This window comes from Crocuta crocuta, unplaced genomic scaffold (assembly GCF_008692635.1).
Source record: "Crocuta crocuta isolate KB4526 unplaced genomic scaffold, BGI_CrCroc_1.0 scaffold92, whole genome shotgun sequence".
Classification (NCBI taxonomy): Eukaryota; Metazoa; Chordata; class Mammalia; order Carnivora; family Hyaenidae; genus Crocuta; species Crocuta crocuta.
In genome coordinates, this window is record NW_027528804.1 from 504,667 (window position 1) to 576,755 (window position 72,089).

General features: G+C 39.8%; 1 protein-coding gene and 1 pseudogene across 2 annotated transcripts; both read right to left on the reverse strand.

Annotated features, from left to right (window-relative positions):
- Positions 1 to 39,962: 39,962 nt before the first annotated feature.
- Positions 39,963 to 40,429, reverse strand: LOC144224639 (small ribosomal subunit protein uS12 pseudogene; annotated as a pseudogene).
- Positions 40,430 to 61,252: 20,823 nt separating this feature from the next.
- On the reverse strand, positions 61,253 to 66,133 carry DDIT4L (DNA damage inducible transcript 4 like). Of its 2 annotated transcripts, none has more exons than XM_077755704.1 (3): positions 66,093 to 66,133; positions 65,269 to 65,408; positions 61,253 to 63,453 (listed from the first exon to the last, which is right to left on the reverse strand). In XM_077755704.1, the coding sequence occupies exons 2-3, from the start codon at positions 65,357 to 65,359 to the stop codon at positions 62,963 to 62,965; spliced, it is 582 nt and encodes a 193-aa protein (XP_077611830.1). In that variant the 5' UTR covers positions 65,360 to 65,408; positions 66,093 to 66,133; the 3' UTR covers positions 61,253 to 62,962. The 2 variants fall into 2 exon arrangements, with proteins under 2 accessions (XP_077611830.1, XP_077611829.1); XM_077755703.1 differs by lacking the exon at positions 66,093 to 66,133 and adding an exon at positions 65,737 to 65,875.
- Between the last annotated feature and the right edge of the window lie 5,956 nt (positions 66,134 to 72,089).

Consider the following 72,089-nt stretch of genomic DNA (forward strand, 5'->3'; position numbering starts at 1 on the left):
GAAGGAGTTAGGATAAACACAGACCAACATGGCGTATCACCGAAGTTCCTCTGCAGGTCGACGTAAATGTAAGAAATATTTGTCAGACCGGCATCAGAGTCACTACTTGCAGTAACTATATTATTTTGGATAAAACATGATGTGGTTCTAGAAATAAAGTGGGATTGATGCTTCTTCCTCCTTCTTTTTCACCCTATCGAGGTGCCTTTGTTGGGTTCCCTGAAAACAGACCCTGATGTGGAGGTCTGCCTGCAGAGGCTAATTGAAGGGTTCTCTCAGCAGCTACACTGGTAATGAAGTAAAGGAGGCAGAAATAGCAGAGGCAGAAATTGCACAGCAATGCAGGATCTCGGAAGTTGGGATGACCATTCAGGTATGACCTGTATTGAGGCAAGGGACCAGGCTGTGTACCCTCATCTTGACCTGTTATTGGATGTGGGCTGACCCAGCAGAGAACATAACCTTAGGTGACAGAGCTACCTTTCACTGAGCACAATTCCCAGGGAAGGATTCATCCATGAATAATCAGCAACTATTTCCAGCAGATGGGGGAGTCAGTAACTCTTATCCTGAAGGAGGGCATCTGGGAAGTGCACCATGGGATTTATTACAGAAGGGCAGAATGCCCTTTTGCCTTTTGCCCCAACAGTTGGGCAAAACATAGAAACATAGAAATAATAATTCTACGTTTCTGCTCACAATCTTTCTCTCCTCTGTCTCTCCACTTACAGATTACCACAGTTAAATCGCCTCGATTCAAATGCAATTCTATGAAGAATTGGACAGAGGACTCATTCATTCATTCAATATTTATGTTTAATGAGCATTTACTATTGTTCTAGACATTTTTCCAGGTACTGAAAACACTACAAGGAGCAGAAACTTCTTTCTTAGAGATCTTACACGTTACGTGGCAGACTCTGGCCACACTCAAATTTTCATGTCTCCCATTATCAATAAGGCTTTGTCATTGAGCCTAGTTGACTGATACTCTACTCTTGATCTGAGTCTGCTCCTTTTAAGAAGTGCCTTAGTCACATGGAATATAGATTTCTGATTGCTTTCCTCAAGAATCTGTCTTTCAGGTGAACCTAGAAAAGTCTGAATCCTAACTGTGGATTCAACTTTGAGTAAATATAAATGCATAAATAACAAATAAGCAGACCAAAAGTAATTGCTTGGCATTATGCAGGCTAAATAGCCAGTTGACTGATGACTATTCCATTCTTCAGCACATTCTATGGACATTCAGATACAACCTAAAACACTCTGTCTCAGGGGCGCCTGGGTGTCTCAGTTGGTTAAGCATCCTACTCAATTTCGGCTTAAGTCCTGATCTCATGGTTGGCGAATTTGAGCCCCGAGTGTCGGGCTCTGCGTTGACATCACAGAGCCTGCGTGGGAGTCTCTCTGCCCCTTCCTGCTCTCAAAATAAATAAGTAAACATAAGAAAAAAATAAAAACTCTGTCTCAGATAACATCAGGGGATGTTTTTCCTGAATGAGCTCAGGACTCTAAAATGGCTTTCTTTACTCTCTCTTGCTTGGCACCTCTCCTAGATAAATATCATTTGCTTTAAGTTCTCTGTTTTAAAATGAAATGGAGCCAGTGACTTTGTGCTGAGATCAATCTTGAAAAGTAGGAGGATATTAAGAAAATTGTATGATCATTTCTCTCAGTGGTATAATTCTCACATTTTCATAAGTAAGCAACATTATTTCAGGTGAGATAAAGAAATAACATTTCTAGCAGTAAACAAACCTACTGGGGAGAAATGGAAACAAGGAGAGAGAATAGGGATGCTGCAATTTTCTAGAATTATTTTTCCTCAAAACTTATTGAATGGTTATCCGTAAAAACTATATTACAATTTTAAAACTTGCGATAATTTCTTTGTGGTCTTTTGTTGTTGTTAAATGAAAGTTTGGTGACTGAATTCAATTTTTTATACCACTATCACTGCAACATCTATCCTTCGGTGTGAAGGTGGGAAAGGATAATTGGTGGAGCTACTAGACATGATTATGTTGACCATTATCCCTACATTCAGGGTTAGAATCTCATTTAACTTCTGTGAATATTGTGAAAATGGCCGAGATACTCAGCACAATGTTCATGCATTCATAGCAATTTTCTTCTTAAAAACAAAGCAAAAGTTAATGATGCAGATTTTATCGGGACACTCCTGATTCAGATTAAAGGCTGTACATAAAACAAAATGTTTCTTCCTTTTAGTGGAAAATCATATTTTCACACTGGCAAAAACCTAGAGTTGGGCATGGTGCCACGAAGTCTTAAAATAATCAATGATAAAAACTGCCCAGCCACGCACACAAATTTATCCTACTAAATCTCCTAACTAATCCCCAAACTTTAGAGAGGGTTCAAGTTAAATTCACTGACCAACATTTTACAGGGCAGTAATTTTCCATGCGAGAGCATTTGATATAAAACTAATAGTGGGGTCATTGTTACTTAGGTTGATTTGTTCAGCTCACTCTTTAGCTTATCAGCACTTTTTCAGATATTAAAAGAAATATCTCAGTAAGAAATATTATGGTGACTTAAATTTTGAGCCACACACATCATCATCATCATCTTTACCACCACCACCATCATCAATTCCACCGAAGTATTGAATAATTCTTCATAAAGGTAACAACTGTGAGAATTTCCAATGGAAAATGAATGTTTTTCTCTGTGTTATATTAATTAGTTCCAAATCACTTAGGATAAAAGTAGATTGTTATTTACTAAAGGTCCTCTTTATTTTTTTAATTTTTAGTTTTTATTTAAAAATGTTTTAATGTTTAATTTTGAGAGAGAGAGAGAGAGAATGTGAGCAGGGGAGGGGCAGAGAGAGAATCCGAAGTAGGTTCCAGGCTCTGAGCTATCAGCACAAAGCCCGATGTGGGGCTTGAACTCATAAACCATGAGATCATGACCTGAGCCGGAGTCAGGTGCTTAGTCCTCTTTTTATATTTATTATATTATTTCAAAAGGGCTTGTGAATAAGATAGCATTAAAAGGAAGAGTAGTGCTTTTTCTGGTGTGGATGAAAAACAGTATTAAACTGGAAGAAGTCCCCTTTATAGTTTTATTTAAGAACTGGTTCATTCAACTTCCTTTGCATTAGTTATGGTTCTCCGGAGAACAGAAGTGATAGGATCTCTCTGTCTGTGTGTTATCTATCATCTGTCTATCTCTCTGTTTAAAGGAACTGGCTCAAGTGATTATGGAGGCTGGCAAGTCCCAAATTTGCAGAACTGTGTCCCAGTCGGAAGGCTGCGGGCTACTGTAGAAAAAGGAAGTGCTAATGTACTCAGTTCAAAGGCCATCAGGCAGGAGACTTGTCAGGGTCTTGGGGTCAGGTCTGCTTTTTGTTCTCATCAAGCCTTCAACTTCTTAGATGAGATAGGAGAACAATCTGCTTTACTTAGTCTACTGATTTAAATGTTAATCCAATCCAAAAACACCATCACAGAAACACCCAGAATAACATTTGATGACCAAATACCTGGGCACATGTCAATTTGGCTCAGTCAATCTGAGAATAAAATGAACTTTCATACCAGGTAAGCAGAGGACTCAGGTAGGCTTGAGGGAACACAAGTCATTGGCAGGGTTTGAGTTACATAACTATTAGGGGAATCAACTTACAAATCTACCTTGTTTTAATTATGCAATNTAATGATTTCGGGAGTAAAATCCAGTGATTCATCCTCTACATATAACACCCAGTGCTCATCCCAACAAGTGTCCTCCTTACTGCCCCTTGCCCGTTTAGCCCATCCCCCACCCACAACCCCTCTAGCAACCCTGTTTGTTCTCTATATTTAAGAGTCTCTGGTGTTTTGTCCCCTTCCCTGTTTTTATATTATTTTTGCTTCTCTTCCCTTTTGTGCACCTGTTTTGTTATCTTAAATTCTACATATGAGTGACATCATATGATATTTGTCTTCCTCTGACTGACTAATTTTGCTTAGCATGATACACTCTAGTTCCATCCACATTGCTGCAAATGGCAAGATTGTCCCTTTGGTCTTTAATTGGACAGGAAAGTTGCAGTGATTTGCATTCAGTCTCAGTCATACATGGTTTATTTTCAAAATTATTTTAAAGATTTTACATAGTGTTCTTCTCCATACTTTACACATATAAAAAATACTCTATTGGCAGAGAATGAACCCCATGCCGCTGCAATAATTAGAGAAAAATAAGCACAAATTGCCCCCATTGCCCCATTTTCTAAAGCCTGAATTTATGCCATAAGCTATTTTTGATCAAAATGATAGTTTACAACAGAAAGTCAATGGGTTAAATCAACTTCCAGATTGTAATTTATATTTTCACTGGATATAGGATTTCATGGTGAGTTTTTCATTCTTTTCAGTACTTGAAAAATGTCATTTAATTTTCTTCAGGCTTTCCTAAATTTTGATAAATCTACTATAATTCTAACTGTTGTTCTTCTGTATGTGGTATGATTTTTTCTTACACTAAATGCCTTCAAAATTTCTCTTTATTCTTTGTTTTTGGCAGTTTGAATAAGTGCCTAGGATTTTGTTTTGTTATTATTTTTGGTTGGTCTTAATTAATGTTCTCTGAACTTCTGGGTATGTGTTTTTTAAAATCTTTATTGACTTTGAAAAATGTCAGCCATTATCTCTGCAAATATTTCTTCTTTCCTTCTTCCTTTTTTGTGTTTTGGTTTGGGAAATTTCTATTGACATGTCTTTTCCTCAGCTGTGTTGCATCTACTAATGGGTCAGTCAAAGACATTCTTCATCTCTGTTAATGTATTTTTTTTATTTCCAGCATTTCCATTGATTCTTTATTATGGTTTCCATTTTTTCTGCTGAATTTACTTACTTTCTGATCATACATGCTGTCTATGTTTTCCGTTAGAACATTTAAAAAAATTATTTTAAGGCCAATATAGTTAACCTACTGTGTTATGTCTATTAAAGCCCTTAACATATTATGTAAGTAATATAATAATTTAATTTATTATAGTAATTTAATCCAGTGTGTCATAGCTAAGTTCAGTTTTGCCAATTGCTTTGTCTCTTGATGGTGACTTTGCTTCTTTGTGTGCTTTGTTATTTTTGGATGAAAGCCAAAGGTCTTGTATAGAACAGTACAGTCTGGGGTAAATAGTAATATGTTTGGAAACAGGCATACCATTTCATTTACTAGGCTTTCAGTGTGGCAGGTTAAATCAATCTATGTGTTGACTTGATTTGGGGTTTTGTTTTGCTTTGGTTAGCCTCAGTGCACTACAGACTTCCAATTCTTCTAGCTTGCTTTGAGTTGGCCAAGGTTTCTTTTTTCCTTAATGTTTACTCCATTCTCAGGTAAAAATTTTTTTTCTTTAATATTTATTCATTTTTGAGAGAGAGAGAGAGAAAGAGAGAGCGAGTGAGCACAAGCAGGGGAGAGACAGAGTGGGAGGGAGACACAGAATCCAAAGCAAGCTCCAGGCTCTGAGCTGTCAGAAACAGAGCCCGACGCGAGGCTCGAACCCATAAACCATGAGATCATGATCTAAGCCAAAGTTGTACGCTTAACCTACTGAACCACCCAGGTGCCCCTACTTCACTGTGATTTTTAAGTCTTCCCTTTCTGCTTGCAACTTAGAGTGAGTTTTTTCCATTCTCTTAAATCTCGCCAGCAGAAGACTGCAGTTGCTTGATGCTTGTTAGGCTGTGGTAGTGGGCACGCGTATTTTCTACCTTTCTGATTTAACCTCAGTCATAGGTAGACACTGGTCCCTGGGACACAGGGGTGGAATCTTCTCAGGAATCCTGCTCTTTCTTCCATTTTTGGAGCTAACTGTATTTTTGCCTCTTGTAGAGGTTGGTGGGTTATTGTTCTCTCTCGTCTTTTAGACTTAAGGGGTCTTGACTTGTGCCCTAGAGATGATTTATTGATTTCCTCACAGTGTCTTAAAGCTTTTTCCTCATAGGTGAGAGAGGGGAGAAGGACCCAACTAATTTTCATGTCTTTCCACAGCTCTTTTTTTTTTAAGTTTATTTATTTTGAGAGAAAGAGAGAGAGAGAGAGAGGGAGAGAGAAAATGAGCAGGGGAGGAGCAGAGAGACAGGGAGACAGAGAATCCCAAGCAGGCTCCACACCATCAATGCGAGGGCTCCCAAGAACCCACGGACCCATGAACTGTGAGATCATGACCTGAGCAGAAATCAAAGGTCAGAGGTTTAAGCCACCCCTCTTTCTCTCTGCTGGATATGTCTCTGAGGGAGGATTTCTCAGACCTCTGTCTCTTCCACCAATTTTTCTTGTGAGCACTCAGCTGGGTCCATGAGACAGCTTGTATTTTCTTATGTGTCTATAGCTCTCATGGTTATACTATTTTCATCCTGGCCTACACTTGGCTTTAAGCAGTTAATTAAAAAATCTAGCTGAATTCTTACTGTTCTTTAGAGTGACCCTTTTTTCCTTTCATGCTCTGGCACAGTGAACATTGCTGGTTTCCTAACCATCCCTGAAGCCAATTGTTTATTTTAGTTTTCAGATTGTTTGGTTGCCATGTGACTTGAGTTGTTTGATAAATTCAAGAAAAGTTGTGATTTTGCAGATTATCTGGTAGTGTTTTTGTTTTTGTTTTTGCTGTAAAGTTGAGAGTGATACTCTTACCAGCTTTCTGTATCCCAAGTGGAAGCTGGAAATCTAGCAACTTATTCTTAAGAGTAAGGTGAGTAAGCATCAGTTGTGTTTTCCAGGTATGGCTGAGGTGTAGAAGGGGCACTAAGCATCTTGAGAGATGAACAGAAGCTATTACAACCTGCTAATTGTCTGAGTCCATCTGGCCTACTGTCACAAACTATCACAGAGAGGATGGCTTACAAACGATATTTATTTGTCACGGTCTGGAGGCTGCATGTCCAGGATCAGAGTGCCAGAGTGGTAGAGTTCTGGTGAAAGCCTTCTTCCGGGTTGCAGACTGCCAACTTCTTGTTTTGTCCTCACATGGTGAAAGCGTCCAGGGCGCTCTGTTGGGTCTCTTTTATAAGGCACCAGTCCCAATCATGAGGGCTCTACCCTCATGATATAATCCCCTCCCAAAGGCCCATCTTCTAATATCCCATTGGGAATGAGAGTTTCAATATATGAATTTTGAGGGGACATGAACATTCAGACCAAAGCAACCTTTTATTCTGAGGAAAAATATAGAAGAAACCTAAGATCAGGTCACAAGAGAAATAATTTTCTCTACCCTTTGAAGAGACTTCTTGTGAAAACTCTTTAGTATAAGCTATTCTAAGTTCTTATTATAACTGTCCTGCCCCATACCTGGAATCAGCTATTTCTCTAGAGTCTTGGCTTCTTTTAGTGAAAAATGATATTTCAAGAACAGAAGGGTACAGAAAGTGCCTATAGCTACTAGATTGGTCATTGTTTCAAGACCTCTTCTGTGGAAAAAGCTAAAAAGTACACCACACACACACACACACACACACACACACACTAATATTTTAAACACTTTATTACTTCCAAAAATTCAGGACTATAAGTTTTTTTACATAACCTCTTTTTTTTAACGTTTATTTTTGCAGAGAGTAAGTAAGCAGGGAAAGAGCAAAGAAAGAAAGGGACAGAAGATATGAAGTGGGCTCTGTGCTGATAGCAGATAGTCTGATGTGGGGCTTGAACTCACAGACAGTGAGATCATGGCCTGAGCTGAAGGTGGACCTAAACAACCAAGCCACCGAGGTGTTCCCTTAACCTCTTCTGCTTTGTTTTGTTTTGTTTTGTTTTGTTTTTTTAATTTTTTAATGTTTTATTTATTTCTGAGAGAGAGAGAGAGAGAGAGACAGCTTGAGCAGGGGAGGGTCAGAGAGAGAGGGAGACACAGAATCTGAAGCAGATTCCAGGCTCTGAGCTAGCTGTCAGTACAGAGCCCGACACGGGGCTTAAACCCATGAATCGTGAGATCATGACTTGAGCCAAAGTCAGATGCTTAACTGACTGAGCTCCCCAGGCACCCCAGCCTCTTCTGTTTTATATCTCTATCTTCTTTCTTCCTACACTAAACTTCCTAGTTTTTAAGGGAATAATGGAATTTGAAAAATCTTACAATTACACACTTTATTCCACATATCAGTCTCAAGGTAACAATAGTATTTCCAGGGCAATATAATTACTAAGTATAAATTGTTTTGAATACTTTTTTCCATATCACTGCTATTTTTTTGTAGTTGCACTATATCTACATTTTCTAATCACATGGCCATTACATTCAATATTCTCTCCCTTTTTACTTTCATTTTTGTCTTAGTTCTACAAATAATAATGTTTAATGTTACTAACCAGTTCTTATGTTGGTGTTTCTTTAGTAATTTTAGTTTTTTTGAAGTCTGTTCTTTAGTAGATTCCTCAGGAAGGACCCATGAGAACAAGATTCCCTGAATTCTTGAATGTTGATAACAATTTATCTGTATTCTTTTTTCGAAAGTACATTTTCTCTGGGTGTAAAATCTTTGCCTCACATTTTTTTTCTTTGATTATCTTAGATATGTTGCTTCTTCTCTTCTGGCGTGAAGTGTCACTTTTGGAAAAAAAAACTACTTCTCTTTTGCTTGTAAGTCGCTTGTTCTTTCTACCTAGATGATGAAAGCATTATGTCTTTATATTTAATGTCCTATAATTTTACTATAATGTTCTTGGGGTTGGTTGTTTGGGTTGATATCCTGAAGTACATGGCATGNGACAAAGTGCGAGCAGGGCAGGGGCAGAGAGAGAAGAAGACACAGAACTGGAAGAAGGCTCCAGGCTATGAACTGTCAGCACAGAGCCCGATGTGGGACTCAAACTCATGATGTGAGGTGAATACAGACAGTCAACTGACTGAGTCACCCAGGCACCGCTGTACTTCTATTTATTTAATTAATTAGTTTAATTTTTTAATTTTTAAACTTTTTTTCCCTTTGTTTAGAGAGAGAGTGCAAGTGGGGGAGAGGGACAGAGCAGATGAGAGAGAGAATCTTAAGCAGGTTCCACACTCACTGCAGGGCCCCACATGGGGTTAGATCCCACAACCCTGGAATCATGATCTGAGCCAAAATCAAGAGTTGGACTCTCAACCAACTGAGGCACCCAGGTACCACTGGTATGTACTTTTAAAATATAGTTTAAAATATTATATACATTATTTATAGAAAGTGTTCTTGAATACATTTTTTGTATATGTTTTGTTTCTTTGTTGTTTTTTTGTTGTTAGTGGTATTTGATTTTTAGGGACTTCTATTATCTATATGTGATTTGTTTTTGGCTATCCTCAGTATTTGTCACTTTCTTTCGCATCTTTTATTTTTTTCCATATCTTTTGATAAAATTTTCTTTTCTACTTCACTTTCTATTACTTTCAAATCGTTCATGACTGTGTACATTTATTCCCATAATCCTTATTTAGTCTTTATTTCTGAAATAATTTTTCTTTTCTTTTTAGTGTTTCCCTCTGAGTTCTTTTTTTTAATTAAAAAAATTTTTTTTAATGCTTTATTTATTTTTGAGGCAGAGAGAAAGCATGAGCTGGGGAGACACAGAGAGAGGAAGACAGGAGCCGAGTGGGCTCCATGCTGACAGCAAGGAGCTTGATGTGGGGCTCGAACTCGTGAGAGATGAAATCATGACCTAAGCTGAAGTCAGATGCTTAGCTGACAGAGCCACCCAGACACCCCTCCTTCTGAGTTCTATATAGGCTTTTCTTTCTTTTATTTAAAAACATAATTTATTGTTAAACTGACTTCCTTACAACACTCGGTGCTAATCCCAGCAAGTGCCCTCCTCATTGTCCATCACCCACTTTCCCCTCTCAGTATATGGGCTTTTCTAATTCTGATTTGTGGTGACCTTTCACATCGAGGGTCATTGTTAGAAGCTGGTAGTGGGAGAGAATACCCATTTGTTTGGTCTGAGAGCCTTCCATAACTCCTGGATGCCTTTTACCACTTTTTCTGGGATTATAATTCCTCTTATTCAGGGATTGCCTCTACAGTCCGATGCCCGTGCTTGCTCCATGCCACTGTACGGACATATTTCTGATGATAGTTACTGGTCTTAGGTTGGGTACCTGATTCAAACTGAGTCTAGCCCCATGTCTTTTGATCTTGACCCTGTGTTCAATCTTTTCTCATGACTGTTGGCAACCAAGTTTTCTGCCATATGAAGAAAGTTATTCTGTCCCCTGAGAAAAATGGAGCCCAAGATAACTGAGAGATTCAGAGATGAGTGTGGAAAAAGAGTTCTGGCTGCATCTGGTCACAGTTATTCCCGAGGCCCCGTTGTTTCCATGACCTCCCCCATCTGGCTTGTTCTGCCTGATACCTAAGTCTTTTTTCATGAAGTCTCCCTAATTACAGAAGCATGTTTGAGTGGGAGTCTGTTAGCAGAAAGTGTACATCTAGGAATGTCTGTGCATTACCTTTCACATAAACAATAATCAAGTTTAGAACATAAGCTTAATTTCTGTAAGAACTGTATTTTTTTTTTCATTTCGGTTACTTTTATTTACTTTTTATTAATTTTTTTTCTTTTAAAGGAAATATTTGGAAGAGGAGGGTTTTTAAAAAATGTTTATTTATATTTCAGAGAGAGAGACAGTGGATGAGCAGGGGAGGGGCAGAGAGAGAGGGAGACAAAGAATCCTAACAGGCTCCAGGCTCTGGAGCTGTCAGCACAGAGCCAGATGTGGGACTCCAACCCATGAACTGTGAGATCATGACCCGAGCCAAAGTTGGCTCCTCAACTGAGAGCCACCCAGGCACCCTGTCCACATAATTTTTTAAAATCCTCTACTGTGTCTATTCTGCTTCTTTTTGTACCCAAAGCAGGCTTTCATTTTCTATTCTTTTCTTATTTCAACCAATATTTTTTGTATCTCTGCCTTTATTTCAGCTGTTTTGTTTGTGAAGATGCCTTCTTCTGTTTTTATAGAGGCTCTGAGACCTTTGTGAGCACCCTGAAGTCTTGGAAAATTCTTACATAATTTTAAAGAAAAGAATTTTCAGAGCCATGACCTCCCTTAGTCTTTAGGGAAATCTCTCCCTCTCTGCCAAATGTTTTCCTTCTCTTTGGTTTTAATAGGCTCCACTGTTTATTTCCTGAATGCACTGACTCGGGAAGAGTTATCCAGGATGGCATTTTTCAACAAAGTTTAGTTTCCTTAGTCTCCTTTGTTGTTCATTTGGGCTCAGACAACGTTACTCTTTCAAATCTAAACCTGAAGGCCAGGATATAGCATTCTACTTTCATTCTGTGTGTAACGCCTACTGGCATTCATCCCATCTGACAGGGCTCGTGCTATCGTGAACCTTGTGCTCTGGCTGTGCTGGGAACCGGTGATATGCTTCTGAGTTCCTGTGAATGAGCACACCCATCTCACACTCTCAGCTCTTCTGTGTCTGTTTTGTTTTTGTGGGCTTCCTCCTCCCCCCACTTCAAATACAAAACATCCTTAGAATACTATCTTAATACTCCTCTCTACTTCCTATTAATAGAATGGAAGAATACAAAGAGAAAAGTGCTGATAGAGATAATATAAAAGGAGGAGAGAACTCTGGTTACTTCTGAAAATATTGTTTGCTTGTTTTTCTAGAGTCCAGCCTCTGCTTTCTAGGGTTAGGTGTGTAAAGGAGAAATGAATTAGAGGTTTTTTCTTTCTTTTAATGTTTGTGTATCTAATTTGAAAGAGGGAGAAAGAGTGCGAGCGGGGAAGGGGCAGAGACAGAGGGAGAAGGAGAATCCCAGGTAGGCTCTGCACTGTTAGCACAGAGCCAGACATGGGGCTTGAACTCATGAATCATGCACAAGATCATGACCTGAGCAGAAATCAAGAGTTGGATTCTTTTTAAATTTATTTTATTATTTTCTTTGATAGTTTATTGTCAAGTTGGTTTCCATATAACACCCAGTGCTCATCCCAACAAGTGCCCTCCTTCATGCCCATCACCCCCCTTCTCCTCTCCCCCACCCCTATCAGCCCTCAGTTTGTTCTCACTATTCAAGAGTCTCTCATGGNTAAAGAGTTGGATTCTTAACCAACTGAGACACCTAGGTGTCCCAAGTCAGAGATTTTTTTTATTTTTTATTTTTAGTGACTATCTTTTGCTTCTGGGTCAAATGATTAAGGTACAAAGTCCAATAATTTGCTTATCAACCTATCTCCACTTGAATTTTTTAAAATGTTTTATTTATTTCTGAGAGAGAGAAAGACAGTGTGAGCAGGGGAGGGTCAGAGAGAGAGGGAGACACAGAATCTGAAACAGGCTCCAGGTTCTGAGCTAGCTGTCAGCACAGAGCCCGATGTGGGACTCGAACCCACGATCCATGAGATCATGACCTGAGCCGAAGTTGAACACTTAATCGACTGAGCCATCCAGGTGCTCCAGCCTATCTCCATTTGAAATGCATTTAGGGGAGATTGCCTGATTTGGGTACGTCATTTTTTTTCTTTTGCTATTGTCACTTACTGTCTTTCTTTTATCTTCATGGGTGTTTTCAAGAAAGACGGCAGACCAGACACATCTTTTTAAAAAATTAGTTAATTAATTAATTTTTAACTTACTTCCAAGTTAGTTAGCATATAGTACAGTGATGATTTCAGGAGTGGAATCCAATGATTTATCTACATATAACACCCAGTGCTCATCCCTACAAGGATCCTTCTTAATGCCCCTTTCCCATTTAGCCCATCCCCTCACCCACAACCCCGCCAGTAACCCCCAGTTGTTCTCTATATTTGAGTCTCTTATGTTTTGTCCCCCTCCCTGTTTTTTTATATTATTTGTGCTTTCCTTCACTTATGTTCATCTGTTTTGTATCTTAAGTTCCACATAGGAGTGAAGTCATATGATATTTGTCTTTCTCTGACTAATTTCACTTAGCATAATACACTCTAAGTCCATTCACGTTGTTGCAAAAAGCAAGATTTCATTCTTTTTGATTGCTGAGTAGTACTCCATTGTGTGTGTATATATTTACATACCACATTTTCTTTATCCACTCATCAGTTGATGGACATTTGGGCTCTTTCCATACTTTGGTTATTATTGATAGTGCTGCTATAAACCTTGGGGTGCATGTGCCCCTTTGAAATAGCACATCTGTATCCCTTGGATAAACACCCAGTAGTGCAATTGCTGGGTCATAGGGTAGTTCTACTTTTAATTTTTGAGGAACCTCCATACTGTTTTCCAGAGGGGCTGCACCAGTTTGCATTCCCACCAGCAGTGAAAAAGAGATCCTCTTTCTCCGCATCCTCGCCAATATCTGTTGTTGCCTGAGTTGTTAATGTTAGCCATTCTGACTGTAGCAGACACATCTGATCTGCTTTTATGTTCCACATTAAATTGCATTTGATTTGGGGGGATGTTGTACTAGTTTATGAAGACAAAATTCTTAGTATATTTCACAAAAGCATGTTTATCTTTTTATTACAAAAGACAATGAAACAGGGATGGCTTCTATTTCTATGTCTTCTCTTTCTGGAGCACAAAATCTCTAGAGTATACTGAATAATAGCATGGACTTTGCAGCTACATATACCTGTGTCTACATCTAGGCAAAACCACTTTCTAGGCTTTGGGCTATACGCAACCTTTTTTTTTTTTTTTTAATGTTTATTTATTTTTGAGAGACAGAGAGACAGCATGAGCAAGGGAAGACAGAGAGAGAGGGAGACCCTGAATCAGAAATAGATTCCAGGCTCTGTGCTGTCATTGCAGAGCCTGAGACAGGGCTCAAACTCACGAACTGTGTATACTCAACCTTTATGAACTTCATTTTCTCACGTAAAATGGAGGTAAGAGTATTTACCCTTTTAGTGTTCCTGTGAGGAATATACTTAGCATTGGGTTTGCATATTATAAATACTCGATAGGTGGTAGCCATAATTGATTATTACATGTATGATAGGAGACATTATCTTTGAATTTCCTAAGTGCATGTGAAATTCATAAGCATTGTAAATAAGATTAGGTCTTATTCAATACTTTTAGAAAGCAATATTTATGATAAAGACCTAGGCCATTACATAGCTAATATATAATTATTATAACAACACACCAAAATAACCTTCTTGTCCTACACACCTTACCCATATATATTAATCTGTAAACATGGCTCTTAAGCGATTTGTGTAGACATTTAGTCATTCACTTTGGAAGGTGGCAATTGGTTCACACAGAATATATTTCTAAAATAAAGTTGTGAATTTGCTTTGCCTACAGGTGTGATAATGGTCTCTTAAGAAAAGACAATCTTGATTATTGGTTGATCAAAAAACATGTTTGCATCAAAGCTGGCATTCCTCTGAAAAGAGAGTCTACGTATATTCTTGGCAACATCACCAAACCATTTCACGTGCCAGGAAGGTTACCAGCGATATCTACTGAGAGCCAATTCTTGACTATACAGCAACGAATTCCACTGTCTAGAGCTTATCCAGCCACACTGTTGCTTATCCTCTTCTCACCCGGAGGCCCAGCCATCTTTCCGATTTCACCATTTGTCGACTTCCTCACCTCTGGAATTAGTCACCTTCCACAAAGGAATGTTCACTATTTTACTTCTGATAGCAAGATCTGAAGGAGAAATTTGAACCTGTAATCTTTAACAAGGTGTCAAAATATGTGAATTTTATTTATTCGGGATTTAGTTATCCTTAAAAGTAGCATAGTATATTATTTTATTATTTTTAAAAAATGTTTATTTTTGAGAGAAGAGAGCACGTGAGGGCAGGGAAAGGGCAGAGAGAGAGGGAGACACAGAATCTGAAGCAGATTCCAGGCTCTGAGCTGTTAGTGCAGAGCTGGACACAGGACTCGAACCCATTGATGGTGAGATCATGACCTGAGCTGAAGTTGGACGCTTAACTGACTGAGCCACCCAGACGCCCCTATATATATATATATATATATATATATATATATAATTTATTTTAAAACATATCCAGCTCTCTATGATGTATGGAAAAAGAGACAAAAAAGAAAAAGTTTAGCAAATGCTAGTTTGTAAAGTAGAAATGAACAGTCACAAAGAAGGAACTGTTGGTTCAGAGGAAAGCTGACTTATACAGAAAGGACCTTCACTGCTTTGGATCCAGGAGGACGGGCGATTAATATACGGGCTGACACAGATGCGTGTCTTCGAGAAGTCCCAGCTGCCTCTTGCTAGGTATGTAAGTGTGGGCAAGTCCCTATTCATATCTTTGAATCTCACCACGGCTACTCACATTCTGAAGTGTGGCACAAATATAAACTCCATTATGTTTGTATAAGTTCTTCTAATGTGGAGATATTGAGAAAATGCAAGGGCTGCAGTTCAGAACAGCACAGTAAATGAGCATAGTAAATATCTTCTTTGCTTGGAGAAATTACACATAGACTCTCCTGGATTAGAGACAATTCTGAGTGAAGGGGACAAAGGAGCATAACATAACGGGTAAGAGCATGAGCCCTGGAGCCAGACTGCCTGGATTTGAATCCCAATGCTGCCACATACGTGGTGTGTCACCTTCAGCAGGTTATTTATCTTTCTTTTCCTCAGTTTCCTCATCTCTAAAACAGGGGTGGTAATGATAGTATTTATCTTACAGTGTTGTTACAAGGATGAAACAAATTAATATGTTAAATTAATTGAAATTGCTTAGCATCTAGCATATAATACATGCTATAGAAATACTTATTAAAAATTTTTGATGACAGCAGAATCAGTTCTTTTATTTTTATTTTTTACTTTAGAAAGAGAGAGCACAAGTGGGGGAAAGGAGCAGAGAGAGAGAGAAAATCTCAAGCAGGCTCCATGATTATTGCAGAGCCCAACATGGGGATCAATCCCATGACCCTGCATCATGACCTGATCTGAAATCAAGAGTTGGACACTCAATCGACTGAGACACTCAGGTGCTGCAAGAAAAATCAATTCTTTTTTTTTTTTAGGTTTATTTATTTATTTTGAGAGAGAGAGGGAGAGAGAGAGTCCTAAGCAGGCTCTGCACTGTTAGCAAGAGTCTGATGTGGGGTTCCAACTCATGAACTGTTAAGATTGTGACCTGAGCCAAAACCAAAAGTCAGATACTTCACTGATTGAGCCTCCCAGACCCCCCCGAAAAATCAATTCTTAAACAAATGGTCTCAGTGACAATTCTGTGTTAAGGGCATACCCTGTATACATGAGTGCTTATTACGTGAGTGTTTGTTACTCTAACTCGATATCATGTGGTTTGAAGAGGAACTTAAAATTAATGAAAATCTATGTTTTTATTTTGCATGTAGGACTTTTAAAAAATGAAATGGATTATAGAGGATTGAACGTAGTATATCATGAACTTGACACTTGAAGTTTTGTAGCAATCATAGGAGATCTACTATGCAGATCTCTTACGATTGTCACAGCACTACATCTGAATTTGAATAGCACAGGCTTCCCTAACATCCCTAAGCAGGCCGCTGAGAAGGGTATTTGAAAGAAGACTGGGTTCCGCATAGTAGGACCAAAGCACTCACAAAGCATTATAAGTAGCTGCACACAATTCCACAAGAGGAAGCCCTGGGGCAGCGTCATATCTAGTGGACAACTGGGTGGGGAGTGGATGGGAGATTTCATTTTGCAGCATAGTATCGTGACAGGTGGAATTATTCCCACTTGTTTGCTCTCGGTCACAAGCTTTGACCAGCAAGACCTGAGCAGATATGATAGTTGTCTCATTCTATGGAAACTTAAATGCAATTGGCTGCTTTATCTTGGACCCTTTTCCTCCTGCACTTGACCATGAGAATAGCAGGATTCAGACAGTGGCATCTGAGTTAGGGAATGAGAAGACATGATGAGGCCTGCTGAACCCAGCTGAGTTCAGCAGGGTCCGTCCAAGCCACAGTCTTCAGGTAACATGAGAAATAGGTAGGTGCTTGTTGGAAGCTGCTGAGCTATTGGGGCTGTTTGTTCCTGTGACAAAAGCTGACACATACAGTGCTGCTTGGTATAGTTTCCTCATCTTACCCTTCCGAGAACATGGTCTAGTGGTCTAGGGACATTTGCAGTGCCCTAAAAGCACTTTGGTACATTAGTCAAACTTAAATGTCCTTATTAGCATACTCACAATACCCATTTGTTCTAAAGACAGTAAATCTAAGAGCTTATTAATAGATATTCTGCATAGTTGGGACCCTTTTTGTTTATATGCGTGAAGGATTAGTAATAGGTTTGAGGGATGAGGGTCTGTTGTCTTTCTCTACTGCTGTTGCAAAGCATCACATATATTGGTGGCAACCACTTGAATTATAATAATTTATTTGGAGTAGGTGGAATGATAGTAATACTCCGACTTTACATTTCTACAGCTTCTTTTGTCTAAAGGATTCAAAGAACTCTTGGAACTGCGTCTCCCTGATTCTTCCAATTCTTGCACAAGCAGTGAAGTAGCTCTAATTATGCCACAAGGTTTGCAAGGTAGAAACAGGCAAGCAAGTGAAATGATGGTTCTGGGCAATAAAATATCTGGGTGTTTCAGATTACGTAGGTGAAATATCAATGGCCAACTCAATTTAAAGTAATTTCTGTTACAATTTATTATATACAGTATACTATTTTGGGACTCTAAATATTTTGGCTCTTCAGTGGAAAAGCAGGGGACAAATTAAGTAAATGATATAATAAATTAAGATGAAGCATCTGTTTTCACCCCTACTGCATACATTCTGACAAATTTCCTCACAACTATATAAAAGTGTTATAATTTTAATTTTTTCTCCTTTCATTCATTGGAATTTTTGAAGGATTTCTTTGTGGTTAAGTACATAATTCAGTTATAAAAATTTAATAAATACAAGAGAACAATGTGTAATCTTGGCTAACATGGTACACAGTTCTAGATATTTCTATTAAAGTAGGCTTATTCATTGTGAATTACATTTCTTCAGAGCCTTAATTATGTTTTCTGTGCATGATTTACCAAGTTCTGAAAGAGACATATTAAAATCCTTCACTGTAATCATGACAGTTATGATCAAGATTACTTTTCAATTTTCTGTTCATTCTTTTTCATTCACTGAAGGTTTTAACATTATTCACCACTACTCTTGTCTTTCCTCTTGATGATTTTAGCATTCGTGTAGATGAATCACTCAAAACCCTTTTCTCTTATTTTATTTATTTATTTCAATTTAATTTAAATCCAAGTTAGTTAACCTATAGTGTAGTAATGATTTCAGGAGTAGAATTTAGTGATTCATCACTTACATATAACACCCAGTGCTCATTCCGACAAGTGCTCTCCTTACTGCCCAGCACCCAGTTAGCCCATCCCCCCACCCACAACACCTCCAGTAACCCTCAGTTTGTTCTCTTTACATAAGAGTCTTTTATGGTTTGACTCCCTCTCTGTTTTTATTTTTCCTTCCTTTCCCTTATGTCATCTGTTTTGTTTCTTAAATTCCACATATGAGTGAAACTAGATGATATCTTTCTCTGACTGATTTATTTCACTTAGCGTAATATACTCTAGTTTCATCCACATTGTTGCAAATGGCAGGATTTCATTCTTTTTGATGGCTGAGTAATATTCCATTATATATATGTATATAAATATGTACATATTTCACATCTTCTGTATCCATTCACCAGTCAATAAACCCTCTTCTCTTATCAGTTATTTTTTATTCTACCTTTCATTAGCCACTCTCTCCCATACCTATATCTTGTTATTACCAATAATTAAAAAAAATTCTATTGCAAGTAACCAAAAACGGTTTTAAACATTTGACATTCTGTCCACCATCTTTTCCTATCTTTGTAGCTCATTTTCCACAGTAACTGTTCTTTAGTTATTTTTTTGTTTTTAAGTCTTTTTTAAAAAATTTATTAATTTTTAAAAATTCACACCCAAGTTACTTAGCATATAGTGCAATAATGATTTCAGGAGTAGAATCCAGTGATTCGTCACCTATGTATAACACCTAGTGCTCATCCCAACAAGTGTCTTTCTCAATGTCTCTTATCCATTTAGACCACCCCCCACCCACAACCCCTACAGCAACCCCAGAGTTGTTCTCTATATTTAAGAGTCTCTTATGGTTTGTCCCCACCCCCAGTGTTTTTATATTATTTTTGCTTCTCTATAACCATTTTTTAACTACCATATCCAGTCCATGGATCCCACTGCATTTATTAACCATCATCCTCTCATATTTCATTTTTTCGACTTTTCAGCCTCCATTCTATGCTGCTTTAAAACTCCAGCTCTGGTTACATGCGACTCTCTACCTACCCCATGCTTATGAGTGAACACTGAAATGCTGCTGGAGAAAACTACCAATCAGGTTGGCTGGTTTTGCTTTTCATTTATGACCATGGAAGGGACACTATGTGTCTCTTCTACTACATCCCCCACTCATTTAGGAAACCATTTTACAGTCTCTGTTTTGCAGTTTCCTTTTGCACAAGCTTGATCTTTCTTCCCATTTCCTCCCTCTCAGCTAATAACATCACTCATATTTCACTGAGAAAACAGAAGTTCCCAGAAGACAACTCCCAGCTCTTCTCACCAGCAGGCTTAGCTCCTCACATGGATTTCTACACTCTTCCCCACCCTCTCTCAGTCACCATGATGGGTCTCAGCTGCTTCCCGGGACCAATTCTTCCCTTTCTGTATTCAGTCTTCTAGCCGTTTCTCTACTCATGGATCTGTTTGCTCTAGTCCACCAAGTATTCTTTCTCTTTCCTTCCCTCCTGCATCACTGATCTTTCCCTCTCTAACGATCCAGGGGATCATTCCCATTGGTATATAAACATAGTGTAAAATGCCATTAAAAACACAAAGCCTTCTTACATCTTATACCTTCCCTCAAGATATGATACCCTTTCTCTGGTTTCTTGAGATACTCATTATGTCCAATTCTCGCCTTACATTCTCTCTTGAGCCCACTCCACTCAGGCTTTGTCCTTCCGGTGCACCAAAGCTATTCTTTGCAAAGTTATGGAAGACCTCCAAGTCGCCAAATCCAGTCATCAGTTCTCAGTCCTCATCTTCAGTTACTCACCAGCATTAATTGCTTCTTCCTTGAAATGCCTCTTGTAGTGTCTGGGACAGCTTGGTCTCCTGATTTCCCTTCTAGCTCCCTACCTGTTTCTGTTCTGTCTCCTTTGTAGCTCCTACCCCCTTTCTCGTGTCTAAATGTTGGAGAGCCCCCCCAGGTCTTGGGACTATGCCTCATTCTCTTCTCCATATACAAGATTTTTCTGATTTTTCTCAAGGCTTCATATGTTGACAACTCTTAGATTAGCTTCTCCTGTCTTGGCTTCTCCCCTGAGCTCTATACACTTGTAGACCCAACTTTCTATCACCTCCTAGGTGTCTAACAGGCGTTTTGAGCAGAACTCTTGATTTTTGTGTTCTCTTTGTCTTTCCCATCTGTATGACACCATGATTCAGCTAATTATCTGTGCCCCAAATCTAGGAGGGACCTTTGAGTCCACTCTTTTCCTTATACCTCAACATCAATATAATCTTTAAAATATAGCTCAGATTCATTCATTTCACAACACTTACACTGCTATCACCTTCATCCGAGCCTCCATAATGTCTCTTGGGTTTCTCAAAGGCTCCTCACCCCACCTCCTGGTGTTCTTTGCACCTCCTTTCAGTCAGTTTTTAGAACAGCGGTCAGTAATGTTGTCCAAAGCAAAACTGCTTACAATCTTTTAATGGTCCCCAATTCTCTTTAAAAATAAAAATTCCCTGCAATTCTACATAATCTGGCCCCAGCAATCCCTCCAACTGCATCATCCACACTGTCTGGCTCCATCAGCTCCAGCCACACCAACTTGCTCACTTGTCTTTGCACACTCCAAACTTGTTCCTGCCTTAGGGTCTGTGTGCTTGCCCCTCACTTCTCCTGAGATGTGCTTCCTCCAAAACTGCAGATTGCTTTCCAGGTGCACTAAATTCTTTTGTTCAAATAGCACATGTTAAGAGAGACCCTTCCTTGAAAATCCACTCCTAGTTAGTCCTTAATATTCTCCTTTAGTTTCTTATTCTGCTTTATGAGATTATATATTTCTTTGTTTATTGACTATTATCCTTCATGCTAAAATGTAGGTTCAGTGATCATGAGAAATGTGTCTATCATGTGAGAATCAACTTATTCACTGACATACCTCTAGTGAATAACCCTTAGCATGGTGTAGGTACTCAATATATATTTGTTGAATGGCTATATGTTTGAATTATTTTTGATATTTGACATATCAGCATTGTTGTATCCTTTTTGTGGATTGTAAGTTTTATAATTTAAAAATATTCTTTGTTCCAGTTAATGTTCTGGTCTTAGACTCTAGCTTATCTGATACCAATACTTTTTGCCCATTTTCTTTTGTTTACATTAGATGTCTACATCTTTGTGTATCTCTTTCTAGTTATTAACTTGTATTCATAGTGGTAGCTCCTGTTTCATTCCAATTTGGCAACTCCAGATTGAATTGTTTTTTGGGATTAGTGGCTTTAGCAGAGGCTAAACCCACATAGAAACATTAACAGTTGGAATTCCTTTTTTAAAAAAAAAATGTTTATTTATTTTTGAGGGAGAGAGACAGAGCGTGAACAAGGGAGAGGTAGATAGAGAGGGAGACACAGAATCTGAAGCAGGCTCCAGGCTCTGAGCTATCTGCACGGTGTCCGATGCAGGGCTTGAACTCACAAATCATGAGATCATGACCTGAGCTGAAGTTGAACACTTAACCGACTGAGCCACCAAAATGCTTGAACAATTGGAATTCAGGCAGGTTTCTTGGAGTTGACACCTTGAATAAGAGCCTTCTCATGGGATGTGGAAGGGGTGAAGGAAAGGAATGGAATCTGTGGGCTCTCTTCATTTGTTTTTGTTGAGTTTGAATATCATTTGTGTACAAGAAGCTAGGATGGAGGTGCCTGGGTGGCTTAGTCCGTTAAGTATCCGACTTCTGCTCAGGTTATGATCTCACGGTTTGTGGGTTCGAGCCCCGCGTCGGGCTCTGTGCTGATGGCTAGCTCAGAACCTGAAGCCTGTTTCAGGTTCTGCCTCCCTCTCTCTCTGTCTCTCCCCTGCTCATGCTGTCTCTCTCTCTCTCTCTCAGAAATGAAAAAAAAAAAAAAAAAAGAAGCCAGGATGGGAAGAAATGTGGTCTTAGGTCAAGTTGTTAGTAGATAAGCATATTTGAGAGCCCTAATGTTTTGCTCTGAGTGGCATGTTTTCCACCAAGCTCATTTCTGAATAGATTCTGGTACTGAATGACAGTACATGAGAGAATTCTGCAGGAGTTTTACCCACTTACTGTAAATCACATTACAGTTAAACTTTTCTCTGAACACCATTTTCACAACAGTTATTCTAACCTGGGACCAAGACTGTCATTTCTCCCTCATTTTAATCCTTAATATTGCTGTTCAAGGCCCATCTGCACTCACAGCTGAATGGGGAAGATTAGGCAGCTGTGAACAATAAAAAGACTGAAGCACATTTATGCTCTCTTGGTGACATGTCCAATGTGATGATCCTCAAATTTTTTTTTAATGTTTTATTTATTTCTGAGAAAGAGAGAGACAGTGTGAGCAGGGGAGGGTCAGAGAGAGAGGGAGATACAGAATCTGAAGCAGTCTCCAGGCTCTGAGCTGTTAGATCATGACCTGAGCCGAAGTCAGGTGCTTAACCGGCTGAGCCACCCAGGCACCAGCCATCACCCCATATGATGATCTTCTAAAACTCTGTCTCACACCCCCCCAAAAATCATAGAATATTTTCTCTTGTCACCAACTCTAAGTCAGTTGCTAATACTGTAAAACTAATTCCTCACTGTTCTAAACAAGTGTGTCACTCACCTAAATATCCTTTTTGACAGAAGCAACTAGATAGCTAATAGTCCCTGGTCATGTGAATAAAGTAGTAAAAGAAACATAAATTTGAAGAGGCCATCTGGGGATTTTTATCCCTTTTAAATTTTATTATAAACTTACTACCTTCAGAAACTTCTGTAATATACCAGCAGGTAGAGGTCCAAGTTTGACCATCAGATCCAAGAATGAGAGTAGATTCTAAGACGTAATTACCGGTAGCACTGATTTAGCCAAGAAGATCTGTACAGTCGTCCACTGGACATCGAAGCTTGCTTAACTGAAATTCACAAAAATCAATACGACTTTCTTGAACTTTTACATTTCAGGGCACTTGTGGATTGATTGGTAAGTCTCCTCTGTATTGTGAGGCTGAGAAAAACAAAGAAACAAAAACCTCAAGTAAAATTAAAGACCTGGGGAGGATTTCCTGTTCCTGCTTTGATAAGTAGGTTCTCTTCCTTGCCAATTTGTCAACTTTCTTTTTTTAGCATTTCCTAATATTCACTCATTTATTTATTCATTTACTCATTCATTTATCATTTACTGAGTAATTTCTATGTGTTAAGCATTGCTCTCAGATCTATCAGTGAACAACATAGACAAATTCTTGCCTTGTGGAATGTTCGTTTTATTAAGGGGAAAATAATGTTGTAGGAATAAGCAAATAGACACATAAAATGACAGTTTGTGAAAAGTGCTGTAGGGAAAAATAAACTTGAGAACCCAGAGGGTAGTCATCCTCATTATTGAAGAGTGGCAATCTTTTACTCTCTAGTATGTGATTATTAGATATCCCATTTAAAAGGCATTCCAGCTATCATGTTGTTAAATTTCAAGACTTGGTTTTGTTTACGATAATTGTTCTATGCAGGAGTACCCAGAATGGCTGCATTGGAATTTCCTGGAGGTCCTTATTGAAAATACAAATTCCTGGGTCCCACCCAAGATGCAGTACACCATAATCTTTGTTGGGGGTAGGGGGCGGGATAAGGCCTTAGCTTGTGTGCCATTGAGTGAGTATACTGGCTAAGTGGATATACTGGCAGGCTAGGAATCACTGCAGCTATGTAAGGAACATAAAAGGTATTAAGCACAGCCATTCTCTCAATTATTAATAGATGGAGAAATCTGTTAGGAACAGTGTGGGACAGTCTGTGGCTTTTGTTGACCTTTCCTCATCCTTAGTCTCTCTAGGCTGGAAAAGGTCAGAATAAGCTTCATGACCTCAATGTAGAGCCTCAGTTACTGAGATTCCTGTGGCACCTCAGGATCACTTTGAGGTCAAATTGGGCAGGTGTTTTGGTAAATGGGGTGGGGATTTATAGTTGGGCACGACTGTGATATCTAACTCTTTGAACTGAATGCACAATGGTTTGAGATAAATTGTGGATGCGCCTCATGCGATAGAGAATAAGAGATGATCACTCACATCCGAGGTGTGGCTGTATTGTGACAACCTTAGCAACTTAACAGGCAAGAATTGCACCTGATTTTCAAAAATTACGAGATAGTAATTTTTTTAGTAATTTTTGACTCATGTTCAATTTTTTTAAAAAAATTTTAATGTTTATTTTTTAGAGAGACAGAGACCAAGCATGAGCAGAGGAGGGACAGAGAAAGAGAGGGAGACACAGAATCTGAACCAGGCTCCAGGCTCTGAGCTGTCAGCACAGAGCCCAACGTGGGGCTCGAACTCACAAACTGTGAGATCATGACCTGAAGTGAAGTCAGACACTCAACCCACTGAGCCACCCAGGTGCCCCTGTTCAATTTTTAACAGGACTTTGGACAATAATCTTGCATGAAGTCACTAAGTTAATTAGCTGCAATATTATTTGTAATTAGTCAACCTCAGATCTATCAGGATGTTATATTGCTTGAGGTTAGAGATTCTGTGGAGGATTTAATGACTGTGGTTATATTCTGTGGCGACCTTTCACATATCTACCTTTCGATTGATAAATCACCTCAGGAACTTAAAAAAAAAAACCCTGCCCCACCTCCAGATATTTGGAATCAATTGGTCTGAAGTTGAGTCTGGGCATCTGATTTTTTTTTTTTTTTTTTTTATTAAACATCCTGAGTGATTCCGCTGTGTGGCCCAAGGGGAGGATTACTGTTCTGTGGGTTACAAATGTGGTGCCTCGGCCTTCCTCTGTCCTTGCACAAGAACAGACCTCCTTTGCTCTTATCAGGCCCCATCTCTTCCCCTAAGTTTTGTATTCAACCAGAAACATAGAACACATTAGCCATACCCAGGTACCTGTCAGGGAATGGGCTCTTAATCGTATTTCTACTCAGTAACCATCAGATGTTAATGCAGATAAACATTACTAAACATCTTCCCATAAAAATTTATTGAGTTCCACTCAGATAAGGGAAAAGAAAAAACCCAAGTATTACTATAAAATGAATAATCACTAGTTCCTACTTTTTAGCCACCAGCAGAATGTCTTAGTTATTGTAAACTATCTTGTGTTTTTACTTTTAAAATGTTTACTTATTTATTTTTAAGAGAGTGAAATAGAGTGAGAAAGCAAGAGAGAGAATCTTAAGCAGGCTTCATGCTCAGCATGGAGCCTGACGCTCTCATGAACTGTGAGATCATAACCTGTGCCAAAATCAAGAGTCTTTGAAGCTTAACCAACTGAGCCATGCAGACAACCCATCTCTTGTCTTTATATAATTGTGTCTTACAATATTTAAAAATTTTGATATGTAGAGATCCCTTGTCCTTGCATTTGGATGACAAGCTTTTAAAAGAAGGGACTTTGTCTATTATGTTCCAATCTTTTACCTCTCTTATGTTTCCAGAACAAAAATGGTGCCAGGAATCTGGTAGGTGTCTGATAAATGTTTTAAAAAGGATGAATAAAGTAATAAATGAACAATTGATCCTTGCATCTCAGGTGACAGAATTTTAATTGTACCTCCTTAGAATTGTAAATATCTAGGGAAATGTATCAAGCATTTTAAGTCCAACAATAAAAGCAAGTACCCTAAGTTCTATTAAGAAAACCAAATAAATCCCGATAGTGACATCCTTTCCTAGGTAGAGTCAGGCCTTTGTCTTCTTTCTGCTGAGTATTCTGTACTCCATACCTTTAGCAAGTCCACAGCTAAATGAGAGCCTGTATGCATGCTTAGCAGAAGAGGCGATGGATGGCAATTTATCAGTTTCTTTCTATGTTGGTGGCTAAAACTTATGGCTCTCAGCACTCCCAGTTGCCAGTGATTGATGGGCTTGTTTACTACTTCTCCCTTTGGTCTGGAGGGAGATACTGAGTGGGGTTTCTGCCAGCACTCTGGAAGGTTTGGCTGAGTCCCAGAGCCAAGAGTTCTGCAGCCCAAGCTGTGTTTACCCCTCAGAAGCCCTTGGGCTTTGGGGGATTTTAATCACTTTCCAAACAGATGCATTGCTGTTAGGATGGACAAGGTATTGAAACTCGCACTCTGCTCAGTAGAACCTAAATTCTGTTCGGTCATGAAAGTGTCCCTTTTTTGCTTCCAACAGAGAAATTACGTGGAAAATATTGTGTCTTCCAACTTCATTCCTGTTTCCACAGTTACGTTTCTGACCATAATAGAGAGGCTACTAAATTCTAAGCTCAGGTTATGAATAACACCTCTTTGGTTGAACAAGAGAGTTAAATGGAAGCTTATATGTGAGATTCCACTAAACTCTCTGTGCAAGCTTACACAAAATAGTATGCAATTTGCAACTTTGAGAAAGAGAATTATGTGTGTGTGTCCATGAAGAATTATGTTTCACACATACAGGTGACATGTGTTTACTTTTCATTATCTGACAAGGTCCACAGTGTGTTACCTAATTGCAAACATTGGCTTTCACACAAAAATAAAACTTACTTTTAATTTCATAGAACTGTCCTATGAAGAGGAACAGTTAAATTCTCACCAGAATTTAAGCCAAAAATAATAAAAAATCTTTTTTTCTTGTGCCTTCTTGTGGCCAAAAAAACATCATATACACAGTCTGAGAATTGACTTGTATTGCTTTGTACGCCTGGCATCCTCTCTCTTTCTCCCTTTTATCCATCCTGTACTAGGTGTTGCCTTCTCTGAAAAGCCCATAGAAACCAAATCTGGTATTTTTATTGTGTTGAAAGGATTCTGGTAAAAACAGGTTCTAAATAAACATGACAGGTGTCAAGAAGAGCAGCTGGATTTGGGTTCGAGGTCTAACAGATGGGAAAACATGAAACTGGAAATGGAGAGAACAAACCTTTGGTTCTCTGACACAGACACCATTGTGGTTGTGGGCTTGTGACCATTTCTAAGAGCTGCTAGCCACCAGCCTTCATCAAATTGTGACGCTGAGTTCAAAGTGAAGAATGTCGAGAGAATGATATTGAAGACAGATGTCCCTTACAGGGATAGCAAGAGAGGGGAGGAGTCTGTATCTACTGACTCAAAATTTTGGTTAGATAAATACACTGTTTTTCTGAACATATCTTTGGTGAATAAAGACTCTTTATAAAAAAATTGCCTGTGCTATAGTAATAAATAGATATTTTATAACTCGTGCTAGGTTTTCTACCTTTGCAACTTCTGATTCTTTAGGTCATGTGAGTCAGGATCTGAACACTGGATATTGTCAATAACAAATTATTTCACTAGCTCTAGTCTTTGTAGACTCTCCCCGTACCCTAGTGTTTCTGGAAACATCCAAGGCATTTTATTTTTAAGCTCACCAATATACCCTTTTTAGCTATAACAGGTCAACTGCCATTTCTTCTTCTTCTGCTCTTAACTTCCTGAGGGGTCTGTTGCCGAGAACCTCAATTTTCAGCAAGTCTTGTAAGAGAGCATTTCAATTGCTGCCACCATGTACAGCATATGTGAGTCACTATGCTGGGACTCTTTTGGCTGCAAGTGACAAGAGCCAAGGTTAATTGTGTCTTGATTGGCTGATGAAATCCAATGACAGGATTGCAGTGATCTCAGGAGCATGGGGAATGGGGGAAATCCAGCCTTCTCAGGAGTCTTCCTTTCTCATCTCTTTCTTTTGTCTCTGCTTTATTCTTTAAGAAAAAAAAATTAATGTTTATTTTTGAGAGACAGAGCACGAGTGGGGGAGGGGCAGAGAGAGAGGGAGACACAAGATCTGAAGCAGGCTCCAGGCTCAAAGTTGTCAGCACAGAGCCCAACGTGGGGCTCCAACTCAGGGGCTGAAGTCGGTTAAGCTGAAGTCGGATGCTTAACTGACTGAGCCACCCAGGCGCCACCTCTGTGTTATTCTTATCTTGAGACTAGCTGCCTCTTCTCCAAGCCACATGTTGATAGTATCTAATCCTTGTACTTCCTAATCCAGGCTCCCGAAAGTGAACGTCATCTCTAGAATTTCTAGAATTTTTCAGGCAGGGGCCTTGTTGGCTCAGTGTGGGTCTGTGCTCTCCCCTGGATCAATCAGCTGTGGCTGTGAGGAAATGATACTATGATTGGCTGAGCTAGAGAGAGCGTCCCACTCCTGGACCAGTCAGTGGGGGTCAGCCAGCAAGCTCACGTGCTTACCCGGCTGCTAAGTGATGTGTGGTCAGCAGTCACATCTGTCTTCATCACTACTGAATAGACCTTCTTAGAAGTAGGCATTTAAAAAATTGCAGAAAGAATGGATTGTGTGTGTACATGCGTGTGTGTGCATGTGTGTATGTGTGACGTGGAGGGTTGGGGAGTAGAGAAGAAGGGTTTCTCATACATTTGTAACACTGTCTTTTCTCGCTGATGCTAGAGCGGCAAAACTGAACCGGATAGAAGGTGTTCCACAGTTCCAACGTCATGCTGATTTCTAACGGTGCAAACTCTGGGGGTCATCTCTTCTACGTTCCGTGCTCCAGTGAGGTAAAGAGAATTCCTTTCCCATGGCTGCCGCTGCTGCGGTCTGCTCACATCTGCTGAGGTCAGGCTGTGCTCGAGCTGTTCTTGCGTGTTAGTCACTGGCACCTGGGAGTAATGGTAGACGGCGGATGCTTCTGCCCTTGTTCATGCAGGCCACGCAGGACCGTTGCTGACATGGGGAGAGCCTTCTCCTGCTCACAGGCCAGAGTCTCTACAGCAGTGGAGGGGGGTTTTATGTGTTCCTTCAGCAGCATCTGTGGGTCCTTCTCTCTGGGACTCCACGGTGAGTTCATTGCTGGAGGGCCATCTCAGACCCCAATATCATGTTCCGCTGTTAAAAATTCCCCTTTCTTCTGAGATTATGGCATCTGGACTGTGTAAAGTTTGTGTTCCTGAGTAATCCTTCCTTTAGGATCAGTTATTTCCCACATGTTCCTGTGGGCTTCCTGCAAATCATGCTGTGGCAAGTCTGCTCTGTCCTCCAGACATGCCTAGACATGGCTTAATCTTGACATTGGAGGTTTTTTTTTTTTAGATGTTCATTTATTTTTGAGAGAAAGAGAGAGAGAGGGAAAGAGAGAGCAAGTGAGTACATGAACTGGGGAGGAGCAGAGAGAGGAGACACAGAATCTGAAGCGGGCTCCAGTCTCCGAGCTGTCAGCACAGAGCTCTACACAGGGCTCGAACTCAACAAACTGTGAGATCGCGACCTGAACTGAAGTCTGACGCCTAACCGACTGAGCCACCCAGGCGCCCCTAAACATGCTTGAATCCTAAAGTGCACATAATTTAGGCTTGAACTGGACCCCTGTGCGGGTGTGGCTGCATAGAGTTAGTCAGAATGCCCTAACTCATGACTTCTATTTGTCCATTTCAAACATCCCACGCAGGAGGGTGGTTCAGGACCAACTTTGGGTGTCCTTGGGAATGCTGAAAACTGTGTCTTCCCAAGCTCCACCCTTCCCTTCTTGTGTCCATTTACTTCCCTTCTGGATGATGATTGCCCTTTGCCTCAGAGGCATTGATCCACCTAGGTATTCATGTTAAAAACATGAAAACCTTTTAAATATCTGCTGCCATACTGGACTATAAATTGTTTGCTGATTTAATTGTGTACGTGTGTGGGGAGTTTCATTTATGCGGCTCTAGCCAGGGGAGAGGGAGGTGCTCTTTGGTGCGTGGTTGAGCTGGTGGAGGCAGGTAGGACTGAAGGCAGCCTCTTTCCAAAGATTCCATGTGTCCTTGGAGAGAATGAGTCAGGAGGAAGCCACACAGAGGGGCCTAGAGGCTTGTTTTCAGGAGCTTCAAGGATGGAGGGGTAAGAGGTCACTGTTACCTGCTTCTTTGGGAGCTGGAGCTCACCCCGGAGATACTGTGAGGCCAGCCAGCTAGTGAGCTGACAGCTTCCCCTTCCTTTTTTCCCTGGCCTGGGTGCAGGTCAGCGTGGACTCAGTTTCAGCCACTCACTCTTGTAGCAAAGTGGATATTTTTTCAAACGTACTGTGTTTACTTCTTATCGATTTGAAAGTAGTGGCAACACAATGGAAAACAATTTGGAAAACAGAAAAGATGAACAAATATGAATGTTTACCATTCAAATGAAAAAGGTCAACTTTTTTGATATATAATAATTCCTTTGCTTCTTTTCTCAGCAGAGTTTTAAAAAATAAACACAAATAGGAAATAGTTTGATCACTCGAAAGCAAACTTTTCTATCTTATTTGTTTTACTTATCCATTCTATTTGCCTTTTATATACATTTTCACATGGTCTTCATAACCCTTTGGCATGTTTTCAACATAAATTAAATTTGGTATTTAATTATATTTTCACCCCCTGATACAGAATGCTTCCTTATTTGATTTTAACTTCTGGAAATAAGGCTTCTAACAATGGAATCTGTTTTTAGAAAAATCCTCTTTAATAATAGATGTGATGCCGCAGTCAGTTTGGAGCTTAGAGCTCCCTTGATAACGGAATTGGGTCATAAGACTGAACCATTTTGCTGGTTGAGATAACCCCAAACACCCATCCATCATTAAGTTCAGTTGGGTAGTTATGTAACCCAGTGTAAGGGAAAGGGAGAGGAAACATGTTGTATTTCATTTACCATACATGGCCTTCATGATTTGTAAATTCAGAGAAAGGGAATTTGCTACTTCTCAGGCCGGTTCAGGGCTGAAGCTTCTTCTCATCTCTCACTCTATTTTTTTTTTTTTTTATGTCTCCTCCAAAAATCTCAACAAAATTTATGTAATTTCTTTTTCATTGATGATCTGGGTAGAAAGGACAGCATCTTACTCTTTCAGCATGCAGAAAGTAAATTTGAGAATTAAGCCACTTTCCAGAGAGTTCAACTTATCTTCCAAGCCCAGTTACCCAAACAAACACAACCCCAGACCACTTCCCAACGGCCTTAATTATATGACTGTTCAAGTCCATGTGGATTACTTTGGCCTGGATTGTTTTAATATTACACTTTCGGTATCTACCTTTATTTACCAAAGAGAGGAAAGTTTATGTGTCATTGTGAATGTCTCACCGATTACTTTAGAATTCTGCCCTGCAGTAAGTGCTGGTTTTACAAGTTTTCTGGTTTGAAAGAATGACAGAAAACACCCCTGAATAATTACCGGAGTAATTCTGGAAATTTGCTCGCTGTGGCTTTAGGCACCACATTCATTAGCTCTACAACTCAAATGTCCATCCTCCGAAACTGGGATGAACTGTGGGGATCAACCACCTCTGGGCAGTCAGTGTCCTCAGAGAGCAAGGGACGGGCTGGGGAGGGGAGGTGCTATTAGCTTCTTTTCTTTTTCAGTGTGGACAAAACCCCTAGTGCATTAGATTGCAAGTTTATTAAATTTTATTTGTACCCATAAATAATTTTAAGGAGACTTTGTGTAAAACAAGTTAATTTGAGAGACCATCTGTTTTGGCTTGTGGCTTTGCATTCTCTCTTCTTTGTCTTCATTCTACCTCCCAAATTTATTTCTACTTCTGATTTTGCCTGGTAGAGAAGGTTGAGTTGGCATGTGTCTTGTGTCTTGAAGGCTGTTTCTAGTCCCAGTAGTTCTAACTGTGCCTTCAGAGGAAGGTCACAGCAAAAGGACCGACGATTGCTTGGCGTGAGAGGCACATTGTCAAGAAAAGAGAAAGGGAATTGGAGTGTTACTTGGCCGTCAAAAAGAATGAAATCTTGCCACTTGCAACTAGGTGGATGGAACTAGATGGTATTATGCTAAGCAAAATTAATCAGTCAGAGAAAGACAAATATCATATGACTTCACTCATACATGGAATTTAAGATACAAAACAGATGAACATAAGGGAAGGGAAGCAAAAATATAAAAACAGAGGAGACAGATCATAAGAGACTCTTTTTTAAAAATGTTTATTTATTCTTGAAGAGAAAATAGAGCACAAGTTGGGGAGAGGCAGAGAGAGAAGGAGACACAGAATCCGAAACAGGCTCCAGGCTCTGAGCTGGCTGTCAGCACAGAGCCTGATGCGGGGCTCGAACCCAGGAACTGTGAGATCATGACCTGCGCTGAAGTCAGACGCTCAACCGACTGAGCCACCCAGGTGGCCCGGCAAGGGTTCATTTTTAAAATTTAATTTCAGTGTGAAATCTGAAGCCATATCAGTGAGCTATCTGTGTGCTGTTACATTCAAATCTTTTTGTGACTGACTCTTGTAACCACATTTAGTTTTATAACAGCCTGCATTGGTTATTTGGAAAATATTGGTTCACTGAGTTACGCATAGTTTCTAAATGTTAACACATTTTGTGACACAATATGATGAGACTGCATTAATTTATATCATGACAGATCCTATCAGAAAAGCCTGTATTACAAAGTTGTCAACCTCAATGTTGGGTATGAGGTTTTCAAGCTTGTATTTTTGTTGAAAGCTCAAATTTGGTCATTGGCAACAAATACTACTTGTTATTTTCCTTAAAGTAACAGGCTTGCGTTGTTCATTTTGGAGAAAATATCTGACAAATATGCAAGTTGAATAATCACAATCAAGACTGTCAGTGGATCTGGGGTGCCTGGGTGGCTCAGTCGCTTAAGCGTCTCACTTCAGCTCAGGTAGGCTCAGGTCATGACCTCACGGTTTGTGGGCTTGAGCCCCGCATCAGGCTCTGTGCCAACAGCTACCTCAGAGCCTGGAGCCTGCTTCGGATTCTGTGTCTCCCTCTCTCTCTGACCCTCCCCTGCTCACGCTGTATCTCTCTCTCAGAAAGAAATAAAAAAAAAAAACTTTTAAAAAAATAAAAAAAATATTGTCAGTGGATCTTTCAGACAAAATGATGTTCCATGAAAAGAGCAGCTTTTCACAACTGAAATGATGGTTCATGTGTTTTTCCTCAAGACCAACATTGCTCTTCGATATGTAGCAGAAGAGCTTTAAAAGTTGCTAAAAGAATAAATCTTAAAAGTTCTCGTCATGAGAAAAAAAATTGAAACCATTTTGTGGTGATGATGTTAAGACTTATTTGGATCATCTCACTATTACAAATGATTCATGTTGTGCACCTGAAAGTAATATGTCAATTATATCTTAATAAAAAGTTTTAAAAAGCCTTTAAATGAAGAGTGGAATATGTGGATATGTACTATTTTTTTTCCCACACAATTAAAAATACATGTACTTAAAGCTTAAATCTTAATAAAATTAACATCTCTACTGCTTTATAAAGAACATCAGTAAGTGAAACTGCTGATCCCTGGGTGGCAAGCACTGACTCCTGATTTCGGTTCAGGTCATGAACTCCAAGTTTGTGGGTTCAAGCCTCACGTCAGGCTCTGAGCTGGCAGTGTGCAGCCTGCTTGGGATTCTCGGTCTCCCTCTCTGCCCCTCCTCCACTTGTGCTCTCTTTCTCTCTCTCAAAAAATGAAGTAAAAAACCCCTGCTATTCAGATGTTCATCATTAGTATTATTTTATTGTATTTTTTGAACATAGTTGACTCACAATGTTACTTTAGCTTTAGGTGTACAACATAGTAGGTCACCTTCCTTCTACATTATGCTATCTATGTTCAACACCAACTGTAGCTATCATCTGTCACCATACAACACTATTACGATATCACTGACTATATTTCTTATGCAGTACCTTTTATTCCTGTGATTTATTCATCCCATAACTGGAGGCCCGTATCTTTCTCTTTCCTTCAGCCATTTTGTTCATCCCTCCAACACTCTTTCCTCTGGCAACCATCAGTTTGTTCTAAAAATTTATAAGTCCGATTGTGCTATTTGTTTGTTTTGTTTTGATTCTACATGTGAGTGAAATTATATGGTATTTGTCTTTCTTTAACTTATTTCACTGACCATTATACACTGTATGTCCATCCATGTTGTTGCAAATGACAAGATCTCACTCTTTTTTATGGCTGAATGATACATATCACATGGTTTTAATTCATCCATTTATTTAAAATTTTTTTAAACGTTCATTTATTTTTGAGAAACAGCACAAGTGGGGAAGGGGCAGGGAGTGAAGGAGACACAGAATCCAAAGCAAGGTCCAGGATCTGAGCTGTCAGCACAGAGCCTGATGTGTGGCTCGAACCCACAAGACCGAGAGATCATGACCTGAGCTGAAGCCGGATGCTCAACTGACTGAGCCACCCAGGTGCCCCTCATTCATTTATTGATGGACACTTGGGTTGGTTCCATATCTTGGCTATTGTAAATAATGCCACAGCAAGCATAGGGATGCACATATCTTCTTCAATTAGTCTTTTCTCATCTTAACTATTTTTATTGAACATACACAATAAACACATTGGGTACCACTGCCTTGAGTTGTGCTTAAGCACTAGCCGTTTCTCCCACTGTTGCTTTGCACGATCTGTGCAAATGCCAACATTGAGGAAACATCACTAACATCATAGTGTTGTTATGAAGATGGCTCTGATATTCTGACTTCGTAGCCTTCCTGAAAGTGACTCAGGGATCACCAGAGGTCCGTGTGCTACTCTTTTAGAACCATGCTCTAGATCCTTAACAGGTCCTTTTTTTCTGGTCTACATTTTTGGCATTTTATAGAAGCAGACCAAGTGAAAAAATTCTAGGACGTGAAATTTTAATGCTTTTATAGATTACAAGTTTTAGTCTAAAAGAAACAGTGATGTTTCCCACTGTGCAGAAAGAATTTCCAGAAGTCAAAAGCACACAGTTCTCCAATTTGTCTTAGAATGTGAGGATGAAAAACAATTCCAGCCTTTTAGTATTTACTCATTCAACAAATATTTTTAAATGTTTAGTATTATAAAGTTACATAGAAATGAGAAATAGAAAATTTAGAAGTGATAAATATATATTCATGTACTTTTATTACAATGTTTCTAAACATTAATTTAAAATCTATTTTTTCGGTGTATGCTCCATAGAGTAAATTTCATTTGTTTATTTAGGTGAATATATACTTCCAATTTCGGGTAGAAGAATCCTGGTATCAAGTCAATTCTGTAACTATGGCCAACAGCTACAAAGTTAAAATATTGCATGAAATTGGGGCGCCTGGGTGGCTTAGTCGGTTGAGCGTCCGACTTTCGCTTAGGTCATGACCTCGCGGTTCGTGGGTTCGAGCCCCGCGCCGGGCTCTGTGCTGACTGCCAGCTCGGAGCCTGGAGCCTGTTTCAGTCTGTGACTCCCTCTCTCTCTGACCCTCCCTTGCTCACGCTGTCTCTCTCTCCTAGAAATTAGAAAAAAAAAATATTGCATGAAATTTAAAGTCTTCGCTGCGCCAAGTCCTCTTTCCGGTTTTTTCTCTTCCTTGCCCTCACCATCCCTCTCCTTCCCCGCCTTCCTTCTTTCCTTCCTCCGTTTCTTTTTCCTTCCCTTTATTTTTTCCTTGCCTTCCATTTGTGGAGAAAACTTCGTTTTTAAAAAATTATCGGTAGTGAAAATTTTTAATCTGTTAAAGGCTTTTTTTTTTGGTCTGTTGTTTTTGTTTTTATTTATTCTTTTTTTGTTTTTTAATTTTTAATATTTTCTTTTAAAGACTCATTTATTTGGGGGAAGTGCAAGTGGGGGAGGGGCAGAAAGAGGGGGACAGAGGATCTGATGCGGGTTCTGTGCTGACAAGGTGACCGCAGTGAGCCCCATGTGGGGGCTCAAACTCATGAACCACGAGATCATGACCTGAACTGAAGTCCAACACTCAACCGACTGAGCCACCCAGGTGCCCCTTATTTTTATTTTTAAAGAAACAGTCTGTTTTTGCTAAAATGTATTCCTTGGAGTGCATCTGAAATAATTTTTACATATCACTCCTGTCTTCCTTTTTATTTTTATTTTCCCTCTACAAGTACCTTTGTGAATTCCTTTACATGCATAAGGTTATCCTTAGAGTTCTATGTGGCAGTGCTAGCACCGACATGCAGAGCGGTTGCTGGGCTCTGGTAGTCTAAGAACTGTGTAGCAGTTAAGAGCTCTGGAATCAAGGGGCCTTATATTCTACTTGTGTATCTAATGACCTTGGCAAAGTTACTTAACCTCAAAAGCCTTGGTTTCTTTATCTATCAAAAGGGACTCATATTAGTACCTATTATATGAAGTTTAATGAAAATACAGTGCAGTGACGGGCATAGAGCTAACATTTAATGTATGTTACTATTACTTCTGAGTCTCAGTGTTCTCAGAATTCATGCGAGATGATATATAAATTAATTCCTTTCTGTATGATTGACTTTTGTGCAAATAAAATTTCTGGAAACTATCGGCTACTGTTCACAAAGAAAATCTATTAATATGAGGAGAATCGCAAATCTACATGTACGCTACACACAGATGTCAAAAGAAAAGGCAGTTTGTGTTCTCTCCGACTGATTTAATCTTTCTTGTAAGTACCTAATGTATACTGAGTAGGAAAGTGGAACAATTTATTCTAATCCAATTGTTGGGAAAATAAGAAAAGTTATGCACCATAAAATGGCCAACAGGATTAAAATAAGCTCTAGTCCCTAGTTTAGAGATCTTCTTCCTGCCCTGCTTGCCTTGCACTAAATTAATGCTAATGCAGAATGCAGAAGCAGCAGATGATAAATTGTCCCCCATGCTTGTGCTCCAGACTCAGACCTCTGGAGAGGGGTCTCTGAGCCTGCTGGTGTGAAATAAAACTCAGATCCACCAAGATGTCCGAGTGCCTCTTCGTTTCTCCACCAGTGATCCAACCTGGTTCCGTAACACAGTAATTGTAGTTTAATGCAATAGTTTAAGCCTTTAGGCAAACTGGTATTCTTTTGGTCTAAATTTTGGTATTTCGGTTTCCTTCTTTTCAACCTGCTTTTCTCCCACATGGTATCTTGGTCTAGTGGAGATGGGTATCCTGTGGTGAAGGGAAAGAGACAGTCTTTAAGATGTATCTTTAAGGCTATATATTGTCCTCCAGTGTCCTGTGGAAATGACTCTTGTTTGCCTCTGACCACTCTTGCCCTGTTATCCTTAGAGACTGAGGTTGTTGTCTTCTCTACAAATCAGGGAGGCAGATGGGGGTGGCTAAGTAGCTCTTTGGTTGCTGGCCATAAGCTCTCTGTGACATGTATTCCGTCCTGGAACGCTTTGCCGTCGCCATGCTGATTCCCAAGGGACCCAAAAGAGCTGACTTTTGTGTGTCACCTATCGTCAGGTGGGAACATCTATTTTAGGACAACTCAACTAAGATCCTTCTACTGCCTAATCTCACTGTGCTACAACTTATACTCTGTTACTACCACTCCTTCCCTCCTGTGAAGGGGCTGTGAAGTAGGGTTCAAGTCTTTGTGATTTTAGGCATTCTCCTTAATCAAATATGCTTCTCCTGTCTGGGGCTTTGCTTCTGAGATAAGAGAGCAGGACACACACATCTCACCTACTTTTGCTTGCTTTTCTTCACCCGGGCTAGAAGGATGGGCTTTGTACCTCCTTTATGTCATTTCCCTGGGTTTTGTGACTGGACACCTGCCTGCCTCTCCAAGTGTTTAAAGTGGTGCTTTGTGATTTAGATGTCTCTCTCCAGACAGCCTGCTTTTCAAGTCTGCTCTTTCCCTTCAAGAGGTCAAGAAAGTCAGCTCTGAGATTCAAAGCTGATCAATAGTGTCTTTGTTTAAGGCTCTTTCCTCTCCTAGAGCAGTAACTCAAGGCTCAAATTGATGAAGAAAAGCTGAAAGCATTTACAGGGGAAATTAAGAACATTGCTTAAATATTTACTGAATAATGCCCATTGTTATGTTAATTTACCAAATATTTACAAAATAATGTCCATTGTTATGTTAAGTTACCAAAAATGTTCTCCCAACTACAAAACCCATACTTTTCCCAGAGCTCAATATTTGGCAATGGGCAAGCTTGTGGTCGCTCAGGGCAAGACAGAAGAAAATCAGAAATGAGAAGTTTAAAGAGATTTGAAGTAGTTGGAATTTAGACACAAGGAGTGAGGAAGGAGAGGGACCTATTTAAGATTCTCTTAGATCACTTGTGCCAAGCGTTACTGCTGTAGAAACGGGAAGTATTCTGGAACATTTTCTGATGTTGCTTCAAGACTTAAATATCTCCATTTCAAAGGATTATTAGTAAAATGACTAGTTGCGGTCCAACACATATAGGTCTCACCCACTGGTATATCCAGAATAATTAGGGTGTAATTTAAAATATTGCCAGGGAGAATTTCTTTAAAGTTTCAGCATTTGCTTTGAGACCACCCTAAATGAATTAGGATGCTGGAGTCAGGCTGTCTGGAGTTGAGTCCTAGACCACACTCAAGCGACACATGAAAAGTTCAGTTTTCGGATCTATAAAATGAGGATTATAATAGCATTTGTTGAGTACATAATAGTTTTTGTATGCCGGCTACTCTCCTAAGCGCACACACGTTAGTTCATGTAATCAGGAAATAACCTCAGGATGTATTATCAGAATCTCTGCAGACGACAAAAGTCGGGTCTCTGAGAGATTAAACTACGTATTCACCACCATATAGTTAGCTACAGGTGAAGGTAGGATTAGAGTCCAGGCAGTTAGCGACAGTTAACACTTTTGGACATACTCTATGCCAGGTGCTAACCTAAGAACCCCATATCCTATGAGATAGGAACTGTTTTTATCCCATTTTACTGATTAGAAAACAGCACAGACAGGGTAAGTATTTTGTGCAAGCTGACATACTCATTAAGTATGGAGCCGGATCTCCCCTGCTTGGCTTCAGCTCAATCTTTTCATGCTACACTGTGTCAAAGGGCTTTTGTGGGCAGTAACTGAGAAAATCCGTGTGAAATACTTAGCACAGTACCTGGCACAGAGGAAATGCTCAATAAACATGGACTAATTAGTATTAACCAGGAAGTCCTATAAGTTGCCGAGTGTGATTGAGATCATTTAAGCATGGAGTGTGCCGTGCAGGTAAGCCTTTTGTCACACGTGCTATTCTCAGAACTCTCATCATGATTTGGGTTTATATAATTTCATTCATTCATTCATTCATTCATTCATTCATTCATTCCTCCAATCTTGCCTCACACGCCACTTTTAGTATGCCAGCACTGTGCCAAGTGGTTTGGTATGTGATGTGGAAATACCTTTTTGGGAAAAGGCTCATGGATTCATTGTACTGAAGCTAAAGATGAACAGAACAACTTTAAAAATAAATTCTATATCAGCAGCTGGATTTCTCTCACTAGCAAATTTTAGTGGTTTGAGAGGAACTTGTTCTGGGATTTGGTGATGCTGAGTAACACCCCTTCATGCTACATTTTTGCACTGATCTTGTAACCTTTCCCCACTCCTAACTGAGATGTTATTTTTTAATCTGGAAACTGTGTACCAAAACTTTATAGCTTTTCACTTAATGTCTTGCTCACTTTTATTTCCTTAAGTATTTTTATTTTTAAATTTAATTTGGGAGGGAGGCAAACCATAGGAGACTCTTAAACACAGAGATCAAACCAGGTTGCTGGGGGGGTGGTGAGGAAGAAGGGAAAATGGCTGACGGGCACTGAGGAGGGCACTTGTTGGGATGAGCACTGGCTGTTGCATGTAAGCAGTGGACCACCGGAATCTACCCCCAAAACCAAGAGCACACTGTATACACTGTATGTTAGCCAATGTGACAATAAATTATATTTTAAAAAAGCTAATAAACATGTTATTTATTTAAAAAAACAAAAACAAAGACTATTTTTAATTATTTTAGCACCTGAAAATTTATTATTGTCATTTTTCACTCTCAAAACTTACGATCTTGGCCTTCCTTCTTGCCTTTGTATACGACCCAAAGAGAGACACTGGCTGTTTGGACAATGTTAGAGCAAACTCTAGGAATGTCACTGATCGCATGACCTTTGCAGCCAAATCCAACAACCAGAACCTCATCATTTTCCTCAGTAAAATTCGAACAACTGTCATTGGTACAAAAGCTGTGTTTTTTTTTGTTTTTTTGTTTTTTTGTTTTTTTTTTTTGCCATTCTCCATCAGCTGGACCCTGTCACACTTCCTGATGGCAGAATCTGGCTGTTTGGCTTTAGCCTCTGTTTTTTCCAGCACAATTTCCTTTGCGTGGGAAGTGCCTCCAAAAGCATTGACCTTCAGAGCTATGCCCAGATGGGCTTGCCCGTACTGTTTACCATGCCACTTCTGATCTCCTCGGTGGCTACGGAGCTTCCTGTCAGTTTGGAGAGCGAGATACTTGCCCATCCGGCGGATGCCAGGGCCCTGAGCCAAAGAGAGAAGCAGCGCAGGAAGGAGCCACCTATTTCCTTAAACGTTTTAAAAACAGGGCTTCTGTTCTAAATGCCATTTTGCTTCCCCTAAGGGGAAGGAGAGAGTAGGTATAACCTACAAAGCACAGGTCTCAGAATCAGAACACAAGTTCAAAGGCAATTCTCTTGGCTTTTTGACCGCTAGCAAGTTGTTTAACTGTGTTAAACCTCAGTTCCCTCCTTTGAATGGAGATAGTGATTTCTACCCCACAAGACGACTGGGTGATTGAATGAAGCAGCGAAAGGCAGAAACCTCCAAAAGAGCTCTTGCTCCTGTAAGGCACGTACTTGCCTTATGTATTTCTTTTCTTTTCTCTCTCTCTTTATATTTTGTTTTGCCTGTATCCAAATATAAATATAAATGTAAATATATATATATATTTATATATTTCTCTTCTGGTTTGTCTCTTTTCTGTTTTTTATATTATTTTTGCTTCCTCTCCCCTATGTTTGTCTGTTTTGTTTCTTACATTCCACATATGAGTGGACTCATATAATATTTGTCTTTCTCTGACTGACTTATTTCGCTTAGCATAATACATTCTAGTTCCATCCATGTTGTTGCAAATGGCAAGATTTCATTCTTTTTGATCACCAAGTAATATGCCATTATATATATTTGTATGTATATATACACACACCCCATCTTCTTCATCCATTTGTCCGTTGATGGACATTTGGGCTCTTTCCATACTTCGGCTATTGTGGATAGTGCTGCTATAAACCTTGGGGTGCATGTGCCCCTTCGAATCAGCACTTCTGTATCCTTTGGATGAATACCTAGTAGTGCTATTGCTGCATCACAGGGTAGTTCTATTTTTAATTTTTTGAGGAACCTCCATACTGTTTTCCAGAGTGGCTGCACCAGTTTGCATTCCCACCTGCGGTGCAAAAGAGATTCTCTTTCTCTGCATCCTCGCCAACATCTGTTGTTGCCTGAGTTGTTAATGTTAGCCATTCTGACAGATGTGAGGTAGTATCTCCTTGTGGTTTTGATTTGTATTTCCCTGATGATGAGTGATGTTGAGCATTTTTTCATGTGTTTGTTAAACATCCATATGTATTTTTTGGAAAAGTGTCTGTCTGTTCATGTCTATTACCCATTTCGTCACTGGATTTTTTGTTGCCTGTTTTCTCCTTTAGGATTTTGGTGGCTTCCTGTCTTATGTTTCGGTCTTTCATCCATTTTGAGTTTATTTTTGTGCATGGTGTAAGAAAGTGGTTCTGGTTCATTTTTCTGCATGTCGCTGTCCAGTTTTCCCAGCACCACTTGCTGAAGAGACTGTCTTTATTCCACTGGATATTGTTTCCTGCTTTGTCAAAGATTAGTTGGCCATATGTTTGTGCATCCATTTCTGGGTTTTCTATTCTGTTCCGTTGTTCTGAGTGTCTGTTTTTGTGCCAGTACCATACTGTCTTGATGACTACACCTTTGTAATACATTTTGAAGTCCGAGATTGTGATGTCTCCAGTTTTGGTTTCTTTTCCAAAATTGCTTTGGCTATTTGGGGTCTTTTCTGGTTCCATACAAATTTTAGGATTGTTTGTTCTAGCTCTGTGAAGAATGCTGGTGCTAGTTTGATAGGTATTGCTTACAGTTTGAGGGGATCTTAAAAGCCAAAGGGAGTCCAGTGCCTGCTCCAGGCATGCAGTCACAGCTTCTCTGCTGGGTGGTACCCCTGGAGAGAAAGGCTCAGGTATGTGAAAAGCACTCTAAGGCAGATCCAGTGGCCACAGGATGCTCTGTTGGTGTGAAGGAGATGTCCTTTCACAAAATCCACCATTCTCAGAAAGATCATGTAATTTTTCTTATTCTTTATATGAAAGTCTTTCAAATATTCAAAGATAGTCCTTTCTTCAAATTAAACAACTTTTTTCTTAATCTCTACGGGTTGCCAATGTTTCCCTCAGAATCCAGAGCACAGAACAGACATGATTACCAACTATCTTTTCAAGCAAATTTCTGTTAAGCCATATCTGTCCCCTATTGCCATGAGGATTTTATTTTCACCTAAAAGAAGATTTTATTAATACCTGAAACAGGATTTAAACTGAGACCTATATGATTTCAAAGATACAGTTTTCCTAGCACCGTATTATTCCATTATAACCTATATTCGAGGCACAGGAAACTCTGATTTTCTCCAAATACCCAGTGTTCTTCATCATAATTCTACACAAACTGTCACTTCTGCTTGTAACACTTTTACTCATTTTTGTCCTGGTAAATTTTAACTCAGTTGTCTATATTCAGGACTCTGCCTTTTGCTCCCTAGGCCCTAACCTGTCACCCAGCAGACAGCTCTTACTTCATGAGCCCGTATGAGACACCTCACACGCATCTATAGAGAAGAAAGTGGAGACGATGGTCTAGGTTTTGCCATTTTTAAGTTTGCCCAATTTTACTTAAAATAATTGAAACTCACAGAGGACTAACCAAGTCAGCAATGCCTTTGAATCAAAGATAATCGAGCCAAATATATTTGCAGAATTTATTCATTTGAAATGCAGTTGGATGGGGCACCTGGGAGGCTCAGTCGGTTAAACATCTGACTTTGGCTCAGGTCATGATCTCCTAGTCATGGATTTGAGTTCCATGTCGGGCTCTGTGGTGACAACTCAGAGCCTGGACCTTGCTTTGGATTCTGTGTCTCCCTCTCTTTCTGCTCCTCCCCCAACTTATGCTGTCTCTTTTTCTTTCCCTCTTTCTCAAAAATAAATAAACATTTAAAAAAAAAAAAAGGAAATGGAGTTGGGGGAACCTGGCTCAGTCAGTTAAATGTCCTACTCTTGATTTCAGCTCAGGTTATGATCTCACATCTGTGAGACTGAGCCCCATGTCAGGCTCTGCACTGACAGTATGGAGCCTGCTTGGGATTCTCTTTCTCTTCCTCTCTCTCTGCCCCTCCCCCTGTTCATGTGTGCTGTCTTTCTCTCTCAAAAATAAATGAATAAAATTAAACATAAGAAAGAGAAATTTTTAAAAATGGAGTTGGAAATATTTCAGGAACAGATAGAGGTCTTTAAGCAGAGTAATCTTTTTTCTAATAGGAAATCCTATAAATCTCCCCAAATATACCATTTTCTAAAAGTTTTCAGTAGAATTCAAGTTTATTTTTTAAATAATAGAAACACAAATAAGTTACCTTTGTTGTTAGATCCTTCTGGACATTTTTAAGCAAGAAAACATTTTAAAAGTTTTTCCCCTTTTAAAAACATTAGGTAGCTTGCTTTCCATCAAGTCATATTTTGTTATATACTTTCCTATTATATATTAATCACAGAAATGAATATTTTACTTAATGTTAGCAGACACACACCAACATTTCTGCTGAGACTTTCCCTGAGGATTTGCTCCTTTCTGAGCTTTGAGGACAGTAAGATTGCCTGATACCTAATGACCAAGAGGATTAATTTCTGTTATATTTAGAAACATAACTGCCCACGTGTTACTACAACCAAGTGTTAGCCAGCAGCTTTAGCTTTCACAAAAGCAGCTTTATTTTCTTCACGTAATGTCCAGAAACACTAGTGAGGTTGCTTTTTCTTTTTTTGGTTATTATCATTATTTTTAAAATCACCATTTTATTTTGATCAGTGCTGCCTGGATTCTATTTTTTTTCTCATTTTTGACAATAGCAGACTGCCTTAACACATTAATTGAACTCTGTTCTTTTAATGGTTTTTCTTTTCTCAAGAATATAAATCAATAAACTTTGCAAAGTGCAAAGAAAAGGTCTTGCTGTAGTTGAATATCAGAAAACTCAATATATCTACTCAGAGCATGTCCTAAAGTCATGTGACACGGGTCATGTAAAAATAGACCGTTGTAGCAATTTACTCTTCAGCATGCATGTATCGGTCACAGGAGGGCATCCAGGAGTTCTGTGAAGTTCTTGAATTTCCTGTCCTTTTTCTTTAGTTGCTTTGAAATTTGAGAAAGAACAGCCTTGCAGCTGCTGGCCACAGAGCTACCACGTAAGACATATGGTTAAAGCAAAGAATGGTGTTAGATTCTTATTGGAAAGAACACATGGGTCTGTTAACCTCATAAATTGCTAACAACAACAAAGCATGGAGATTGCTGAGTGACTTTTAGACTCAGGATATTAGAGAACCAGAGACTCAGAGAATCAAAATGACAGGTGGGGACCTCTTTCTGCATTTACTAAGAACATTTAAGATCATAACTCAAATGCCCTCCAGGCAGGTGACAGGGTCAGGTGAAACTAGAGTTGGGTCAGGTGAGGATAGTGGCCTGCTGTAATGCACATACCCACCTTCAGGAAGAAGCTTCCATTCAGCGATGCTGTGTTATTATTATTACCCTAAGGGAATGCAGTCCGTGCTGCACATAATGGGATTCCTGGAAAAGACAGAAATCTGGATTTTAATGTAAAAGTTTCTGGGCTACTTTGCCCAACTGCACAAATTGTGAAAGTACAGCCTATACAGAGGCACATACTATGCCTAAATGCGAAAAAACCAAAAGATTGGGCAAGCATTAAATTTGACCCATTGGTGGGCAATTTGCTGTTTCCAGTTTATACTGTTAGAAAGTTTTTTGTTGTTATTGAAACAAGATCTGTTTTCTAGTAGCTTTAATTCCTTGGATCTTAGGGTCATGTCAAACAAATGTAATTTTTATGCACAAACATACACACACAAACAGTGTTTCAAATATTTGAAGTCAGTTATCATATTTCTTTACTTAAATTTAGGGTCTGGGGAGCCAGTCAAGGAAATAAGTTGTTAGTGTGTTATGAATGAACAGTAATGAATGTAGGCTAGTTCTCTGGTGTTCACTTTTCCCCCATCTGAATGATGACAGTAACTTTCATAATAATGCATCCTAGAATCTTGCCTTAAATCAAGGTCAAGACAACTGGTCTATTGCTTGGAGGATCTGTCAGTCTGTGGTCTACCCGGTAGAGAGCTCTAAAGTTCTGCCACCTGTGGGCTTCTTCCTGCCAAGCTCTTGTACCCATGAGAGCATGCCTGGCGGGGTATTCAGTGAGCGGGATCCTAAAATAGTCTGTTGTGTTCGCACCTGGTGTTGAGGGAACTTGGAAGGAATTTAGCCCCTTGGTGACTTTATGAACTTTAGGCTATATCCTCTCTCATTAATGCCCTCTGTATGTGTGGCCTGTATCAGACTACAAGGACATGCTTAAAAACAAGTAGTAAAGACTACTGAGTTTGTGCTGTGCACAGTTCCAAGTGTGCTCTCTCTCTCTCTCTTTTAAGTCATTAAATGCTCATGATAACTCTATGAGGTGTTAGTCTTGCCTTTTAGTGACGAGACTCTTCACAAGAAACCTACCCAAGGCCACACAGTTCATCAGTAATAAAACAAGGATTCAAACTCTAGTGTTTGGCCCCAGGATGTGTACATCTTCCTTCCTACAGCTCTGCCTAGGTCCCTGGGTGTTCAATATCAATTCAAATCCTTTCACAGACTGGAACTAGACTATTTAAAAAAAATGATTTTGGGAGAACTGGGATCTACTCGCTGCCCTGTGTCTGGCTCTCAGCCAGCCTGACCTCTCGTGTGCCTCCCACACCACCTCTGTACCAGCCCCCACACGGTGGCAAACTTCCAGGGCATCCGTACATGGCTGCGGAAGTCTTGTTGCTGACCTGTCTGGAGGCCTCCTGTCTCCATCCAATATTGAGCTTCAGGCTCTGCAGTCACTGTGTTCCCTGACTGGGAACGTGGGGTTTGTCATTGGTCCGCTCTATATCTGAATCGTGATCTAACTGGACTTTTTAGTGTTTAATGGCTCATGCGGTCCTGTCCCTGCCGAACCCCAGACTGACATGGAGTTGCATTTGGGTTCTACAGCTTAATGGCCATGAGACTTTGAACGAGTTAAGTATCTCTTCAAGGTTTACCCCTTAGCAAAAGGGAGGAATTATTTTCTGGATTGTCAAGTAACAAGTGACATACGTAATATAGTCTAGTACTGCATCTAACACAAAAGTGTTCAAATGATAGGTCTTATATTCCAGAAATTTTACTGGAAGTAGGAACTAAGTAACTCCCACCCACACTTTTAAAATCTCGACTTTTACCCTAAGCCTCAGATGGCTGCCCAAGTAAAAGACAAAAGTACTTGTGTAGTGCTTTGAATAGTTATCGAATCCAAGTTAAAAAAAAAAAAACCAAAAAACTGAGCCCTAACCTGTCCTTACCCAAGAGAACAATTGATTCGATGTGAGTTTATCAGGAATGATCATTTACAGTATACATGTAATGAAAGAAACATAAAAATTTTGTTATGCATTAATTTATTTAAGCTACCATTTTATAAAGAAATTTTGGAAGGATGGATTATGCTATGTTTATCTGATTCTTCTTTCTTTTTTAAACCTGTGTGCTACCATCTATTCTCTATTGGCGGGTTCAAATGAGCTTGACTTTAAAAAACACTCACTTACTGGAATATTTAGAAAATAAAGAAAAATATAAAAAAGAAAATAAAAATTACTTATAAACAATTGCATAAATCAGATATAAATGCAGATAACATTTTGGTGTGTATCCTTCTAATTTTTTTTCTTTGTAATTGTAAAGTAAATAAAGATATAATAATAAGAAATACAGATAAGAATTTCCCAAATCATTAAACTGTTTATGAAAAATAAATTTTAAATGTTGATATAGGAATCCCATCCTGCGAGTGTATGGCCATATTTAATTAACAAGTTACCTGATACCATTCCAATTTTTACTTCTTTTTTATATTAAAAAATTGTTTTTAATTTTATTTATTTTTAAGAGAGGGAGAGAGAATGTGTGTGTGTGTGTGTGTGTGTGAGTAGGGTGGGGCAGAGAGAGAGGGAGACGTAGAACCTGAAGCAGGCTCCAATCTCTGCGCTGTCACAGAGCCTGCCACAGGGCTTGAGCTGACAAACTGTGAGATCAGGACCTGAGCTGAAGTCAGACGCTTAACCGACTGAGCCACCCAGGTGCCCCTCCAATTTTTACTTCTATAAAATGAGTGTCTTTAAAGGATATGGCTTTTCTTTTTTCTTCAGCTCTTTAATCCCCTTTCTATGGTTAGGACCACCCCCACCACCCACCATAGAAGCTGAAAGATATGCCAGATATTTGATTTTCCAGCCTCCTTTGCAGCTAGCATGGGGTCTCCTAGACCTAGAATGGAAAGATAGCCCACTGAAGAAGGAGGGCTGTGCAAAATGTATGTGCTGAGAAAGGGGGCAGCCTGTTCCCTTCATGGACAGTGGCAGTGGTGTCAGCAGCAGCGTTGGGGGTGGCACGGAGTTAGAAAATGTGAATATTTCAAATCTCCTTATCTTTATTTAAATATGCCCTTAAAAAGGCTAATTTAACTTTCATTCCTGCAGCCATGAGCATACCCAATCCCTTTACTTCCAAGACATGCGTTTCCATAAGACACACTGCCTCAAAAGCTATTGTCCCACAGGGGAAAGATGTCAGTATGATGTGGAATTCCTTCCGGGCATAAGCAATGTCACCATAGTGGTCAACACGTAACAAAAACTGAGGGCAAATTACATGAACACAGGGAGAAGCAGCAAGCTGTAGGAGAATATAGTACTTACTATGTATGGGGTCCATTCACATCCTGGGCTCCTTGGGGCATCAATTTGACCACACACTCGGTCTTCAAAATGCATATGACTTGATTTTCCCATGTTGTTTTCTGATTTTTGTCCTTCTGTGACTGGACAGTCTAATCCTCCCTTACATACCCTTGCCTTAAGCTAGCTTTCACTTTTTTAAAGGTGGAATCATGTTTTACCGTAGTGGTTTTGTTTGTTTTATTTATTATTATTATTATTTTTTTTTTTTTTTACTTTTGTAGCTTTTTGTTTATTTGTTTCATTAGAATTGTTACTGGTTTTGTTAGTGCTGTGGTTACATTACACATGTTTTGCGTGCCCTCCTGGAATCCCTTTTTTTTTTTTCTATGAACTCTGTTATTTTTGGAGTACAGTTCAGCAGGAAAAGAGGTTTCTTAAAAATGCTACACTGGGCTACAGCAGAAGCATGGGTAGTGTCCTCACTTGCCCAGTCACATCAAATCCCAGAGAGACTTGTTAAACACGGATTTCAGAACCTACTCAGATCTGATTGGGAGTCTCCGGGGATGGTTCTGGTACTCTGTTAACATGCTACCCAGGTGATTTTTATGTTATACTGAACGAGGAGGCCGCCCTTTGGTGGCAGGGACTAGCAAGGGTGGTTTTAGGGTTTTACTTTTCATGTTAACATGGTATCACTTCAGATAAAGGCACTCCTGTTAAAAGTAATTAATTACAACTCTCCCACCTTTATGATTCGAATTGTCCTGGTCTGTCGGGTCCTCCCGGCTGTCTGATTGTATTTGCAGTCTTAAGGCAAGTCTTCTGAGACTTCATTTCATTTGCCTGCACCAGTGATCAACCCAAGCAGCCTGCATAAGGGACCTGCTCATATCTTTATTGTATAATATTTTAATTCTCAACTATCACATAATAAAAGCTTTCTCTTTATTTTTAATTTTTTTATAAATTTTTTTAATGTTTTATTTATTTCTGAGAGAGAGAGAGAGAGACAGCGTGAGCAGTGGGAGGTCAGAGAGAAGGGGAGACACAGAATCTGAAACAGGCTCCAGGCTGTGTCTGAGCTGTCAGCACAGAGTCCGATGCGGGGATCGAACCCACGAACTATGAAATCATGACCTGAGCCGAAGTCAGACGCTTAACTGACTGAGCCACCCAGGCACCTCTTAATTTTTTAAAATTTACATCCAAGTTAGCATATAGTGTAAAAGCTTTCTCTTTAAATGACACACATAGGATAAGTGAATTTTAAGCTGCTTTATAAATAGTAAGTGCAAATCTTGTGAAGATGGGGTTCCGAGGTGAAGGATAGGAGAAACAAAGGTACTGGGGGGAAAGGCTTGTCAATAGAAGCTTTAAATGCAATTCAATAGAGAGAGATCTTATGTTTAGAGGTCATTTCTGTTCGTTTGTTTCTTTGTTTTAACAGTTTTTGTTTGCTTGCTCAGGCCGGTCCTGGATTTTTAAAAGAGGGAACTTTATTTTGTTTATTTTTCCTGCTTGAGCTAAAGCATAGAAAAGACACATTGTAAGGCTGTCATAAAAGGTTTATTATAAACTTTATAATTTGTTGTAATACTCAGTAAACTCAGAGTAATAAAGATAAACCAACTCATAATGGCAATCTTTGAATTCCTGAAATACTTTTCTTCCAAAACAACCTTGTTCATTGCTCTTCTATTTACACCTCTGAGGCTGGAAATCCCTAGTTTATATCAACATTCATCTGAATTAACTGTTGCTTTCTCTGCTTATTAAAGGGAAACACAACATATACCATTCCGTGAGCAATGAGAATTAGTTCTTTTCAACTAGCAACACCCTAATCTTTCCAATGTTTCAAATGTTGATAGATGAAAAGATCTGCATGCACAGCAGTTTGGGTTGATTGTCCTGAAGAACTAAAATGATACTTTTTAGAACTCTGAATCGATAGCAGCCTTGAACTTGGGCTCCTAAGTACACACTAGTATTTTTGCAACTCCAGCAGTAATGTACTCTTCACTCCCATAGGATCTGGAAGAGACCATCTGGTTTGGTTCTGTACACAATAATATGTAATTTTGGGCCTTTTCTTCAACTGGGACCTTTCACATTTGGAGAAAGGATTATAAAAAAAAAACAACAACAAAGAGTTTTCTCATAGTCTGGTCGGTTTTCATCATACCTAGGATCACACAGGAGGAAGTCTAGGGCATGCAAACGTTTAGAGAGCTGCTCCTGCCATTTGGGGAATAATTCTTATGCCATTTTCAGTGAGTCAGGTTAGAATTTTCCAGCTGTTCTCTTCACCTACAGCAGATACACGACACCGTAGCAAAACTTTTCACTGGTAAACACTTCCTTTGTTTAATTATGGATACATGATATGTTAGACTTGTGGGTGTATCAGAATTATTCTATATGAGCCTGCGAACACCGTATTGTAAGTTATCCTTTGAGACTGAGGCAGAGTTAAGACCAACAGGAATTCTGATCATTTAGAATGTAAAACATTCTTAGATGTGTCTCTTCTTCAGCATTTCAATAAAACTTATTTCTCAGTTCTGTCTTTCCATAGTCACCTTAAAACCACTGGTTGTTGTAAAGGATGCCACACCTCAGTGCACCATCGGGTTGGGGCCATCATTTCCCATCTGCTGGCTGTGTGGGTGTCGACAGCTGCCACCTGCGGCCTTCTGCAGGCATTGCCTTCACCCAAAGCCATGGCTCTGGGAGGCAGAACTCCAGGAAACAGTCACATTCCTCCACTCGATTTTCAGAACTAAGCCAGTTTCTGACCCAGAACCCACTCACTGAAGGGCAGGTTGGCACTTCTGGAGACAAAGCCCCAGCAATCCCATGACGAACACGTACAGAGGGACACCCCCGGTTCTTTCCCAGAGTGACCCACAACCATTTCCGTGGCTGGCTGGACAACAGAAAATGAGAGACGCATAGTTTTAAGATGTGTCAGGCGTGGGGTCTGAGTGGGCCCCGATGATCTGGCACCTAAGTGTCACTGCAACCTCTAAGTAATAGATGGAGTCCTGGCCCAGGTCCTGCTCTGAGTGCAGCCACTGGGCTCACGGATGCACCTCCTGGTCACTTCCTCAGGCCCCAAATGTGTAATTCCAATGGACATATTTGGTAGCTGGCACAATATATTGGTGCTTTGGCCTGTAAAGTAGGGACTACTGTTGTGGGAATAGCCAAGAATAAGTGGTTAAGTGCAGCAACCATGGCCTAACGATGTGGTGACCAGGCACTCAGACCTCTCAGCAATGAGGGTCTGGGTCACTCCCCTAGAAGGTCACCTGACAAAGAGAGGTGATAGCCGAGGAAGCAGGGAATCTAGAATGGTAGCAAGGAAGGAATGATGCTCAATTGTGGCTTTGACACCACCTGCACTAGCACGGTTGGAGTTTGTCCCATTAACTTTTCTCGGTCGGTCACCCCAGGAAAAGAGATCAGACAGAATCCTGCAAGAGCTGGACCTAGAATCTATGACACGGCACAGGGGATCCGAGCGGCACACACAAGGGACTGGGGTGGCTACTGCAATGTGTCGCTCAGATCCCTCTTCGTGTATGAGGCTGGCATCCCCCAAACTGTTGGAAATGTCGGTGGCTGACTGCTCACAGCTGAGTCAACCCCTCAAGAATTGCCTTCAGCTAAAGAGTGCAGCCTTGTCCAGAGTCACACGCCCCTGTCCTAGGCATCCCGTCTTTAATGCCTGGTCAGTAGGCGAGAGGGTAAAGGTCAAATCCTATTCCTTCAGAGAGCACATTTCTGAAGGACATCCAAACTCTAGGGCTTCCCGAGGGATCAGGTGAGGCCTCTGGTCTTTTGAGAACGTATCCGCTGTTCCAGTTTTTCCTTTGCTCAGTTCTGCTTCCTTCTCTCTTCCAGAGGTGTTGATCGAAAAGCATTAAGTTCCTACAGGCAAATCTCCACCTCAGATCTATTTCAGCGGACTCCACCTAAGGCAGTTATTAAGACAGAAATGATGCCAAATGTAAGATCTGTGGGAATCCTATTTTATGGAAGCTTCATTAAGTTCGCTCAATACCCGTCCTGGGTAACGTTATTACGTTCTGCGTTAAACGAGCAGCAGAAAAACCTGAATACCAGAAGTTCACTGATGGCCTCTTTTTTTATTCCTTATACCTGGCCACCAAAACCAGCTGTTTCCCTTGAAATCAGCTCTTGAGCTACTTATCGTCATCATCATTATATTTAACATAAATGGTTTCTTCTCTAGTTTTGACTTTTCTCCCTTTCCACGTAGGTTATTTCAATTTGTTCTTGCCTTCTGTCTATTGCTCTTTATCACTGAATATAATATTATCTGATTGATTTCTCCCAAATCTGTATTGTAATGGCACCTCACCAATTACAAACATGAAATAGCTCAACTATGTAGAAACTGTATTTCTCAGGGTTGCCTCCCAAAGACCTCTACATTCTGGGCTATAGTGACCTCTTACTAGACTAATAAATGGTTATTGCTAATGACAAAGACAAACATCGAAGTAAGTGTCTGCCTTCGAGTTGCTCAGAGTGACTCCAAATGTTTTTTCTGCTGCCTCATTCTTTCAATGTGAAACACTCTCCCTTGAATAAACCCTCTCATGACTATCAATCTTTTTCAAAAAAATATAAAATATTCAAGCATACAGAAAAATAAAGTGAATCAGAAAATAACTATCTGTGCACTGGGTTTTAACAGTTTGGAAACTTATTTATCTTTCATTTTTGATTAATAATTCATTACAGATGCTCTTATACAGCATTCTCAGATCTCATCCTTTGCTCTTTCTAAGGGTAACTATTATACTGAATTAGCTTTTATTTTTTACATGTGTGTTGCATCCGGTTACTACATATGTGTGGCTCCATGAACAATATGTATTCTACTATACTAATTCTTCTTCGTTTTTTAGTCAACACAATATTGACATTTAGTTATGTTAAGATATGTCCCTTTATTTCTTTCTGTTATCTATTACATCTGTATTTATGTTCCAGTTTTCATGCCTACGACTCCTTATAGGTGCTCTCTAGTTTTCACTTGTTCATTTCCCCTAGTTTGTCAATGTCTTTTCCAAAAAATAAGATTTTGATTTTTTTCCTATTTGTTTATATGTTTCTTAATTCTTAATTACTGCTTCCAGATTTATCGTCTCTTCCCTTTTAGTTTCTGGCATTTCACAATTTCCTCTTCTAACATCTTGGAGATTTAAACCATTGATTTTCAAGTTATTTTCCCTCATCTAAACATTTAAGGCTATCCATTTCTTTTTATAGATTGTCCTTTTTTTTAAGTTTATTTACTTATTTTGAAGAGAGGGAGAGTGAGCTAGCAGGGGAAGAGCAGAGACAGAGGGAGAGAAGGAGAATCCCAAGCAGGTTCTGCACTGTCAGCGCGGAGCCCAATTTGGGGCTCAAACTCATGAACTGTGAGATCATGACCTGAGCTGAAATCAAGAGTCAGACACTTAACCGACAGAGACACTCAGGTGGCCCATCTTTTTATGGATCGTCGTAACTGCATCCTAGATTTTTTGGGTATGTAACAATTTCATTATCATTAAACACTAAGGTTTTTCTTATTATTTGACCTATGAATTATGTAGAAGTGTGTGTATTTGTTTCAATTCCCAAATTTATGGCTGTTTAGTGGTTATTTCTATGTTTTTTCTACTTATTTTGCAGAACAATCTGTGTTAATTTAAGGTTTGCTTTGTATTATACATAAATTGTGTTAAATTTTTGAGAATGTTTCCTGTATACACGAAAGTGATGTGTATTGACTAAATTGGAGGTTTATAGTTCATTGCATGGTTACTAAACATAATATGAAGTTGTCATTCAAATCTTCCACTTCTTTAATTCTTATTTATTTGTTTGTTTATTTATTTAATTAATTACTTCAATTAATCAATTAAGTAGGCATCATGCTCCGCACATAGTCCAACGCTGGGCTTGAACTCATGGCCCTGAGATTCAAGACCTGAACTGAGATCAAGAGTTGATGCTTAACCGACTGGGCCACGGAAGTGCCCCTGAATAATTAATTTTCTTTTATATTGATCTTTCAATTATTGAGAGAAGTGTATTAATAACATTCAGTAGGTTTTTGAATTCTTCAGTTCAACTTTTATGAATTTGCACTTAACATTGCACTTAATATTTTGAGGCTATTTTGTTGGGTACACATGTTATTAGTCAGGATAGAAAAGTCATTTGTTCATTGTGCTGGCTGTGTAACAATGAATGGCAGGCTTGGGTCTTGATACTGGCTCCTGGAAAGCAATCCTCCGTAGGTGGTCATCTTTCTGCATGTCTTTCAAGTGAGGCAGTTCTGGACTATCTTTTCAAGGGAGTTCATATAGTGAACAACAGCAGAAGATAACGTCTCCCTCTGGATCAAAGGGCAGGCATGCCCATTATAAAAGGCTTGGGTTCCTCCGGTTCAGAGTTCCTTTCCTTTAGATATCCATCTGCATCCAACACCACTGCTTCTGTGGGACAGGATGGATGGGGTGACTGACGGAGATATGCTGATGCTCATGCTGCTTGCTGGGTGTGAGGAACACAATCCTTTGTCTCTGACCCAGGAATCTTGAGTCTTATACTGGAATCCACGAAACTGTGGCAGGCTAACACATTACCTCTAAAGCAGGAGAAATCTTAGGCCATCTAGAATTCTCGACACCAGACTCACTTCCCTTCCTGTTAAAGCTTGTTTGTGCTGCTGCTAATGCTTCCTTTATACTCCACAGTGCCTATTATAGAGAGTTCTATTTGATTTATGTGGTAGCTACCTGGAGAATTCTCTGAAACACAGTAAGAGTTGACTCAATATCTTTATGCTATTGCTGAGAGGACATAGCAACATGCTCTTTTATCCTCACTCCAAAGGGCTTTAGTCTGGAGTTTTGCCTTGAAACACGTTTATAAGACTGCCCTCCTCTTTCCCAGCAAAGTCATACTTGAGGTATAATTTGAGTTTTGATTTCAGATTTGATTTGTTTGCCTTTACATTTTCTTCAGCATGTTCTGAGTAGATTGAAGAAGTTTTTTTTTCTATATTTGCAAGTTATTCACTAATATATTTATGTAAATAACTTGACCTAATTATCAGTTCTGGAAATAAGATTAATTATCCAGCTGGCCAAGTTCCTAGGCAGCTTCTTTCGCATAGCCCGCATTCCTCACATGCTCTGTCGTAATTTCTCATATATTGTGTGCTCAGGCAATAAACATCATTTTATATTATCTTCTGCAAAGGTAAATGTGTCAAAAGATTAATAATATGCAGCCCATGGCCAAATGGTAATGATTTTTGCATTGTATGCTGTTTTTCATTATTTATTCTGTGGCTTCCTTCCAGGGTGAGAATACTTGAAAGCTGGCTATAATTATTGTTGAAGTTTGTTCAAGATATTTATACTAGGAAAAATTAGTGACCTGAATAAATGATCAGAACTTCCTATTTTGTAGAGCTAGTCTAGTGAAAATATACTTGTTGTAAGTATTGAAAAGTCTTAGGTAGAGATATAGTTTGAATTTCATTTAACTTTTTAAATTGCTCATAGTCTTTTAATATTTTTAAATAATTTTTTAGCTGTTGAGTAGGTGCAAACAAAGATTTATAAAACACATGTAAAACATAAGGAGTCAAGATTCAGCAGTATATGTGTGCCCATCTCCTACATACTTTCCAATCTCTTAAAATTCTGTGCTTCTAAATCCCTGGATTTTTAAAAAATAAATATTTAAATTGATAAATATAAATATTTAGAATAGATAAATTTAAAATATATAAATATGTATCTCAAAACATTTTAATTTTTCATGTTTTTACTCACTCCATAAACAGAAACGTTGCCTCTTAACTCTTTTGTGATTTCTTTTGCATTCAATGTTACATCTCAGTTTCATCCAGGTCATTTGCGACTTAAATTCCATTCCTTTTCATTGTTGTTTAGTATTCCAGTTGCGACTGTATCACAATTCATTACATTTGTGGACATTTGTGTTGTTTCCATGCTGTTCTTCCAGTCTGATGCTGAATGGTCAGTCTCCTGGCACACGGAGGAGAGTACTCTTCCTTCCTTCCTTCCTTCCTTCCTTCCTTCCTTCCTTCCTTCCTTCCTTCTTTTTCTTTCTCTCTTTCTTTCTTTCTCTTTCTCTCTCTCTTTCCCTCCCTCCCTCCCTCCCTCCCTCCCTCCTTCCTTCCTTCCTGTTTTATTTATTTCTGAGAGAGAAAGACAGCATGAGAAGGGAAGGGTCAGAGGAAGGGGAAGACACAGAATCTGTAACAGGCTCCAGGCTCTGGGCTAGCTGTCAGCACAGAGCCCAACTCAGGGCTCAAACCCACGAACTATGAGATCATGACCTGAGCCGAAGTTGAACACTTAACTGCCTGAGCCACCCAGGCACCCCCCTTTCTTAAAAATTGATCTTCCTGAGAAGGTACATGAGATGTGGGTCTTAATTGTTGGCTTCCTGTGTAACGTAATGACCTTCTGTGGCCATTTCACAAAAGACATGCTTCTTGCTGCTGGCCAATCTTAATACAATGCTAGATTTTGGGGTGTAATGACCTAACTTGTAAGATACCAAATAAAGGGACAGTTTGAAATACTGTTGTAGTATAGTATTGAGAAAGTGAACTATTTGAATGTCTGGTTGAATTGTATACCCCTGATATTTGTATGTGGAACTCCTAACCCCCAGTACCTCAGCATGTGCTTGTATCTGGAGGCAGGGTCTTTCAAGAGGTGATTAAGTTAAATACGGTCATTAGGGTGATTCCTAATGCAATATGACTGATATCCTTATAAGAAGAGGAGATTTGGACATAAACAGTACAGAGGGAAGACAGTGTGAAGAGTAAGAAGACAGCACACACTAGCCCAAGACAGTGCCTTCAGTGAAAACACCTTGATTCTGCCAACGCCTTGATCTCACACGTTAGCTTCCAGGATTGCAAGAAAATTTATTTCTCTCTCTTTTTTTTTAATGTTTTATTTATTTCTAGGAGAGAGAGAGAGAGAGCGTGAGCAGGGGAGGGTCAGAGAGAGAGGGAGTCACAGACTGAAACAGGCTCCAGGCTCTGAGCTGGCAGTCAGCACAGAGCCCGACGTGGGGCTCGAACCCACGAACCGCGAGATCATGACCTAAGTGAAAGTCGGACGCTTAACCGACTAAGCCACCCAGGCGCCCCAAAAATTTATTTCTCTTTAAGCCACCTCTTCAGTAGTATTCTTCTGTCAGCCTAAGGAAATACATCTTGGTAACAAGGCTTTTTGCAAATCAGGTGTTTTTTTAATCCTTTGATTTCAATAATATTGAAAGAAAATCTGATTGAATTATCTGCTTATTGATCATTGAAAATATTTTTTGGTGATTAATATTTTTGTGATTTTGACATATTATCTTGAAAGTAGCTCAAAGATTGGTTACGATTTGATATTATAGTAACTAAATCTCCTCAATTCCCATGTACTTAATCATATAAATATGTTTTTTCAGAGCTTACATCTGTAGAAACTGAAGAAATGATGCTTAATCCTCTAATTCTAGCAAAAACCAGTATTTATCAATAAATTAATTCACTAACTTAAAAGAATCATCTCACTGAGAGAGGATAGTATTTTTGTGTTTAATAGTATTTATAAAATTCAAAAATATACTTAATGTTGTTTTGATAATTATATATGATTATTACAGTAAACTCCATCAAAACATTAACATTTAAAGCCTTATGATTACAGGAAATTTAAAAAATGTAATTTTAACTTATAATTGCTTTTATTGTAGAGAAGAAATACTAATAAAAGACTTTCAAGCTTAAAATATATTATATGAAGGTGGAGCACCTGGGTGGCTCATTTGATTAAGGGCCTCTTGATTTCTACTTAGGTCATGATCCTATGGTTTGGAGCCCCATGTCAGGCTCTGTGCTGACAGCATGGAGCCTGCTTGGGATCCTCCCTCCCTCTCTCTTTCTTTCTCTCTCTCTCAAAAATAAATAAACATTAAAAAATAAATTACATGAAGGTAAGATTCAGTGTAAAAAGTAGACTTTAAGAAAGCACAAAAAAAAGAAAAAGTAACACTGAAAAATTATATTCTGTTGAAGATCTTATTTTAGTGTTTTCTAAACAGATATTAGCATTAAATTATCATACCATTTACATCCCACTGGAAACAGTTAACAATGTAATCGTTTCATTAAAAAATTGATACTTATTACATATTAGAAGGTATATCATTTGCAACTTTTTAGACTTAAGATGAAATTTTTGGGTGGCAATTTAACAATATGGCAGGGGGTGTATTTTTAAAGAAATTTTACAGATGTGCAACAAGCAAAAAAACTTGAAGAACACTGGTCTAGTTTTGATAACTAAAAATGGAATTGATGACCCATAAAATATGTTAAACTCCAACTCTACAAACTAATGCCAGAGGGCAGAGATACATGTACCAATTAGCATGTTAAAGCAAGGTGGTTTTTTCCATATCCTCACCAACATTTGGAATTTTCAGATTTTAAACTCTTTTTACATCTTTTTTTTTTTTTAAAGAAAATGATGGTCTATACATTGGTGTCTTGTGTTTTTAATTTGCATTTCTCTTATTACTAGTTAAATTGAGCATCTTTTCATATACTTCTCAGCCATATGGGCTTCTTTCTCTGTAGAGTGTCTATTCAAGCTTTTGCCCATATTTTTTCTTTTGGGTTGTTTTATTCTAATTGCTTTAAGATTATTCTTAATATGTTCTTGTTACTCTTTTCCAGTTATATGTATAGAAGATACTTTCTTCCAGTCCATGACATGTGTTTTCATTCTATTTATAGTGTTATGTGATAAACAGAAATTTCAGTGATTTCTTTGCATCTTATTTGAGAAATCTTTCCTTACATCAAAACCTTAAAATTTACATTGTCTTCTAAAAGTTTCCCTTTCACGCTGAATTCTTTCATCAATCTGGAATTGATTTTTGTAGCTGATGTGTATGCATCCAATTCTATTCTTTCACGTGAATAAATGGTTATTAGAGCACCAATTACTAAAAAAACACCATCATTTACCCATTGATCTGAAGTGCCAACTTTGCTGCAAATCAACGTTCCTTATATGTCTAGGGATGGGGCTAGGATATTTATTGCTTCACATACTAACTTCTTTCTTTCGATGTGGCAGAAACGGTTGGTCAAGCCTACTTCTTTTTGTTTTTTTTTAATTTTTTTTAACGTTTTATTTATTTCTAGGAGAGAGAGAGACAGCGTGAGCAGGGGAGGGTCAGAGAGAGAGGGAGTCACAGACTCTGAAACAGGCTCCAGGCTCTGAGCTGGCAGTCAGCACAGAGCCGGATGCGGGGCTCGAACCCACAAACCACGAGATCATGACCTAAGCAAAAGTCAGAGGCTTAACCGACTAAGCCACCCAGGCGCCCCCAAGCCTACTTCTTTCTGAGCACAGCTTGTCACTACCTTTCCCAGCCCTTCTTGGCTTGATGGGGTCACGTGACTGAGTTCTGATGAGAGGTTGACAGAAATCATCTACAGAACTCCCACAGCTGGCCTCTGAATTTCCCATGAGACCTTTCACGGTTTCTTCTCTTGTCTGTGGCAAACACAGAGGATCTGACAGAGTAGGGGGAGTCTATAGTCAGTGGCAGGAGTCTGGGGTTCTGAATATCCACAAGATGCTCCTCCCGGCACATCACCATGTACCTTTCCCTCTTCATCTGCCACCACCTGCCTTGAACTTTTGTTATTATCGTCACTTGCTTAAACCAATATAGTTGAGAACTGAGTGTAATAGACCTCAGAGTTTTACACTTGTGCATCCTTCCAATATGCAAATGTAAAACTGTCAATAGGGCAGCATGAAGCTGACCCCATGAGGACATAAATTATTATTGGTGAAATAGATTCAGGAGACTGAATCCATTACTATAATACTATCTTTCTATTAATAAGAGGAAAATAGGGCATCCCCTTTTCTCAAGAGGCCATCATACATTACAGCTAACAGTTTACTCTCTATTGGGAGAGAAAGGGGACAGATTACCCCCTTTGTTTTGAAGGTACATGAGAAAGTAACCAGGCCAATCGTACAAGACAGGCATGAAGGTACCAAGACTGAAATGCACATATTTTAATCATTTGGATGGTTTTTTATTTTAAGCATAGTTCAGGTCCAGTGAATGGTGAATACTGACAGTAGTTTCCTCATTTTTCCTACCTGAAACCACACATTAATAATTTTTTCTTCGAATTTAGGGGCAGATGTTTCTGACATCGTTTTTACAGTCTTTTGGTGACGTGGATAAGGTCTCTGTGCTGCCTTGTGCCCTTGGTGGCAGCATGGTAAGCTCAGCCCACGAGTTGGCTTGGTTTCATACAGTACTCTCACTTTCCTGTATAACTTGCTGACTTTGGACAGGTTATCAAATCTCTCTGTGTCCGGACAGTTTTCTCCAAGAGGGAGATTACAGTAGTCTCATTTCATAGGGCTTTTGGGAGAATTAAAGATGATCATTCATGTGAAGCACCTAGAACAGCCCAATATTTAGTTAGTCTTATTAAATGTGGGCTAAGCAGTTTGAGAAATCTGAGCTAATGACCATAAATCCAGAGACAGAAAAGATAGGTGAAAAGCTTAAAAGCTCAACTCGGTAGTAGTAGAATTAGGAAGATATGTCTAAATGGAATAAACTCAACTTGATAGTAAGTCGTTAAAATAAAACTTGATAGTTGAAATAAAACTCAGCTTGACAGCAGAATTAGAAAGATATGTTCAAATGGAATAAGCTAATGAAAATGAAAATGTACACTGATTTTACAATTTGATCTAGAGACAGTTGACGCAGTTTTGGCTTCTAAAAAGGTGGTTGCCAAAGGAACCCAAAATTATTAATGTTTTTCTATAAAAATTATTATAATTGAAAAATTATGAAGCAAATGACTATTGATACATCAGCCCGTGTAATAAATATAATTGGACTATTACAATTGGACTATTACAAATAGCCTTTGCTGAAAAGGAGTTAATTGGTCATCTTCCCTTAAATAGTGTCAGATATATTTTCAAGTGATTATTGCATCAACTCATTAAAGGCAAAGAAGGCAACAGAATTAAAAAATATATGAAGCTTTATTGTCAAAAATAGACAAACTTTAATTTCCTTGAACAGGAATATTAATTTCAGAATCTCCATAAGGCATCACCATTTCGTGAGCACAAAAGACAAGAGTCCATGACAACTATCAGTGGAAGAGGGACAGCGGTTCTGCATCCACGCCAGAGAAGCCACGCCCACGGAATCACAGTGACCTTTGGAGCCCTAAACAATAACAGACATGCAAACAAGGTTGACTTATCTTGGCCCCGTCCTATAAAGTTCGGCTTTGCGGTATCGTTCCAAACGTGAAGAGTTCGATTTGTTAGACTGCTTGCTGATTTGAATAGTGAAGTTTTCGGTCACTTATGGGCTCAGCAGCGCCTGCTTTTGAGTAACGTGAGGATGAAGACATTTGTCCCTACAAGCCTGGCCTCAGGCATGTAAAGCGGTGGTACTAATAATTTTGGCACAAGACCCAAATAAGGTCCTTCTGGGTGACTTACTGCAAAAATGTGAGGGCCTCGCTGAACAGAATAGTGTGGAGGGCACACTCTCTCATTAAGATTCAACAAGGATGGCTAGTGACCTATCGAGTCGGAACAAGAAAAAAAATCAGGCCGTTCTTGTTCCCTAGGGACAGGTATCCAAGGTTGAAGAGAACTGGTTAGCTAGACCATGGCTTTCATTCTCTAGTCTGTACTATAAACCAGAACTCCATAGCCAAAGTGGACTTCATAAATAGGCCCATCTTGATAATGAAAAGTGGTAGCATGTACCTATCTCCTTTGAAGATTCAGGTTAAGGACAGATACTTGGGTTCCCAGGAGAAGCCAGGGCCAGACAACACCGACACAGTGAGATGCTTTATCTGAGGTGAAGCATATGTAATAACGAAAAGAAGCTACATTATCAAGCAAATGAGAAAAGAAGTGGATCTGAGAACTCATTTCCCATCCCCATACACATTCACCAGTGGACGAGTAATCAACTAGATGCCAAAAAATCAGTTCAACACTTTCCATTTCTCTGGTTGAAAACTAACATTCAATACTTGAGCACTAGAAAAATAGGGTTGTATTGTACCATAGTGCAAACAACACCGTGGTTACTGAAATGACAATATGTGCTTTCGCCACCTCTTTGAAACAGAAGCACAGACAGGGTGCAAAGAAACACGGAAGGAGCTCTTTTCTTGGTGAGACATCGCTTATCCACTCCCGTGTGGGGTTAACTTTTAATTAAGTTCGCCCACTGAATTCTACCCTCCAGCCTAGGAACCCTTCGTATTTGAGTAGGGGCAGGAAATAGGTGCGGGCTTCTGGAAGTTTGAACAGGCTAAGCATCATTAAGTTTCTGTGACCGAAAGGATCACTCTGAAAACATACAGAAAAAAGAGCCATATGAAAACCAAACCAAGCACAGTTGGCTTATAGTCTCTTTAGCAAGACTACCTGGAAAAAGCGAGGTCAAATAGAAAACTAAAGTGGGTTGCTGCTTTTCATTCCATGCCGTTTTGGGAAAACATGTGATATACTCAGAGAATGTACACTTTCTCGGGTCCTTTTCAAAAGCCATGAAATCAGCCTCTTAGTTGGGTTGCTGTCAACGTGGAGGCATGGAAGGGAGATGACTCAGTTTGGGGTTTCTTGCTGAGAGCAGGCAGGGTGACTACAAATGACTCTCAGGGGGCAGCTGTGCAGTTTTATTACCCAATTATAAGAAGGACCTTTAAAATGTTTCCTTCTCAGCACTCTTCAATGACTGTTGTTCCAATCAAGGAGTAAAGCTTTTTCTTAACGAGGCGGAATCCCGAACTCAGGATCAGAGTTCGCCTGAGGCCAGATGAGAAGCGACCTCGGCTGAAGAAAAAGTCCCTGAAGCTAGTCCACGAGCAGTTCTCCTGCTTAAACACAAGTGTGAGCTCAAAAGTGGGCACCACACTAGAATCGCACACAATCTTATCCAGCTTTTTACATACGTTTTCAATTTCCAAGTTCACGTGCATGACACAACCTCGCAGGCCGCAGGGCTCGGTAGAGGAAAGCCGCAGGACATCTTGAGCAATTCTCTGGGTCAGTTTCTCAGGGACAAGGACTTTTGAGCAACCAAGCTTGGTTTGCTTTGATTTGGACAGACAGTTCTCCAGCATTTTAACCAAACTCTGGCACGTTGTCTCCTCAAATATCACCTCATTGAGGTTGGGTTCAGGAACAACATAATCCCAGTAGTCAAACTCTGTAGAAAATGGAAGTTCAAGATGAAAGAAAGAAACACACCAAGACAGCAACATTGGTTACTTCTATCTACCATGTCTACCTGTTGCTAGTACTTGTTTGGGAGTCAGGAGGCTTCACTCTGCTGTTAAAAAGCTGGGTAACACAGCAAGTCCCTGGACCTCTCTGAGACTAGAAATTCATCTATGGGATAAAGGTTTTGCTACATAGGATGGCTAGGATACAACTTTTCTATATACTTACATGTGTACACATGTACAAAATCCATATAAAGTTATCTGAGAATACCAGTGATTTTCTTTTCTTTCTTGCTCTGAGAATTTTCTAATTTTGTTTTACACAGAACACATACTACGTCTGGAATAAAAGTGGTTATAATTTTTTTTTTTGTTTTGATGGACTGTTACTTCCAAAGATTATACGTGTTTTTTCTTGTAAAATGCAGATTTTTTTGCTCCTGCTCCTTAGTGATGAACTTAAGATGACCTTGCTGAGTTACATTAAATATTGAATGTGTGTCTTTCTTTCACAGTCTCTACTGGAATGGTCTGCAGATCCCAATTTTAGCTTCAACCTCTCTGATTAAAAACTGCTCAAAGGGAAGACCTTTGAGGTTGACGAGGATATTTATAACTGGCTGGGTAGCTGTCGTAGCCAAGCAAAACAAAACAGTCCTAGGAAAATAAAATTAGATTTGCTCAAAGGAAAAGAGATACTCTGCATTTGGTCACCTACCTTCCAAATTAATCCTACCACTTGGCAGAAGGCCACTACACACACACACACACACACACACACACACACTACACACACACAGAGTCAAGTGCGCAAGGCTCCCCTCCCTAAACATACTCCACCTTCATTGGTCCTGCCTTTTCCTCTTTCCACATCATGCATTTAGTTAGATCATTTTTTAAAATAATAAAATGAAACAAATACACTCCAAATTATAAGGCTCCATATTTTACCTAGATTGAAGACAGAGAATTTTAGAGCTTGGCCTATAAAATTAGGTCATCAACCACTTTGCCTTCTAAATGAGGAAGGACCAGAGATCTTAAGCAATTTGTCCATGCCACACAGCTCCTTAGTGGCACAGCAGTGTGTTAACCTAGAAACTGCTGCTTAAAATTGCAAATGGAAATACGTCCAGCACCACCGCAGTTTTAAAATTTCCTTTTGGCATTAAAAACAGAAGACTAGGTATATCCACAAATAGAATACTACTCAGTAATCAAAAGGAGCGCTTACTGATCTAAGCCATAACATTAAAAAGGATCTCCACATCATGAGGCTGCGGGAAAGGAATCAGATGTAAAAGTACCTATTACATGATTCCATTTGTATGAAACTGTAGAGGCGAAACTAATTTATGGAGACGAAAAGCAGATCAGTGTTTCCCTGGGGACAGGGAAGGGCGAGGGTGGAGAACTGATGGCGAATGGGTACATGAAAATTTCAGGGGAAGGGTGATGGCAGTGGTTGTAAGGATGGACACATTTGATAAAACACAAAACTGTTCACTTAAAATTCGCCATAACTTCACATCCCCATAAGGAACCTATACAACTTTTAATCCCAAACAGCCTGTTAGCCGCAAACTAGACCATGCAGCCTTCGGTTATTTTATTTTTTGCTGCTTTTGTTTCTCACGGTAATGTGCAGAAGATGCTAGAAAGTTTGGAAAGGCTTTTCAGATGGATTCTGTAGCACTCCAGACATCAAGGAAAAAGGCGCCACCGCCCGCCCACCCATCTCTTCCATCCAGGGGCTTCGACCTTTGGTGTAGAGAGTGGCGGGCAGATGGGAAACTCACCATTTAGCAGGCTCCCCGGGTGGAAACCATGGTCCAGCAACTCTGAAATGCTGCCCGGGTTCTTACTGCTCAAACTGCCAGTTGCAACCATGGTCAACGGCTCCGTTTCCCTCGCGGGGCGGAACGGCCTTTCCAGGGCGCTGGAAAAATAAGGTAAGAAGGGCAGATTTGCAAAAGGAGGCAAGACGTGCAGAGGCTTCTAAAATGCCCAGCGTCGCGGAAGCAAACTAGCCCAGCCAGTCATTTTCCAAAGGGAAGAACCGGTCTCCTTCGGAGTCCCCTGAGTCCCTTTTGCAACTCAAGTTTACAAAGCCCCGGGAGTGGAGACGCCGGCTACAGCCGCAACCTAAAACGAATTCAAAGTTAGCAAAACTTGGAGCCAACTTGTCCCGCGGGGTTCACCCCTGCGCCCGGAACTGCGTAGCCCTCCGCCCCTGCTCCCTCCCCCAAGACCGCAGCCTCGCTCACCTGCCTGGAGTTCGCTGGGGCGGGAGCGCTCGCCGGCTGGGCTGCGGGGTAAACCGAGGCAGGCGCTATCCCCAAGGCGCCTGCTCCCTCGGAAGCTCAGAGACCTGCAGACCCGAGCAGCGACCGGCCCCTAGCCCGCGCCGTACCCGCTCCACCGAGCAGCGGAGGCCCTGGGGCCGCGAGCACTTTATAGGCCCAGCCTTCTCACCCAGGCGCGGCCCGCCCACCTGCACCACCCCTCCCTGGCCCTGCGCCCCGCCCTTCCCGGGGTCGGTTCGCATTTCAACCCTGCCACTAGCAGCAGCCCAAGGGGAGCCGCTGGGAAACTGAGGATAAGCTTGCGGCAGGGTAGACACCTGCTGTCTCCTGGGTGGGCCGCAGGTCGCCGAGTCCGCAAATCCGGNGTTACTGTGACTCGAGGCTTGGCTGTGTCTTCCTGAACACGTTGCTTATAGATCTGCTTCGATGTTCAGTGAGCATCATTTATGCGCTTAGCTCTGGCCTCTAACCAAGTCAACTCCGCTCGGTGTAGGTCCCAGGTTTCCACCTGCTCCCCTTCTGCCCTCGGTCAGATCTAGTTGGCCTCTTGCGCCTCGGAGGCTCTCCAGCATTTTCGGAAGGGCTTCATCCTCCAATGCACTCCCGGCCGTCTTCCTGCGGTTTCGTCTATGACTAATAACGTTTTCTCCGCGAGAGGGGTGAGGCCTGGGACTCTTCTAATTAGACCTGGCTCCAGAGCGCCGGGAGCTTGAAGGAAGGGGAGTTTGCCACAAAACTAAAGCAAAACCATTAGGGGGACCTTAGCTGCTGCTTCGCCTGGTCTTAAGGAGCAATTGTCATTCCCAGAGGTAGCTCTGTCTGGCTAGCCCTGTTAGGGGGAGACACCTGGTCGTGGGCAGCCTTGAAGGGGCTTGGGCGATGAAGACACCGAGTTTTAGACCCTGCTAGGTAGGAACGATCCGTGTGTGGCTTGCTGAGCACTCCTGAACCGAGCGCAGCTAGAGACGGAGGAGCCGCGCACAGTCAGCCTGCACGCACAACCCGGGAGGGAGCAGGAGGCCAAACATTTTCTTTCAGGGTCACTAGGACACCCTTTTCCTGCTTTTGACGTGCAGCAGGAGAGGGTCTGCTCCCAACGAGGTGGGTCAGGAGAGGCGAGGGAGGGGATGCCAGGAGGGGAAGACTTTCTACGAGTAGAAGGTTCTGGTGGTGTCTCCTGGTCTTCGGGGATTATGTGTACGAAGATCTGTAGGTTAGGGCCTTGAGAAGCAGATTTAGCTGTCCGGGCTAAAAACTCTCAGTAAGAAAAACAACAACAGAAGGGGTAAGGAGAGTGTGATAAACAGATCAGTGGGAGGAGATCGGGAGGCAGAGCAGCAGAAATTAAGGCCAGCTTGACAGTCCATTTTTAACTCCACTCTGGCAGCTGCACTGCCTGAAGGTCAGGCCAGCCAAGGAAGGAGATGCTGATAGGCTGGTCTTTGAAAGCAGATTTCCACTTCTATTTCAATAACAGAAAAGTGGGAAACAAACAAGCCCATTTAAGCCGATTAAAAAGCAGTTTCAGTGGCCCGTGTGTTCAGGACCAATAGATGGGCGCCTGTGCCTGTGTCCCCAGCAGCTGCCCAGCAATGTGGGGGGTGGAGGAGAGGGCAAACCGCAGAAACGACTTTCCTTATCTCGGTGGCGATATTAATCAATGAGGCTGCCTCTTACCTGCCTCCAAGGAGAGTTATTCGGATTGATATAATGAGCGGCCTGAACCTACATCAACGAAATAAAGAAATCACCCAATTCATTTCCCTTAGGGTATTTAGGCAAAACTCATAAACTAAGTACTCCCAAAGGACCAGAAAGATTATTGGGCTTTCTAGAACATGGCAGTTGCTCTTGGCTCACCCCACTAACTGAAATTTTGCAAAGCCCTTTGGGATTTTACTGCAGAAAATAATTTACCTATGTACAAAAGACTGAATAATATTCTTTCTGGCTGAATGGGCCTAGCTTTTGGGAATTACAGGGCATAAGGAATGATTGATGTGGAACACATACTTGGGAGAATTAGTGCAGATTGTCCCCTTTCATCTACTTACAGGGTAAAATATTCATTCTACCAGCAGTTTGCATCTTTGTGGGGTTAAATAAAGAGACCTGATTTTTAAAAATCAGAATTTGGAAAAACTAAGGGCTATTATAATCTTGTAAGAGATGACACACTGTCTATTAATTTTTAAGTGTTGTGGATATAATTAATTATAACTGAAGGTTCATCACATGGGTGTACCTCAAGTTTATGAGGTAGTGATGAAGTCCATTTCATTGCTGTTTTCTTACATCCTCTCTAATACTATAAAGATAGTTTGCAAGGGTGCTTACTGGAAATAATGGTTGAATATGAAGAGAAAATCTAATTGGTTAAATAATTTGATTGCCTTTCATAAATGAGTGTAATATAGCAAACTACCGAAATCATAAGTAAGGCCTTTTTTAAAAAAATCTTTTTAAGTTTATTTATTATTAAGAGAGAGCACAAGCTGGGGAGGGGCAGAGAGAGACCCACATACAGAGAATCTGAAGGAGGCTCCAGGCTCTGAGCTGTCAGTACAGAGACCGATGCAGGGCTGGAACCGGTGAACTGTGAGATCATGCCCTCAGCCAAAGTCAGGGCCTTAACCGACTGAGCCACCCAGGTGCTTCCCATAAGTAAGGCCTTTAACTTAAGTATACTTTTTTATTACTATGATGTACTCATCTCTCTTCTTACAAAGAAGAAAAATAGTGGTCACATGTGGCAACAGTATGTTCATTGGATATATATATATATAAATATTGAAGTTCCATGCCCCCCTCCGGTCTACATAAAGTATTCATAGTATTATTGCTCACATCAAGTGTTAATTCAGAATATCAGGGGTACTACAGAAAATGAAAAACATATATGGTGCTTTAATATATTATTCTAGGAAAAACTGCTGTCTTGTGCATTCATGATTTGGATGGAGTGTTGAATATTCATTACATGTTTTACCAGCCATTTCTTTTCTCTTTATCCACTGTGAGCCATTTTTCTTGAGCTCTTATTAATACATTTATATCCAATGCACTGCTTATTTAATATCATAAATTATGACATCAGAGGAAAAATTACTGGGTTTCTTAAACTGTACTATCGATTCAGGGAGGATTTATAGGACATGGAAGTCCCTTGGCAAGCTCACAAGAGTTTGTTGTGAGATTAAAAAAGAAAGCCTTATAATCAACACTAATGATCTCTTTTTTATAAAGAAATCCGAGATCTTTAAAGGTACACTATCTCTGGCTTTCCTTGGTTATGCTAAAATTCTGAATCTAGTACTCATGTGATGTTTTAGAACAGAGTCTGGTACAGAGCAAGTGCTTAATGAGTGATAGCTATTGTTATTGCAATTATTACAGTTTCTGAAATTTTAGTTCTTTGTTGTAATGCAGCAAGCACTATGGAGCTAAATGGGATTGGAGAAGTATTGTTAGAACAGAACAAAATTTATTGTCTTTCCTGTTTGCAGGAAATATGGAAAGTATTTGCCACTGATTGGGAAAGACTTTTTTTAAAAAGTGTTTTTATTCATTTTTGAGAGACAGAGAGAGACAGAGCATGAGGGGACAGAGGGAGGGACAGAGAGAGAGGGAGACAGAATCCAAAGCAGGCTCCAGGCTCTGAGCTGTCAGCACAAAGCCCGAAGTGAGGATCAAACTCACAAACCATGAGATTGTGACCTGAACTGATGTAGGATGCTTAACCGACTGACCTACCCAGGTGCCCCAGAAGAGACTTTTTCAAAATTACAGTAAATGTATAACTATATGGAGAAATAGGAAGGAGAGCTCTCAATGATATGTAAGAAAGTAATATGGGTACAAAAATTTTCTTGATGGAAAATACAGAGTTATTACGTACTAACTTATCTAGGAAATGGTTTCCGGGAGAAAAATTTATAAGTATTTAGAATCATTGATTGTCAAATTTTCAAGATATGTACGATACTCTGTTAACATTCTGGATGAGATATTTCCTTATCTTTGAGGGTGCTCCAACCAATAAAATTACAGTTAAATGATGAAATATGTAATGAGTTAGTCTATAGAATAACAAAAGATTTTCCATTAAGTAAGATAATGTGAAGACTTAGTATAAGACAAATAAAAGGCCCACTAGAAAATAATACATAATATCTGCTGCTAAAAGCTGAGAGAAACTTCCAGTAGCAGAAGGCATTGCCTTTCTAAATTCAAGCAGAGAAATGGTTACCATAGTGACTTATCTCTTAAAATAGTTGTATGATTTCATAAACAATGTTATGTATTATCTTTCTTTAAATAAAAAAAAGCTTATATGTTTAAATGCACACAATCCCTGCTTTTCCTTAATCACACCAAGATTTGTAATTTGGGAGCCCGTGTAAGAAAATGTCAGCTAGGAACATGGAGAAGTTCCTTGACACTTTTCTAGGAATAGCCCTTAAAACCTTGTCAAGTTCCAGATCTGGGAATGCCACCATGACCTACCATTCCTCTGGAATTCTTATGCGCACAAAGACAAGAAAGGGAAATAAAGCTACGTTTTTGTGTAGATGCTGGTCCTTCATTGGTCCCTTTCCCTGACCAGCCAAGTGTCTTAGTCTGGTGGCCAACCTTTGCACAACTTTTGTCATTCATATTTGTGTCCCAGAAAAGTTACACTTTGCTTCATGACATAAACCTGTAGGGTTGCACAATTGCTAAATCCAAGAATGCCCGCATGTGGACTAGATAGAGAAATCTGCAAAGTAGTCTTTAGAATGGGTCTGACCCCCACTCTGCAGATGTAAAGAACAATGATGTTAAAAAGCTTGAGAGACAGAGATTCTGTTTTTCTATCTTCATGGTGTAGCAGTTAGACATAGGGATGGTGGGGCCTGACTGCCACCTTCATTTCCCAGCAATGACACTAATTAGCTATACAAACGTTGATAATGCACTTAACATTTCTGTATCTCCATTTCTACCTTTAAAATGGGAATTATAGTAACTGTACTATATGCAGGGCTATTGGTGGAGATTCAATTAGTGTATGTGTTCAGGGGTGTGTTTCAAAGTGTATCTTTTCATATTTATATTCATTCATTGCTCAATCCACATTCAGTAGGTTTTTATTGAGTATTAATTTTCTGTTAGGCACTGAGAACACAGCAGAATCCCCAGAGAGATTATAGTTTAGAAAGGAATGGAGGCAAATCAATAGGAGGTCACAATTAGTGTGATGAGTTAGGGACACACTATGGGCACCTGTGGTGGCATAATGGTATAAGCACTATCATATTTTGAAGACAGGTTTATGGCCTTGCTTCTCCGTGTGTTTCATGGACCAGTAGCATGAAGATCTTTTAGGGGCTTGTAAGCAATGCAGGCCGTTAGTCCTTAGCCCAAATGAAACAGAATCTGCTTTTTGAAAAGATCCCTAGGTGATTCATATTGTATGCAATTAAAAATCTGAGAGGCACAGATTTAAAAGGGAGAAAACCAGTAAGACCATCGAAGCATTTGTAAAATTTATTCTAGGCCAATCAATTCAAAAAATATGTATTGAGTTCCTACTTTATGCAAAGCATGGCATTGATGAAAGGTAGAGTTCCCAGCTGGGCAAGTGTTTGCTGAGTGTTCATAGTTGGTCAGACTTAATGGCCCTAATGAATCTCATCAGTCCTGTGTGGGTTTTAGCCCTTGGGTCTGGCTCATAAAATCATGCACAGCTATGTGAAAACAGTCCGATTTTCGGAGTAGACTGTATTACCTAAAAATAAAATCCTGTTTAATAAACTTGAGACACTATCAAACTGTAAATTGTTTCAACCTTGTTGAAATGGAAGCCAATTATGTAACATATGGAACGGGCTTACTTTGTGAAACGTATTTAAAATGATCACTCTGTTGAATGTTGTGTTTGGAAACAACAAATTTGGAAGGAAGGCTGTAATACAGAAAGATACATGTCTTATTACTTCCAAATTTACTGGAGAGGGTAAATATAGTTGTGCTAGTATTCGTCTCTTCTGCTATGATTATATCATAAAATATACTTTAAAAAATTGACTTGGCTTTTTTAAATATTGTGCGGGTAATTGAGAACTATTTTTATGGGTGATATATATATATGATGGAGGCTGTAAATCATAAATTGCTGAAGCAGTCTTTCGGAGATGTCAGTATAGCTGTAAGCACGCTGAAGTGCATTCAGTTGTGTGATACTGATGCATCATATCTAAGCTGAGCAATAAATGGTATTTAAAAATTAATGCATAGCAATACATAATTACCTTTGCAACGGGTCTAGATGT

What these genes read in the sequence shown, in the direction of transcription:
- DDIT4L (XM_077755704.1), bottom strand. Translation starts at nt 65,359, where the DNA reads ATGGTTGCAACTGGCAGTTTGAGCAGTAAGAACCCGGGCAGCATTTCA. An exon ending in CCCGGGGAGCCTGCTAAATG is followed by an intron (nt 63,454 to 65,268) that starts GTGAGTTTCCCA and finishes CATTTTCTACAG; the next exon opens with AGTTTGACTACTGGGATTAT.